Here is a 72,089-nt window from a genome sequence, read left to right as displayed (position 1 = left end):
CGGGCAGCGGACTGGCCTTTAAATGGATCCATGTGAGCAGAAGAGTTTTGATAACAAACAACAGGGACACCAGCCAGAGCACACTCTATCTACTTCAGCTTGATTAATCTGTGTGGTTGGAACCATATGGGAATGATTCTCCTCCAGGGATAGTCCTTTATGAATGCACCTCCAGCCAAAAGGACACTGCTCACCTTGTTGGTACAAATTTGACTAAATTGGAGGAGCAATAGTTGAAAGTTCAGGCAGGTGAATAATTCAAGATGAGCTTTTTTTTTTTATAAATAAAAGAGGATTAGTTAAGATGGTGATATAGAGTATAACGGACAACAAATGCCTGCAAGCAGTTGCTTCATATTTACTGTATAAACACAACAGTGGTATCAAACTATAAGTATATTTTCCAATGTGTCTAACTATTCCTTTATTATACCATGACCACTATATAAGAAGTAACAAAGTAAAGTTCAGTTCAGTTCAGTTCAGTTCAGTTCAGTTCAGTTCAGTTCAGTTCAGTTCAGGACAGTTCAGTACTTTATTGTCCTACTGGGGGAAATTCAGTCTGCAAAAGAGCACAAATAAACAACGACAATGCACACAAACAGTGCAACAATAAAATCAATAAAAGATGGGTTTTTATCTAAGATAGTGCACACATAACAGGACAATGATAAAATCTGTAAAAAAAGATAGATTTTGTACAGGACTGGATAAGATAAATTGCTACAGTGATGAGTGTGTGCCATGTGTGGGTAGGTGCATGGTAACAATTCCCCTTTGTGCAAGTTAAGCAAGCATAAGTAGAGATCTTATCATGCAACATATCCACTGTATCCCAAAATGTGTAATCTGAACTTACTCATCCTTTTAGGAGCCCTGAGACAGGCTTTCAAAGTGAAATAACTGCTCTTTCTTTCAAATGATGATGTCTGCGGTGTCAGTGTGGAACATAACAGAAAACTTCCTGTTTACCAAGAGGCGTTTAACTGTGACAATGAACATCGGGATGGCTGTCAGCTACTGCTTGCTGGTGGCAGCAAATGTGACTGTGGTCCATTCTTCTTCCACTTTATTAACAATGCCTGTGATGTCTGAGATGATGTGAGTGATGATGTAACCCTACATCCTGGGCAAACTACTGCAATCCATCTTAAGAAGCACCTCAAGCATTCATTTACTTCACAGGGCAAACAGACAAGAGGCAGCAGTATTGAATCTTCAATCAAAGTCAACATATTGATGAACAAAAAAAACAAACTTTTTTGGAGTGCATGAGTGTGGTTTATGTGTAAAATAAGTTTGTTCCATTTTCTTGAAACCGGTCATTTGATCGATTTAATTGGGAAAAGCTAGTGAGGGAAATAGCAGGCATGCTTTGACCTGGCCTTGTGAAACGCCTCCAGTAGGCTTGAATGGAGTCAATGGGGTCAATGGGCCAAAGCACTTAAAATGCAATCTAAAGAAGTCATCCCATTAATGCTTTCTCTTCTCATGTTGTTCAACTATTTGGACAAAGGCTGCACTCCAGTAAAACGGGTAGCAGACCACCATAGTAGCGTTAGTAGTTTAGTTGTGTAAAAAATGAGTATTTAAAAAAAAAATGTTTATCTTAAAGCCTCTGCAATTCAAAACAGTTGTACCTTGTTCAGCAGTTTAGTCACACCTAAAAACCAACAGCAAAGAAATGCAATAATTAAAGCTGTAACAATGGTATAATAGGAATGCAAAATAAAATTAATTACACATAATAATTCAGTAAAAGATGTCAGCTTAGTGGAAAGAAATTAAATGTCATGTCTGGATGCAAATTTTCCACAATAAAACTTACTTTGTGGTTCTGTCTGGCTCTTTTTTTTTCTCTGTCTGATGAATAATACATTTAATCATGTGTGTATAGTATGAGAATGGTGCAACTATGAGGGAAAGAGCATCCAACCACACCCAGGTTTTATAACGCTGAATAAGAAAGCATCTGCATTATTGGGCTAAACTGTGAATAATCCTTTTAACAGCTTATTTTTCCATACTACACTGCTTGTAGTTCTCCTTTTTTAAGCGCTTTAAACACTGACCGATGAAAATGACACGTATTTGCGGGAGACTGAAGTGATAACTGCAGAAAAAGGAAAGTAGACTATTTGTCTGCAAAATGCCTTTGCTAACCAGCCTTTTGTATCCAGCAGAGCAGTGTGATAGACCGTACCTGTCAGGTCACGGCTCTACAGTCAAACCAGGCTGCCCACAGCTAAGGACCAGATGGCTGAAGGTTTATTGGTATGTCCTTGAAAGAGGAAAAATAGGAGCAAGTGAGGAAAAAAGTGTTCTTGTTCTCTCATAAATTATTATCAATGCACAGGTGATAGATACAATAAACTAGTTGGAACCTTTTATTTATTTTGTCCATCCCCTTGTGTTTTATCCAATCACCAACGGTCCATTCATTCTCATAGGAATAACCCACATGTGAAACAAGGGTTAAAACATTTCTCATGAGGATGAGTAGTAACCTTAGGAAGAGCAACAGAGGAGGGATCTCTCTTCCAGAGCATCTAGCAAAGTGACATAAGAACAACAACATTATGAAATAATATGAATCCAGGAAGATGCAAAGCAGTTTTTAGGTTCTGCCAGTCACTGGTAGGACCTGGGCTAATATGTTTAGCCCTTTAATAATCTTAGCCCTTTATTCTTGGAAATTTATAGAGAAGGGTGGCACCATTCCCAAAAATATGAAACGCGAGCTTGGAAACTACACTTACTCCCACATTGATGTAATGTCGAGTTCTTTAAATAGCTACTCTAAATCTGAATTATTCATCTTTTTAGCTGCTGTAAAAGGTCTGCTAATCACAGATACTTTTTTACACATGGCAATAAAATTGACCAAGATATTTGAGGTATTATCAAAAAAGCACAAAGAGGACAATTATATTATTATTAGAAATATTATGATTCAACCTTTAAATTCCACAAATTTCTCTGTCTTACACTTGTCGTAAGCTAAAATGGGAAACGAGCAGGTGAACTCAGTATTACCTCTCTAATGACTTGTGTGATCAAAGAAGGGGGCACTCGCCTTTAAATATTTAACACATGGCATATAAAGGGTAGGAATGTTCCTTTATGAGGAAAGCTTATTCTCCCTGCCTGACCCTATAGGCTTGGCTGTGCGTGTATGTGTGTTGCAGTAAACCTGGCGTTGTTGAGGACTACCACCCATGTGATGGCTGTAATTGCTGGTGGGCCAGCAGGTTCACCAGCCTGTGGTGACAGAGCTACAGCTCTATGAGTCTCTAATAACAAAGACTTCTGGACCTGAAGCTGTTTTCTCAGCTTTGGCTTTGTCTGCTCTCTGAGTCCGTGTCTGCTTTCCTCTCTCTCTCCCTCAGTCACTCTGTTATCTTCCAAACAACCTGCACCCTTCATTCTGTGCCCTGGTTATCAGCCACACTCCCACAGCTTTTCCTTCTTTTTGTCCTCGTTTTTTCTTGCAACATTCATGGTTCCCTCACACACTACAATCATAGACAGAAATCTGCTCTGTCTCAGTCATAATGCTGCGAGACAGTCCCTGTTTTTTAATTTCCTGACATGAATGCTGATGACTGCTGGTGCAGCTACTCACCAGGCTCAGGGGGAAACAGCCCTGAAATACTGCACGTTTCCGGAAATCACTTCACCTTCTATTGTCATTTGGAACCGAAATTAAAAAGTTTAACTGGCAGCCGATATAACTTGCCCAGGGAGGAAGGTAGGGAGGTTGAGGTTAAATCTCCTCAGTTTCAAGCCATCTGACTCATCACCTAGGTAATAAATGGCTGCTTAGAGAGTCCAGTGTTTCTCAGATCTTACGCTGATACAGACAGAAGACCTTACTGTAAGATAACACCAGTCAAGAAGGTCTTAGTTCAACACTGAGACACAGAGGTCTTATTTTTTCTGTATAATAATGCCTAAAGAATATAATCCAGTAGTGTTATAAGCATGCATAGTCAATGTGAATCCAGATTTCTAAAATACTCCTAAACTCTATAGGACTACCAGGTGATTTAATGTACAATGAATACATTCAGACACTATTAATAAAATGGAAAATAAAACCCCAACTACTACAGAAAGAACGCAGAAGCTGTAGTAAAACATCTGTCTTTTCTCACACTATGTACTATAGACTACTGCTTCACGTCAGTCTAATGAAACAGTGCAGGCTACATTGAGATCAAGGCAGTTCTACGTACAAAAATAAAGCGCTTGAAATGCAAAAATAAATGTAGCTGCTTTCGATGACATAGAACCTGACAAACATGAAAAGCACTACAAGAAAAAGGTCCTAAAGGGGCCCTAATAAGGACTGGAGAGAAATGTTCAGGTCTGTTGGAGAACCACATAGTGTCACAACCTCTAGAAAAGCCTCTTTTCGAAAAGAAATGGAGGGGACAGTCACAGGGGAACAGCCCAATTCAGCATGTCAGGAGTCTCCTGAGGAGTCTTATGGAGTGTGAGAGGCTGTGTGGTTTAGCTTAGCTTGTGGCCTGCTAGCTACAGCTGTTTGCTGTTGCATCAATATAATAAAATGTGGGCCTCTATGGATGGATAAAGATTTGACAGTAATCCTGGGCTTACAAATCCTCTCAAACCCCATATTACTGTCTATTGTCAAGAATACACTGAACATTTGTCATTAGACCAGATTTCTTACTGTTTCTATAATTAGCATTATTACCATAATGCTTATTATACAATTACCCTCTTGGGTGCAGTTCTTAGGTTTTTCTACTCCCTCACACACACTAAAAGTACAAAATAGTATAAAAATCTTCTTGAAATGACAATTTAGCAAATTCCACACTCAAGAGTCTCAACAGATTTAAATGCTTTCCTCTGATTTCTCTCTCTGTTTTAAGTATTTATTTAACTTTATAGATACTTGGTCACTGTATACATTCAACTTCACCTGGATTCACCTCATTAGTGAGCTTTATGAGAGTATAAGTGACCTTAACAAACATTCAGTGTGTACAGAGAGCCTCAACAAACTGTACACAGTTTCCCTCCATTAGGAATCGAGTTAACTTGACTATTCAAACATACAAGCTGCACACACAGGAGAAAACACATGGAAAGACACTCTTCGCACGCACGCACGCACGCACGCACGCACGCACGCACACACACACGCACACACACACACACACACACACACACACACACACACACACACACACACACACACACACAAAAGCTGTGTCTGCTTACACTTGAGGCCTCCGAGACTGACTCTTTTTCTATAAGGCTGATGAGGCGTAATGTAAATAAATTACAATGCCATTAACTTCATTAACTTCTTCTGATCTATATTTGAACTTCTACAAACAACAATGGTTGAACAGTATATTAAATGATTATCATATACTTTTGCCTGTTGTTTCCCCAGTACAATGAGTTTTATGACTAATAAGTGTAATTTCAGGGGACAAAATCACTGATTCTGGAGCACATTGAAGATACACTAGTTAAACGTACAGGTATATGTGAAGAGAGGTTTCTTCATTGTCAGTGTTTCTTTTTTTTAGCTTGATCCTCCTGTCCTGTCATTCCATTTAAAAAAAACAAACACTTTTCCCTCAGGGTGGATATGAAAAAATATATTTAAGGATCATTGTGCTTTAGATAAAGACAGAGCTACAATTTATTCCACAATTACAGCCAAAAATGTTCCTATTACCCTTTCTGACACAGATGAGTACCCTCCAGATAAGTGTATCACAACACAAATAGGCTTTTTAATGGCTGTATATAAAATTAAGAATGTGATACTTGATGGCCTGAGCTTGTACATGCACTATTTTACTCTGTTAGTAATTGTTCCAGCAAGCCCAGAAAAAATGGCAAGTGTTTCAAACCTTGATTATATGGGTAAATGCAAAGAAGCGGTTTATTACTGTATAGATCACACGTTTTTTTTCTCCTTTATTTTAAAAGGGCCACATAACCAATTTTCAACCTTGTCTCTATGTCTCTATGTGTTTTCTGCAAACACCACAACTGCAACAGTGACTGATTGGAGGGGATGCGTACAATGCATCCTGGTACATGTAGGAAAACTCAGATGAACTCAGCTTTCATAGTCAGTATTGCACGCACCCAAGAACTTTGTGCTTCAATTGACTACATTTACCTTCAACACTGATCAGACATCCATATAAAACGTGGTGAAATGTCCCTTTAAGTATTGATAGTTATATGTTTGGGCTTTCAGTTAAATGACCTAAATTTCAGTCAAAGTGCAAAGTGGTAGAATAACATGACTGCAAGTCTACAGCCATTCTAGCAGCTAACATGTTCACAATGCTAAAATGCTGGTGTTAGGCAGACACAGTGTTTAACATTCTCACCATCACAGTTAGCATACTAACAAAACAGAATTTTTGACCAAATTATGACTCTAGATTTAAAGTCAAGTGAATTAAGGGGGAACATGAATGTCTCAACCAAATTTAATGGAGACCCATCCAGTAGTTGAGGAGACATTTCATTGAAAGCCACAAAAATCAATATCACAGTGGTGCTAGAGGAAAAGTTGAAGGAAAGCCTATTTTATTATGATATGCGGTCTGGGAATGATTCTGCCTGCTCTGGATAAATGGAAACTTTTACTTGTTGGTTGTGCTAGATAAAAGTAAAAAGATCACAAAAAGTTACGAGGATTCATCCTCTGGCCATCATGGATTTCATGGCAATCCATCCAGTAGTTGCCAAGGCACAGCATGACTAAAAACAAGATTATGAGTCTAAATGTTACCATTGTGGCACTTTAAACTGCATCAAAGTCGCTGTAGAAACAATAACAAAGACAGACATCAGGCCCTTTGTGCTCAGAAAGTACCAGAAGGATGTGAGGGAAGGAGTGGAAACAGGGAGAGGCAGAGGGAGACATCAACGGCCCACAGTAAGAGAAAGAGGAGGGGAAGAAGAGGCAGGTGGAGACAGTAATAGACTAGAGGAAGCAGAGTGAGGCAGGGGAGAGGCAGGGGGGAGATGCTTGGCATTGCAGCTTCTTGTCTGCAGTTGCCCTTACAGTGACCCATTGGAGCCTTGACTGCTATATTTATCAAGCAGCTGCATGATGTTGGAGTGCACGGAAAACTAAGTCACTGCAGTCAAGTCTAGGGCAAAGGGCCACATTGCCACTAGGGGGCCTAGACAGAGGGGTAAAGAACATCAACTGCCTACATTAAATAGTTTAAAATATTTTTTAAAAACTGATTTAAAACTTTATTTCAATGCTTATGTATTTATTTATTATTAAATATTATCTTTTTTTACACATACACAATGTTATGTAAGTATCAATGTTCAGGAAAAAGTACCAGCTTCGGTATGATTTCAGGTCCCACAGCTGCACAACTTTGAACTATCGGGGACGATTACTCAACGACATAAAAACACCACCACAAGCCACAAGGATGGACAACGGATGAAGACAATGCATCAACAACAACGTCAGCATCAGTCTGCCTAGTGTAATCTATCCATTTAATCTGGCTCTGGGGAAAGACGATGCCTCAATTTCTACCTTTATGATTTATCAATTTCTGACCTGTATTGGAGTTTAAAGTGATACTCTGCCCAAAATCAATCTTTTGAATGACAAACACTCACTGTCTGACTTGAAAGGTGGCTGTAAAATGTTTGTATTTTTTGTTATTAACTTCTTAAACTACTTCTGTAGCATAGTCTCATCTATGCTTTTCCCCTTTAGGCTCAATATGTTCTATGTCATATTTTCACCTAAATTCATTTTCATCTTGGTTGTCATATTTATAGGCAGATGCACCATAGTGGCACATTTGACATTCCCAGATTTTGGACTTATTCATGCAGTTCTTTGTGATACAAAAATATTTCATTTATGGCTGTCAAATGGTTATAAATAATGCAGTTTTTCCAGCAGACTCTGAATAGGCCACCATAAAAGAGCAAATTCAGACCTGTCTGGGCTGCCCAGCTCTGGATTATAGCTCTCATCAGTGCTTTTACTACCTCTAGTACTGATGTTAGAGGGCACATTAAGGCACTATGGATGGAGTTGCATAACATAAACTGTAAATGAAGTAGATTTTAAAATGTCAAACATGATGCTATCTGCAGACTGAACCTGCTTTCCTCCAGTACGGAAAAGCGTTTTGTGCTTTAGGCAAGTACTTCAGTTACAGCATCTAAAAAACTACATTTCACTGCTAGATTCCTCCTCATCCCAGTATACATACTTTCACTTTCTTGCTTTTAAAACGGGTGGAAATACCTCTTGTGAATATATCTGTGGTGAGAAAGAGAAAACTGTGTGTTATGGATTTCATGGATACTAGCAGCAGACTTGAATCTGCAATGAAGTGTGAGTCCAAGTTATAAATGTGTGTTTCAAGAGCCATCTGGAAATACAAAGCAGATGGTCTCATTTTCCACTGTTTGTTGTTTATAAAAATTTCCAACACCACTTTTGTTTCCATTGTGCCAATTAGACAATGCTTCAGATAACCTTTGAGCAAACCGCAGGTAGGCAGCCAGCCAGCACACAGGAAATGAAAAAAACCCATAAAATAGCAGCCCAAGATCATTTGTACTCCTGCTACAAATGTGTGAAATGCCATGTACAAGCTAAACAAAGGACATAGTTGATCTTATACTGCATCACCAGTAATGCATAGTGGTGTGTGTATAAATTCAGGTATGTCTGTGTGTGTCTATCAGAACCATAAGTCTGTACACATTTAAACAAAGACATTTTCTTTTGGCTATTAAAAAAAAAAAAAAAACGCCATAAAAATAAGCCATCACTCGCTGAGAGATGTGATACACAGCTTGTCTGTCATTGACTGAGATGAAAAAACAGCATATTCCCACTCCCTATTCTACTCAGCCACCCTAAGTGACACATGGCACTGTCATTAACAAAAGCGCATGGAACCAGAGATCCAGACCGCTGGATTAGTATTTCACCTCGCGTGCCAGACAGAGAAAAGCCAGTCTGAATAAACAACAAATGGAGAGTGCACCAAGGAGAGGGAGACACATACATAGAAAGGAGACAGGAGTGGCAATGAAAGTGGAAACAGAAAGGATAAAGGACAGATTTAATCACAATGTGTTTCCACTTGGCTACCAGGTGGTGCTAAAGGGAACAGAGATGGGTTGATGATGGGTATTGTAGTCACTGGAAGGGAAACTGCGAAAGGAATTATATTCTGAGACTGGTTCTGATTCAGCATTTGGGCATTTGAGGGTTTTGTCCTGGATTTAAGGTCACTGTTGGATCCAATCAGTTTTTTGTTGGATCCAAATATTTTATGCTCGGGGCAGGATTTTAACTTGCAAATATGTATATGTAAATATATATTTTCATTGAGCTGATTCAGACTGTGGTGACCCGCTGTTCAATTTGCTGGCTCTAAATTGGTCTTCCACCACACCAATCCAAGAGTCCGCTGTTCTTCCAGACCTCTATTCAACCCCGTATTTCCAATGCTCTGTTTGTGCGTCTGCCAGTCAGTCTCTATGTCCAATTTAAACTCATTTTGACAATGGTGCCAGTTCCATCTGTGCCACCATTGAAGGCTTACTGCTTGTCAGACTCCAACAGTCCTCTGGAGAGAAATACATAATTCACTGCACTCATATGAGAATGTGGTTTGCCTTTCATGGAAAAATTATCATTGGTGGATCTGACCTTAACTTTCGCAGTTCACTTTAGGAATGCAATAACATAGAAGGAAAAACATAGATGGAGTCAGATGGAGAGACAGAAACCTTTTCTTTATTTCCCTCCTTTAAGCAGAGCATTAGAACATCTGGCGAGATGTTCAAACAGCTTTTACAAACACCCTGCAGGAGAACCTCTAAACCAGAATCCTTCATTACTTTTATCCGTTTCTCCTCAGTCCAACAGCACAGCCTCACAAGTTCCACTCAGTCAGTGAGACAGACATACACACATTTTCCATCCTTTCTCTGCTGGATAGATGATTAAACTATTCTTTACACCTCCTCATATAAACACTTTCATTTGAGATGTGGGTTGAAAGTCCATGGTTACACATAAGAGTGATAAACAAGATGACAATTTAGCCACTGTAATCTGACTACCGCACACACATACACAGTCATAATATCCACAAATGAATCGAGTCAAACTGTCAAACACTCTTTGAAACCAGCGATATTTGTAATGATAGATGAAAAGTGTCTGGAGCATATTTCAAAATATTGACATGGCAACACTTGATATTGATCTGTATATAACGTGTGTTAATCTATGGAAATAATTGCATGTGCATAATATTATTCTATATTATTATGGTATTGTCTTAAATCAATACAGGATTTTCCCCCAAGTACCACAGACAACAGTGTAATTACAAGTGGTTTACTTTAAATAACTTTGCATAAGTACTGGAATAAGGGTGAGTGTCTACATGGTTTTGTTTTACCAAAAACATCAAAGCAGTCCTGACTGGCTGGTGATGCATGCAAATATACATACATGCCAATTTCATTGTGTACTTTTGATTGGAGGATAGTATAACCCATGAAGTCCAGTAGAGGGTGGAGCCTGTGTGAGATAGAACAAGCCATCAACATTATTATTGTAAAAGGTGATATGGTGAACATGGTAGCATTCATTTGCCAGCAAATACACAGCACCATTAGCACTCATTTAGAGCTATGCTTGTGCTCACCAAATGTAATGATGCATTACATTTCAGTCAGAGGTTGTAAATGTCCATGACTTAAGACACTTCACAGTGTCTTAAGTCACAGATTATTGGTTTTATTATATTAACAGTTTGTTGGGGCAGGGTAAATGGCTATATGGCCTTAAGGTGATTACTTAACATTCACAGTGTTGATTTCCATGTTCACTTCTATGGATGCTGCCACCGCGAGTGACATCAGTGCATCTGCTTCAATTCGGGGTGTGTGAAATTGGGCAGCGGTTTCCCAATCAGAGCTCCTCCGACTGGCAGGAGGAACATTTTCACTACATGTACTGTTGTGGACAATAAGGTTGATGAGAGCGGTGAGAGTGAACCGAAACAGTATAGTTGCAGTCCATACTGTCATCGCAATGAGAAAAATCTGAATCATGTGGAAAGGAAGCAGTGATACCAAAAATACAGAAGCTGTATATTCTACTTACAGTATCTGGTATCTGTCAGACTAATGGTAACAAAAGCCAAATTATTTAGCAAATTATTTGAAACTGTTTTAAACACACTTAAACGAAGCCAAAAGGCAGCAAAACCAAAACATTGAGCTTAAAGACACTAAAACACTTCAGTCGTGGGATGCTTTTCTGTAGGGTCATATTAATTGATGGAGCTTTCATTGTTTTATACAATATTAATTTGCATGGCCATATATTTTTTGCAAACCTTGATATCCATCTGTCTATCTGTCTATCTCTCTATCTACTTTCCAATACCTAATATAAAATGAGCCCTGATGCTTCCTGTGGAGATCATAGAGATGCATTTAGAAATGTATTTGTTCCACTGAAAGCGTGAGGTTGTTTGTTGTTTGTGTAGATTCAGCTTGTGACACTTTGACAGGTCACTGGATTGGGTTTGTGGGCAGCAGACCGCATCGTTGTGTGCTCCGATTGTAACAGAGAATGTCTAAAGTAAGCAGCTTTTTCCCCCCTTTTCTCTCTCCCCAATCCCACTGGCTTTCTGTTAACAGCTACACACACTGCTGCGGTCAAACAATAAGAATGCCAAAGAGTTATTCAAACACACATGGGATCAAAGGAAAGCTGCAGATTCGTGGCCAGGGTGGAAGAAACGGCACTAAAATATGTCGGGTCAAACTCTTGCCTCTGACCAACCAAATCAAATTGTAAAATGATTAATGGTGATGAAGTGTGGTTGGAGAGGGCAGAGAATAGGAACCTCTGTCAACAGATTGAAGCCCTCTTCTCTCACCATGAATAGGAAACTAGACTTTGTCTGAGTTGTATTGTAAAAGCCTGTATGATAGATGTTAAGGAAGCATTAAAGTTCACTCGATACCAATGTAATTATCCTGACGTCTCCTAATTTCAAAAAGAAGCCCTATTAAAGGATTGTTTCAGCAATGACACTGAGTGCTAGGCTCCCACTTTAAGACCCGCTTGAGTTCCAGGATAAGGAACATGTTGCATTATTTACTGCTAATGTGTCTGCAGTGCTGGCTTGCCAGGAAATCAAAGTCCACACAGGCCACACAGAACCAACATGGCTGGCTAGAAACTTCAAAAACGTATCTGGGATATTGCGGAGGAAATTAACTGTAAGTTTCTGTGTTATGGTATCAGCATACATCATTTCTTCTTTTAGTTTAAGCGACAGGTTCTTCTGAAGTGACAAACATTTGTTGGTGATGAGAAATGTACAGTATATCATCTGAACAAGATTCGTCCTGCTGCTTCAAAGTAGTCAAAGAGATCAGTTTTCTGTTGATGAAATAAATGTTTTGCATCCAAATCACGCACAGTATGTGAGTGGGAAATGTCGTTGAAAAAAGCAATAAAAAAACCTCACTAGAAATGGAGGAGTCTTGTAATTACCTGTCATGGAAGATAACAGACCTAACTACTTTTTTGTCAGATCTGTTTACCACAAGATTACAATTCAGCTTTAACAAGGGGGGAAATAACACAATGGGTGCTCAGATGGAGTCATTTTACACAACCAGAAAGAGGCAGTTAGTTAAAAAAATAAAATAAAAAAGTAAGCAAAATGCAATCTGTTGTCATGAGCTTTGTTGTCACTGCTTTTTCACTGATGCCTCTTGTTATCTGCATCTCCCTTTTCCTCTTTTTGGCATTGTTCTCCTTTTCTCTCTCACCTTTCTGCATCAAGATCATTCTTCTTATCTTTCATGCTGCCCCTCAACTCGATCCCTCTATCCTACCTGTTTTCCTTCTAAACCCCTCTCAGCCCTCTTCTCCCTCTTGTACCCTCTCAAACTAATGGGGCACATTACAGGTGTACTAAAAATAGCCCCGCTGCAAAGTCAATTCATTTTTCTTTTCTTTCTTTCTTTCTTTCTTTCTCTCTTTCTTCTTTTCTAATGCTCCTATTTTTTATTTTTTCCATGCCTCAGGAGGGAAATGAGTAACGGGGAGAAGGCTTGTCAGCTCATTTATCAGCTGGCAGTCCGTGTGTAGCTCTCAATACTATCAGGGCTGAACGGCTGAGGCTCTGGGACTGAGGGCCTGGGACCAGGCCCCTGGCTGTCTGTCTGTCAAGGTTCTTGCCAAATGGCCATGGAGCTTGGAGGAAAGGGTGAAAATGAACAAGTGGACAGTGTTTATGTGGAGCTGTAGCCACCATGGACATTGCCTTCTGGTCAGACGAGGGGTCTTAAATCTGCAGGCAAAGCTGGCAGCGAACACTGTGCAAAGAGAATATATCACAAAGTGAGAATGGATGAGACTCACTGGAGGAGAAAAACCTCAGGCAGATGCATAAGCAAAGAAAGATAACATGGAATTTATCTTATCCTCTTAGAGTTAAATAAAATCTAATTATTTCCTTGACAGCAAGTTCAACTTTCAGCTCTATCTCTAAATAAAATGTCTTGTGGTTAAACGTATGTAACCAGATGTTGTTGTAAACTAAATTATTTTTAAACTAACTTGTTTCTTGCCTCATAGTGGTGTTGCTGTGTTCCAATCTCAGCAATTATGTCACCAATACATACCAATATTTACAACATAACACATGTGGAACATGATGGCAACTTGAGCACGTTGGCCATGTTCAGGCAACTGAAGCACTTGGCTCGGGTAAAATTCTAAAAAAAGTAAATGCTGACTTGAGTCACGACACAGGGCATATTTTCTTTGTCAATACTGAACCAAAACCATGTTATTTTCCTTAGCTGAAGCGTTTTTGTAGCGTGAACTTAACCACATGCTGGACGCAAATCCCAGTCTCCAGGGTCAAAGTCCTGTAACACCCAAACCGCCTCCAAGTGACTATTGAGTAGTACAAGAATGCTGAACTTTGTGGACTGGAAAAACTCTGCCAGTAAATAAACTCCACAGAGAAAGTTTCCTCCAATATATATTAGGCATAATAATTTCTTGCCAAATATGTACAATTATGTTTAAAAAATAAATAAATAATGTGATTATCTATTATTGAGTGTGAGAGGAAAGAGAAAAATAGAAAAGTAAAAAAGAAAGGAAAAGAAAACAGCTTAAAATGATCCTTATCTGCAGAAATTTGTAGCTGAAATAACACAGAAGTCTGGAGAAGCGACAGCAGCAGCAGAGGTTAATGAAGCTAATCGCAGAGTGATGGCTGACTCATTACAACTGTCATCTGAGTGTTTCTAATAATGCTGCCAATATCTTGCCTTCATTTCTTCACACAACGTAGAATAAACAGAAGGAGATGCATACACACACACACACACACGCACACACACACGCACACACACACACACACACACACACACCACACACCACAGCCCATATGAACCAAGCTGAGTCAAGCACAGTCTGTCTTGGGTCAATGGGAAAAGCGTGTTTATGTTACAGTGCACTGCGTTCATCAGCGGTGGCTGTGTGGGCAAACATTTTGTGACAGCAGAACAGAAACAAATACATCAAATAAAATGCTAACATCAGAGCACGTAGCTGCTCGTGGCAATAAGATGCGGTTAAACAAATCTGTTCGTGTTAGAAGTACAATGATACACACATACACATACACTCGCTATTTTTACATTGCAATAATTTCAGATTAATTAGAGAAGTGAGGGATTAAGAACTCCTGGAAATAGCTTCATGCAAAAGATGGAAATTGGATTCCTTCCTCTTCTCCTCCTCCTCAACTTGATGACGAACATTAAAAAGCACTCCCTCTTGGAGAAGAGTTTATCTTTATTGTCAGTAGTGTGACAAATGCTCACCCATTGCAAAACCGCAGTAAAGTCTGATTGTTTTAGCATTGCCAGTAACTCTTGCAGACGCCTTAAATAATACACAACTTGCTTTTTTCTTGCCAGTGTGCGCTGTGAAATGATTTGTAATGTCAACACTTTTTTATGTGAGGATTGCTATAAAACATCCTTACTCTCATTAGTATTCAGATGGTGTCGTTAGGGTGTCCTGTGTTTTCTCAAATAGATTAACTGCATCATTGACTGTCTCCTGTTGACTTTACTGTGAAATCAACCTGTGATGGCGCCATTCTAGCAAACAAACATGACTGTCGCAGCAAATGAGCTACTGTAATTCCTTCACTTACTTCTATCTGATGGATTTGTTCAAGTTAGCAAGAGTAATCGGAACAGCAGCCATAGCAGCAGAGGAAGATCTGTGTATCTTTTTGAGTGAGTGTGTGTGTGTGTGAGGTGGTCCTCCCTATAAGAGGAGATGTGAGAGCATCTGCAGTGCCCCAACTGTTCCTCTCGGCAGACGGTGGCTGCGTCCTGTGAAACGATGCATCAACACAGAGATGACACAACGAATGTTTCACCACCACCCGGCCTTCCGAGCCACCTGCCTCCTTTTTAGCCGGTGGCTCCTGGCAGATGCTGCAGCGTCCAGAATGCTGCAGAGCAAGTATCACAATGAACAAATTTAATTAAATGAAATGAAAGATATTCATGCACTGAGCTTTGTCATAGGAGGTTATATAAATCTATAGTTTGATATTTCAGGGAAATACGCTTATTCGCTTATTTTGCCAGAAGTTGAGAAGACTGATACCACTTTAATTTCTGTATGCCAAATATGTAGCTAATGCCAAAAGGCTGTTAGCTCAGCTTAGCATAAAGAATGGAAGTAGTAACATTTAGTGTGGCTTCCTGTTTCTTTAAAGATCCTCTGCAGACGTGTCTTAGAGACATATGGAAATACTGTGCTTGGAACAATAATGTGTGTCTGATATAATTTTTTCACAAAATAAATATAATTAGCACATTAAAACCCTTGAAATGGCAATAACATGCCTCCATCTGCCTCATTAAAATTAAATTACAGAATCTATGAAAATGTAAATTTAAACTCAGAAGTTTGACTGATCAATGCAAGATGTCTGATTCTCAGTGTTTGTGCGCTGGAGGCTTCACATTTCCACATCACACTTGCATGAGTTGGATATTGGACTGAAATTGGCTTCCAAACTAGTTATGCTGTCACAAATCCTGCTCATAAGCCCATTCCTTAAAATCTGATTTTAACAGAGATATTTCCACTTGCAGCAGATGGATGTGAAAACAGCCTTTTAGTGTCAAACTCTGCATGTACATCATTCAGCAGAGTGAAGCTCAAACATCCAACTGTAGGAACAAGAAGAAAAACATATTTTTGAGTGGGAGGAGACACAGTATGTGTGAGGAGTTTCATCCCAAAAATGCAATTTAGCTTGTATCTACTGGCCATTTGTGAGAATTTAAGTGTCTTGCAGCTAAACCATGTATGATACAGTGAACACTGCATATTGAAACATGTGTTCTGTGCTGTTTATAGTTTTAAAACAATGGTCTCCTCAATCCAGCTACTGCAATATGCTCAAAGGTCTGCAGTAGGCCACACCTGGTGTAAATTAGGATCTATTTCCACCAATCATAGATTAATTTGGATGTGGCTTCAAAGCTTTTCATGAGCTTTAATCACATTACAAACAAAGCACATTATCCTCAGCAGGTAGCAGGGGGAAGTGGAAGCACTCAGTCTGAGCGCTTTGTGAAATCAGAAGCTCACTGTGCATCATCTATTTTCCCCCTCACAGCCAGATAGAGTTAAACCTCATCAGAGAAGACTGGTGAGATTGGTTAAGAGCCACTGATGGAGAAAGAGCCCTCGGAGCTCCTCTTTTCCCCGTCAGCACCACTTTTCTAATTTACTCATGAGGACTAGTGCGTGCGTGTGTGTGTATGTGTATAGCATAGGAATAGCATGGTGGTCTTTGGGCCTGATTTGAGTCTGGGTCTGATTATTTGGTCTAGACATTACTGAACAATCCTTAGGGGGATAATAAGTTTAGAAAGTGAGGTTTTTGTTTGTTTGTGCATGCTCATGTCCAATCCAGGAAAGACCTGTACACTGTGTGTGCGTGTCTACCGTGCATGTGCATGTTTTGGTTGCATCTTGTGTGTCTGACAATAATCTAGACAACAATGAGCTACTTCCAGATGGCAGAAACCTATTTGGAAAAGAACTGTGGGTGTGTTCATGTGCTGCTTTAAAGCCTTAGAAAGCCACACATCAGCCTGTCCTTCTGTGTAAATACTTAAGGCAGGCAGGGGCTGTTCAGTCCCTTTAATGGTTTAACTGTCTCATCATCCTCTCAAATACACAGTCAAGAATGCGATCTAATGCGATCTATACAACTGTTGCATCAAAGACTTGCATTAAGTAAATTAGGGAGAAGAAGTCGCACTTTAGCTGGCCTTTCATATAGAGCAATGTGTCATAGAAACAAAATATGTCCAGCTATGCCCACAGGAAATGAATCATGAATCCGTCGAAACACACATACACATTTTCACAGTTTTGCTATGAATGCCTCTTTTACAGACAGAGAGCGTTTTGTGTTCACATTTAATAGCCTAAAATGGATGAAAAAGCTTTCCATTTTGTATGACACATATGCAATTATAGTCATTTTTGAAGCAGTGGGATCTTGATTTCAGATAAATGTAGACAAATGTCAGCTTCTCATCTCTAGACAGCGACTGTCAATTTTGACAGCTAAAACTATAACAAGAAGATTTTATCAGCTATAGCTAGACAGTTCATACACTTCAAATCATTGAGTGCTGAAAACTCTGTCACTGGCAAACAGCTTTTAAAACAAGACCTAATATGCAACTGATGGCTATATACATTATATAATGCCAAATGTTCATGCTCATGTACTTCCAGATAGAGAAAGTTATCAGCAGTATAATACTACAGTCTGAAAAAGAAAATGTTAGAGGTAGGATAATAAGCTTATTAGCTTTTTCTATACCCAGTGCATGCTGCTTCAACTTGGTGAACACAGCTCAGGAACAGTAGTGATTAAATGATGATCTATATTGTTCGTTTTTTCTTGATTTTCATTGACACCTTCAGTGACAAACACTAATTACCTTGGTTGTCTGCACTCTGTTCAAAAACATTGTGTTATTTGACTTTATTTATTCCACCATCAATGTAATGACTTCGCTCAATATCTACTGTTACAATATCAACTGTTTGGAGAGCTAAAAAAATGAAATTCCTTACTCTGCCCAATTTTATCATTATAGGATAAAGGGTTATTCGACTGTAAAGGACCACGCAGTGAGGTCATGAGGAAACAGGAGTTGTAAATTTAAAAAGGAAAGTTTTTATTTACCAAGAAAATGTGAAAAACATTATAAACCAAGAATTTAATAACTAGGCCTATACAAGCAGTCAATGAAAAGTAACTGTACTCAATATAAAAACATTGAAACAAAATGTTAACTGAAAAAAAAATATTGAATTTTAGAGGCAGTTTGCATCCAAAATGTTGCATTGCCTCCTTGTAATGGATTGAAAATGAGACTCAGTTATCCTATCTAATATAAATGATCATATATCTAATGAATTTACATGAAATTCCCTACCCCTTCTCCAATTCTCTAACATAACTTCTCAGTTTAGGGTCTGAGAGGGCCTGAGAGCCTCTCTCGACAGCCACTGCACCTCCTCTCCAGTTATTTCCACATAATCCAAAAACCTGTATACTGTAATAACAACTATCTCTATTCTCTCAGATTTCCTTTCTGCCTCAGCGGCACAGTTAATCAACAGAAATGCGAAGAGGCTAATCTTTTCCTTACAAAAACAATATTCATTGTGTTTCTACCTGACTTATTCTCCCTCATTTCTTGAATCTTTTCATTCTTAGCTGCTTCCTCATGGTTTAGCATTCTCTTGGATGCGATTTCTCATGACTTCCATCTCTTTCTATCTCTTTGGACAGTCTGCTTGCCATGCTTCTTGACTCCCCCCATACTGATTACCCTTGGGTTGTTTTTCGTTTCTGCCGCTTCTCTTCTCATCTCCACATTTACCACATATCCCCAAATCATGTCTTCACATAGGGGAGCTGTGTCCAAAATTCCAACAGCATGCACTGAGTGGATTTGGGAACATAAGGTCTTACTGGGTAACTGATATGATCTAAGAATACTTTGTCAGGCAGGATTTCTGACTCAAAATTCAACACAACAGATCTTGTTGTGCACCTCATGTTTGTCAGACAGACCATATCTATCCTTGCACCCAGACTGTTTTATTCCAACCAAGTGGATTCCTCTTTCAGTCTCACTATCATCACTGTAACTTGTCTTTTCTTCTTTTCCCTCTCTGATGTCTTCCTGATGTTTCCTTCAAAGACTGTCACCTTCATCTTCCTCCTTTCTCAACCCCTTCGATACTCAACCACACATAATTACACATGAGGGAACATAAAGTTGCTTGGCCAAACCAAATAACACATACAAGGGGTAAACAACATGGATTCCAATTACAACTAACTGCAAAGCAAAACTAACTAAACTCAAACTATTACATGCTTTGGCTCGAGCATTTAAGAGCCCTTCAGCCACACATTTTCTCCACCAGGAAGGGACCTCCCCCAACAACAACTGTAACTCAAAGACAAAGAAACAAATGATTAATATAACAGAAAATTTCCCATGTAATCCTACAGTGTTAAAATGTGTGCAATTCATATGAAAATTCAAATAGAGATTCCAAATCAAATAAACTGTGTGATGGTAATTGTATGGGTGTGGTTGACTGCTAATGAAATGAACCTGTGTAGGTAGCAAACTAATGAGGTGAGAGAGTGTGAATTAGGTTAATATTACCATGTGTGGCTGTGACCATCACACCTGCTAACAGGATGGAGTCCTCACATCTTCTTGTTTCCGTTGGTGTCGCCTGTGTTTTAGAAAATGTATTGACATTTAAATATATGCAAAATAATGCCAAAACGGAAAAGCACATTTTTGTGAAGGAAAACACCAGACAAGAATGCACATATTTCCATCCTCAGTTTAAGTTCCCAAATCCAGGCCAAAAATGTCTCACTGGGAGGGACCAAGAAGCTCTTAAACTGCCACCAGAGGAGGAAATATCAACTTATTTTTAGCTGGTTGAGGTCAGGTGTCCTTGGAGCTGCAGCCATTGAATCACAGGTAGTATTCCTCTTTTATGAGAAGAGTTACCTGGGAGGGATGTGGCCTTTATCATCAAAGCTCACAATGCCAAGATCAGATTTAAGAGCCATGGAGAGGCATCTTGATGCCTCAAGATGAATGATCCCCTCTCATGGAAAGCCTTTATATGCCAGACAATGTGCTGCCATGTACAGAAAAACAAAAGAGAAGAAAGAAAAGAATGGCTAGATGTTATTATGAGCAATGTTACAGAAGCTAAAAAACAAAAATCTGCTTACAATGTTAAGACAAAAATCCTGAGGAAAAAAAGGTCATCATACTCAAAAACAGCAAGTAAACTTTCATATGTTTCAATGCAATTCTTCACCCTCAGCCAATACTTAAATTGACTGACTTCATCTGTTTGGGCTTTTATCATTGATCATTATATCTATATAATGAAATCTCAACTAAATGACAGAAGCAAAGTCCCAAGCCTTGTTATACAAATGCAGGGCTCCAGCAGACAGTAAGGACTGCAGACGGCATCCATCAGTGAACTCTGAGGCCCTTAGTCTGTACTTCTGATCCCCCTGATCTGAATGTCAAATCCATAGTAGGGTTTACTGTCCATCATCCTCTGTCATCTGTAGTCATCAAAGTCAGGGAGATAGCAGCCAGGTAGCTCTTATCTTACTGAGCCACAGCTAGGTCCAGATAGCTTTGCTTCCTCCACAGGGAAACAGAGTCCCATCAATACACACATCAGCAGTTCTGTCACTAACCAGGATATATAATCTTGACTGTCAAAACATGGATTCAAAGTTTGGAAACTTTCAGCTAAATCATGAATTATTACTTTCACTTATGCCAGGATTTGTTTATATTATAAAACTCTCAGCAACAGCTTAAATGTGTAGTCATAGACTTTAATAATAGAGCTATCATTCTTCCAATGTTCAGTTGCACAGTCTCTCTGCAACAAATCAATATCTAAACTTTATCTTTGGACAGTGTGAGTTATGGCTAGGTATTGATCCAGATTTCCCAAATCGATTTGATTTCAATTCACAAGGTCCCAATTAAATTTGATTCCTGATTTGATTCGGGATATTTCAGGTAACAGTATAAATGTTGCTTGGATATGAAAGAGATTCTCAGAAATTAAATCAATAATGAATGCTGTCACAAATTGGAAGTGAAGCAGGTGGACCCAAATGCAGAAAACGCAACAGGGCAGAGCGAAACTGAAGAACAATGTTCTTTAATAAACAGGACAAAACAGGCAAAAATAAACCAGAACCAAAACATGTGCGACTCAAACAGGATGAGAATTAACAGATGTAAACCAACACAGGGGCAAATCAAACCAAAAACCACAACCTATATACACACAAGGGGTGATTACAAACAGGACACAGGTGAGTGAAACAAGACACAGGTGAACACATGAGGAAATCAACTAATGTGGGAAAGCAAGGCAACTGAAAAACCAACCACACACACCAGGAGAAAATCTTTCAAAATAAGACAGTAACACAGTAAACACAACGGAAACTACAGACAGGATGTGACAAATGCTGTAAATAATACAATCACCAGGCAGCCAGTGTAAATAAGGTGGCCACAAATATACCTACTGTAATGTGAAAATCACTATCAGGAAAACATACACTGGTATTGTCTCACTGATCCACCCCAAAGATATTTTTTCTTGTTTTCCATCATACTAGCCCTTTAATAGTATATGGACGGGGGTCATCCTTATGCATGATAAGTACTTTTACTTGCAGTAAATACATATTTTTGTGATAATTCTATCTTTTGAATGCAAAAACTTTAACATGTAAGAAGGGGTTTTGCGTTGCTGAACACTTCACCTACATGTCTTTGAATGACTCAGTTGGTATACCCTCCTTTTCTCTTTCAAGGATTTCCTTGTCCCGTCTTGTATTTTCTAGTGTTGCCCTCTTTGAGAGCGACCTACTCTGACCGCCTGATGTTCACCCTCATCATTCTCATCCTAGCTTCACCCAGGCCCTCTGCAGTTGGCGATGTGCTCCTGAGACACTAGCGATAATTAATCAAGTCACACAGGAATGCAGTTATTGCTGATGGAAAGTTAGCTAACGGTGAAACTGTTTGGGTCTGCATTTTCAGGCAGTCTCAATCAATCTGTCATGTTCCAAAGATGGTAGAGAGTAATGAATATGAATTGGTGTACCAGAATGAATGAGTTTTCAACCTTTATATTGGCAGAATGCCCTCAGGAGGATGTCACCTGCAATGAGCCGTTTTATAGCCCTCCACACTAGCCCTCCTGCATACCAAGCAGGGCCAATTGGCTGTTAGAGTGTGATGGATGTCTGTATACATTGTTGGAGGTTTTACACCATATTGACAGCGTGGTAATCACAGTCCTAATTAAAGGTGATTAACTTTGCTCTTTTACACCAGCTGAGGCACCAAGTGTTAAAGCTCAAAGACTAAGATGTTAGCAACAAAAGCTAGGCAGTTGTCGCATACACTGACTGACAGATTGTTGTAATGACTACTGCTTTTCTAAATGTTTAGGTTGCTGAATTTAATCTTAAAGGGAACATGTTAGGCCCGAGGACACAACAGTCAGGTTTAAATCACTGCAAACCTAATACTAAATGACTCCACTAGGAGTCATAACAAACATGATGAGTGCCTGCAGCTCCGTCAAGCTCTGATGAACACATGAAATGGGTTTCATAGCCTGGCTTTAGGGTTTAGAAGGGTTTATACACAGATATACATAAAAACCTGCACACACACACGCATGCCCACATGCACACTCTTTTTAAATGGTGCCACGTCCAAACCTGCAAGCCGAAAATGCCAAATGTCAAAGTGTCCCAAGTGGTTTATTAAAGCCCTACTGATGAAATGCAACCAGTTCAAATGCTTTATATCATTCATAAATCTCTCTGCCTAAATACTCATCAAATGCTAACTTTTATTCCACAGATGTTTTGTAGACATATGGCAATCCTTTGAGGAATCTAACATGTGATCATCATTGTCAAAAACATTATCAGACATTCTTTTCACAAATTGATTAACTATAGTAGTAGAAAAAGTATATTGGTCATTATATAGATATTTAGCCCTGAACAAGGCAGCTGTAACAGATGGCTAAACTTTCATTCTGCAACTGTGTTCTCTAGGCATTAAACTTTGGTGCAGACTGTCCCATTAACTTCTATCCAACATCGAAATATTTGTTGCGCATTGTTTTTAATGATTCATATTCCACAAACTCTCCACACTTTTGCTTAATACTATGTGCCTAAAAGGCACGTTGCACATCAATCTGTTGCTGCAGTCTTTTTATAATGAGATGGAGATCAGTGATGATAGGGCTAACAAAACAAACAGCTGTGACCGAGCCGCACACACATGCTGACAGACGGCTCTTATTGAAAACAAGTGAGCGATAAGAGCTTCATTATAAAGGCTCACAATATATAACAGGTCAGTGTTGAGAGGCAGTTAATCTACCTGAATAGATAGTACTAAAGAGGCTTTCTATTTCTAGTAGTATTTCAGATATGAAGACTGATGATTAGTCAGCCTTTTGACAAGTTGGAGAATCCTGTAATACAATTGTTATCCATGAGGCAAAACCATATGTGCGTACCAGTTGAGTGAGAATATCTCTCATTTAGACTTGTGGTCTCACTAACTTGTCATTGTGTTAACAAACACTTCATAAGTGAGAGGAATGTGTTATTGTTGAGCCTGTGTTGAGCCTGTGGAGAAAAGTTATATTTGAATTAAGCTGAATGGTCTTTATGAGTGGCTGTAGTTGTTTGCATGCTCAATGGGTGTTAGACTCAAGACTTGGGATCAACTATCTCAGCATCTTGTATTGTATGAGGAGAATGTAGATAGTTGTAACAGCCATAGTCATCTGCATACTTTATACCGGATGTTTGTAGCAAAAAGGAGACAGTGAGCTTTGAAGATGAGGCTCTCAATTCACAAGTCTATCTGTATTACAGTTGTAACTTACTGTTTGGTCACAAAGCCACAAGGGTAATACCATGCACATAAGAGGTCAAAATGAGTTTGAATGAGGATATATCCAGGAGTTCAAAATAGAGCCCCTCCTCCTTGGCTTGGAAATGAAACAGTGATGTCGCAGCATCAGATTAGGATGTGTTCTTGGATAGCTTGTTTTGACACAGCAGGTTGATCTGATTTGAAGAAACCCACAAGAAAAACCCAGAGCAATGCATTAAATATTGGTAATAGCTTGGAAATGTCTCAGAACCCCAGGCTGAAGAAGGTGGAAGAAATAGCAACTGGGCAGCATACATTAAACTGGATGCAATGGATCAAGATCATTTGGATCACATCAGAGCCAGAAATAGATTTATTGCCAAGTAGGTTCTCATATACAAGGAATTTGCTGTGGTCTGATGATGCATAACAATAAACAGTGCAAGGACAAAGCAGGCAAGTACTGCATGATACAAGACACATAAGTAACATTTATAATAGAAGACAAGAAAAAAAGTCAAGATATTATTTCATAGTGTATATTTCTATGACACAAAGTCTACATGAAGGTCAAAATGATAAAGTGAAAAGATTCTCTATCAATGACCCATTGAAAAGTTTAGCTAAAGTGGTACCCTGCAGTGGTTGTCCCACTAGGGGAATGGATTTTTTTGCTGTTGCAAGTTTGCTGTCTTCTTGAAATATCAGTGCAGCATTAAAAGGAGCCAGTGGGCCTGTTACTGGGTTCCACAGTGTTCCATTTCCATGCATTTTCTGCTGGGTCATTAAATATAGATTTTCACTCCAGAGAGTGTCACAACTGCAGGAACTTGTGGGAGAGAGGAAAACAGGAGGGAGGAAGAAAGAGAGCAAGGGCTGTGTGCAAGAAAACTGCAGCAAGGCACAAACATTTAACTATCTGTGTACTGGAAAATGTTGGATACAGACAATAACCTTGTCAATTTTGTTTCCCATTATCACTATCACAGATCCTTAAGAAGTGCACAAAATGTGTTTATGATTATTTTTTACTTTATTGCTGACTGACTTAATACAAAAATAGCCTCACATCCAATAAAAGAACCCCACAGTTTTTTTAATTTTAGCTCTTTAGGCTTTGTTTTCATTCCCTTGTCTCCATTACTGGTAAAACACTGGTTGTGTGTCAAATATCCAGAGCCTGCCCTAAAACAACTGAAACTTAAGCAATTCATACAGTCAGTATAGATCACAGATGGCATGTGACATCTGTAATATTCAAGGCCAAATGATGTAGGTCATTCCCCTAATGCCCTCCTACATGGCTGTAACATCACTCACCCAACTGCTCAGCATGACCTCAATTTTTAACAGAGTGAGGTTGTGGGAAAGGCAGAAACAGTGACTGCTACAACTGTGACACAGCCTTTTGAGCAGCTATTTTGGGGAAATTCTTCTTTTTAAAGACTTTATTTAAAAGATAAAATAAGGTTTTTTGGAGTTCTTCTGTGGTGAGAGTGCACAGACTATATCAGGTGTTCCAATTTCAGAGGTCTCCACCATTTCAATACAGAATTAACTAAAAAAAGTGGTTTAGCTTTGCACAAAGACATGAAGCAATCCCAGGTCTGGATCTTGGTCTGTTTTGCTGGTTCTCAATCTCTAGAAATAAAGCATGAATCCAAGTTTCAGCATGTGTCTAATGCATGTTGTATGATTGTGTGTGTATGTTTCCATTTGCCAGTTACCTGCATAATTTTAAATCACCAAAAAGAGAAACTTTATGACAATATTCTTTGTCAACATATGAACAAATGAACATATGATTGACTGCCTTCGTGTTATATGTTCACATAACTGCAGGAGGTTTGTTTGTTTCATCTTCAGAGACACATGGAACACATAACTTCCTGATTTGCCATGTATCTTTCCAGGTTCCACCAAAAAGACAAATACAAAGCACATTCAAAAGATATTGGAATGAGAAAAGCTATGTGTTATCTATGTACAGTAGGTGTGTGTGGTGGAGATATTGGCGCAGGGGATGAGATGTAGCAGGAGTTTGTGTGAGCATGCTGTACTTTCCTGTTGCTCCCATGTGAGTTTACTCAAACCACCACCTTGCCTCATCAAAGTCAAAACACATGCGACAGTTATTTAATTCAGTCGACTTCATTTGATCCATTTCCAATGCAGAGACCTATCCCACAGAGTGCTCCGAGGAGCAGCTGCTAATGAGTTGGAAAAACAAGGCTTTGTCTTTGAAGCAACACTATAATGTGAGCAAAAGTCTGTGGATGTATGATACATGCAATTTGGCAAGTTTTCTGTCTTGGGAATATAAAAATACACCAGTATGCAAGTCGTACTCGCAGTGCCTCCAGCAATGATCAATGAACTCTGTATGGAAAGACTAATGTGTTTATTACTTTCTTATGTTTTCTCACATTGATTTGATCCCTGTCTTCATGTGTATCTGCGTGAGAGTTGATCTGAAGTATGCAATGTAATGCTATTTTACTTGCATCACCCACTATAATAAGAAAACACAGCTTAATTAATTAATGTTTCAACTGAGGGTTCTGGCTTCACACCAGCTGAGACCATTGTTTTAGGTCAATGCAATGCTCCAGCGTCCAACAGCTAAAGTCCACATCATCTGCTATAAACCTCAAAAATCACCATGACTCATTTAAATGCCAGTGTAAACACAGTTTATCATAAGTAGCCAATCACTGCCTTCGTCACCAATCCGTGATTGCAGGGCATCTAACAAACCGGCTAAAAACAATCTCACACAATCAGGCTTCACTTAACCACAACACGCGAAGAGAGCCTAATAAAGTTTCCAGTCAACCTTTGATCTGTCAATCATCTCATCATACACCGTGCTGCAGCAGGCGTGAATGATGGCTACATCTGCTCTTAGCCTCAGCCTCGCTTCACAACACTGGGGTCTAATCAACACAGAAACAAAACAGAGCCACAACAACACAGCTACTGTGCTAAAAACAGCAACAGCGTTTTACCATAGTGCGTGTGAGCAGAATTATTCAGTATTTGGTCTAATGCTGAGATAACAGACAGCAAACACTGTGGACAATCACTGTGCCAGTCTTCAAGGGAAGCAAATTTTAATAAGAAGTTATCAGGTCCACCGTTGCTTTGTGTCTTATCAGGGAGAGTGAGAGGAATACATAAGGCTGGTCTTGCAAACTGTCAGAGAGAGACTGATGAATTGTGGAAAGCAAGCCATCAGCAGCAGAGCATCAGTTCTTAGACCTGATGGAAAACAACACACTGATGACCAGCAGTAATGAGGTCCCAGGCTTACCTGCCTCACAGAGCCAAATGATCCACCTGGGTACCAGTCTGACTATTAGCCTACTACCTAAGGTCTGACTCTGACTGGATAAGTAGACATATGTGGTTGTTTGTTACTCCTGTGTGCTTCAGTGTAGCAATATGAGTTCACCGCTTTCTCAAAACTACCACAAGGCACTTAATTATCAGGCCTGTCTTCTTGCAAGCAAGCCAGGGTTACCACACATACTGGTTGGTTTGGTGTAGTTAACAGGCAGTTGAGGTTTGGCTGCATCAGTACATATAAAAAGACAGATACCACCGGTGTTTTGATGGGGATTATTGCATTGCACTGTAGACTTTTCCTCATGGGTGTTGTTCATGAGCTTAAAACATACAGAGTCCTTCTTCAGAACTGTATTACCATCATGAGCTTCTGTAATATCTGATCTGTTTCCATCTATATAAATCCCAAAATCAAATCAGCTACATACAGGAAGCCAAGGAGTAAACATAATTGGATGACATATGAGGCACTGCCATATTATGACTGAGCAGCTAGTGAAGGTTGGAAAATACAGAAAACTTCTTCATAGAACCCTTCAGCAGATGAAGCTGAGATATACTTTGATCAAATACTTCAACAGTTTCACAGGACATGTTTTCTCTGACTGGGTAAAGTGTCTGTAAGCTACAGGAAAAATATTGTTATTTTTCAAAAAGAAGTAGGTAGACAATTTTCCACATCAGCTGTTGTGACATGTTGTAGTGGAGGTGTGGAGGTGTAAGAACCAGTTGGTTGTTACTGTTGAAGAATGATTTTGACAGCCTTGTACATACACATAGACACTTGACACTGAACAGCAGTCATGGTTAACTTTACAAATGACTGATAAAAGACACAGTTTTCCATCTGTTGCCTTGCTATTTGATGTTGGCACAAGTTGATTCTGAAGAAGAATCTGCTCATTGGTAAACCTACACATACTTGAGGAATTTATGTAAGACCAAAACAAAGGCAAAATCCAGCTACTATGAATATAGTTTTCATAGGGATCTTCATAAAACTAACAAAAGCTTCATAAACCAGATACAATACACAATTAATATTGAAATTATTTCTAATTGAGGCAAATGAAAACTCTCTGTCTTTGCTTTAGTAACATATTGTCCAGTTTTCACAAGGGTGAAAACTTTGTCAGTGGTGATATCAGTTACAGTCACAGTATGCATTGTAAGTACATCACTAACCTCTTCAGACCTTCTGCTTCTTCTTATGATTTGAGTCAGTGAAATGTTATTCCAGTTGAGGATGAGATAAAAGGTTGGATGTAGGATCTTATTTTGGCCACTGAATTAAACCCCACAAGTCAAACTCTGTGTATTTGGGGTATTTTTGCAAAGGTAGGTGAAGGTCTGCACTCTGTTCCTTATCAAAGCTCATTGGTTACACTAGACAGAAAAGCTGCTCTAAGTTTTATCTGCACCACAGTTCATGTATGAAAAGTCATATTTGCTTTCAGCGAACTGACAAGAAACATATGAAACTGTGAGAAAATATATGTTCACTTGGCTGCTGAAGCTGAACCCACCTTGAACTCTGTGCAAACAGACATGAGAAGAACAAATGCTAAACCAAAATCAAACAAGTGTAAGGCAGGCGAGAGAGTGGGAGGATAAACGGAATATGGCTGGAATATTTATTAAATTTTGCTTCCTGTGAACTGAAGGAATAAGCAAAGCGGTTAATACAAGAGCGCTAATCTTTAAGCAGCTGTCCGAGCTGAATAATAAACTGTAAGCACATAATTAAACAACATCTGACAGTTGTTCCAGTTGTTTTTACTGTACACTGAAGCTAATGAAGTCCAAGTCACTGGCTGCTTCTGTTATTTCTGTATTTGTGTGTTCATGTATGTGTGTGTAACTACAATTCAGAAAGTTCATGCTAGAATGAAAAAGACAGTACTACCTAATTAAGCTTCACAAGGCTGTAGTGTCCTCTCGAAGATAATGACTCCTTCTTATGCGCATGCACGTACACACACACACACACACACACACACACACACACACACACACACACACACACACACACACACACACTACATCAGAAGGGAGGAAGCAATTATTGTAACTGTGGACAATAGGCTATTAGCATTGATCTTAGCGCTGCTCTTTTATCAGAAAAAAGTGACAAGGTATTTTCAGTGGCAATCAATTGTGAAGTGATAAAAGACCAAAAGATACACATCAGAGAGAGGCAAAATGAGGTAATTGAAGAGATTTCACTGCATCTTAGATTCTGACCCTCTCACTGTGAAGCTGAGGAGAAGCGATGACCCAGTGAAAAAGCCGAGTCATCTGCTGCCTTTGTCAGAAATGATACAGCACATTATAGGAGGGTAATTACTCTGAGATCAAAGAACATCTTAGCAGTAATCTGCTTGACTGCATGATCAATTGTCTGTGTGGTGAAATATTGATCTCCATGTTCAAGACACGAAACGTGTGGGGTTGTCAGGTGTGTATGTATATGTAGCTGCCTGAATACATACAGTAATATAATGTTTACATGTTTACATGCATTATGCACATGCATTTAACTGGTTTATGTATGTGTTTGGTGGCACAAGGTGTGGGCAGTGAAAAGAGCAGTTGGGTAGGTTTCCACCCTGGTGCCTGCTCCCTGCTGGGTGAGTGTTTGCCTGCCCTCTCTGCTGAATAATGTAACAAGTGGTGAGTGGTGTGGGTGGTAGAGACGGATGGCCTCTTCTCGAAATAGACTCGAGTGGAAAAGCAGAAGACTTCACAGAAGAGATAGACTAGCACATGCTTAGTTATGAAACTGTTCTGACGGCAGTGGCATTCTGGAGTAAAATATAGAGAATGAGCCAAAACTACTGCAGTGTGTGTAGTATCTGTGTAGTTGGTATAACAAGATATCTATTAAGTAAAGGTTAAAAAACTGAAAATTGCAAACACAGCACTAGCAGAACTTCACAACATGGGACTACAGTAGTTTCATTTTCATTAGGGAGATACTGAACAGCTGGGAGAGGAAAGAAGAACCAAGGAGAAGGGTGTGTGTGTGTGTGTCAGTGTGTGTGTGTGTGTGTGTGTGTGTGTGTTTGAGGTTGTCCTGGTTCATCTCTGGAGTGAGCAGAGCAGGTGAAGCATATAATAGGCGTATAATAGCACTTCCTCGCACTCTTGTGTGCAACCTGAGCACAGAGCGTCCTCGGTTTTCCACATAGAGTGGACCAACTCCAACTTTCTGTGTGGCAGAGGCGGCGTTCAGCACTTTGTGTGCACGGAGAGCGAATAAATGGAGCAAAGACTCTTGAATCCAGATGAGTTGCATTGCAGGGGGACATCCACGGTTCCATGTGCTCGCATGAAAATCCTGGGCACGTTGTAAGAGTGCACTCATCAGATTTCTGTGCATGTAGTCAGCGGCAAATGCAAGTCTTTTCACTCTGTGAGGTAACAGCGGCAGCCGTACTATTTTTAGAAACAATGTTGCGGTAGAGGGATCAATCAAACTGAGGCTATAACAGTGAATCCATGACAATCTGCTGCTCTAAGTGCAGCAATCTTCTGCGATTTCCATCTGCGATTGCCGGGCCATGGGATAGGACGTTGCTTTTTTAAAATACCTATTTTATCTCAGCTGATGATGCTCTCATCTCTCATGCTCTCTAGGAAAGCACACCAGTGGACTGCAAACTTTTGCACCATGGAATCTACACTTTATGGCTGCTATGCTTTAGGGACCTCATGTAGTTTTGTGTCTTTTTGCAGTCTTAGAATTTCAAAGGAACATGGCAGTATGGGATGTGAATGAGAATTATTCAACGATAAAGAGCTACAGCAAGGAGCCTGGGAATCGGGAGGCGCATAGTGTTTTTTGTCAGGTGTAAGCACATTTTTGCCGGCTCTTATGGGAATTAAGCACTCGTCCCGCTGCATGCTCCTCAGGAGAAAGATGGCGGAATCTGAAAGCATGGAGGTAAGTGTAATGAACACCTTGGATTTTCTTCGCTAGAATGCGAGTGCTCAGTTTTTCGGACTCTGTCAGAGCCCTAAATGCGTCCTGCAGCATGTGTGCTACCTTTTAAAAGTTGCATCTCGGACAAATGCTCAGATGCTGACTGTCCGGATAGTGAGACAGCAATCTGGAGTGATAGATTCCCTCTGCAAGGATGTTCAACCCCCCCGACAAAACAGGCGTTTTGTGCAGAGCAGACGCCAGACAAGTCCGTAATTCTTTTTATAAACATCGAACACAGTTGGTTGTATTATATGGTCTCGCCTTTAAACGTGTAGCTCCCAAGGCTGGAGTGTTCTGCAGGGATTTAAATGTGAGGAACAGTGAGATTTCACTTTTGTTAGAAGACATGACAGTGATGGGATATTGCAACAAAGCTCTCTGATCCATCCCTCCTTTACAGCATAAACAGTTGTCCAAAAAACAAACAAAAAAAAGAAAGAAAGATAGAAACAAAAAAACATTCACAGGCAATGTCTTGTAAATAATGTTTAGATGGTCTTTAATCTGTTTTTAATAAGGAATATCTGGTGAGCACTATGAGGTTGAACGGGACACACCGTATTGCTGCTCTCCTTCTTGCGCTGTCCAAGGTACTGCAGCACCTTGCAGACTGAGACTGCAGAAAGTGGAGTGAGCATAGCACACGGTGTTGTAAGGCCCAGTGGTCCTTCAGGGGTATCTGTAATAGAATAAAATAGGGGAAACCCAAGGATGCATGCAGTAGTCACCCCCCCACCCTCCCAAGATATACTTACAGAGCTATTTCCCCAAATGCATAGTATGAGTTAAGTAACCCTGCATGTTATCTTCATCCTGACACATTTCTTAGAATAATTCATCTACACTGGCTCCTTTTTTTCGGCTCTAAATTCCAAAACGGAGCAGCACGAGCCCAATGTTTATCTGGAAGGAATGCTTAAAAGATTAAAACCGCCCTGTGAAGTTGGAGACAGCCTCATGTTGCTTCGCTATACATTATTCATCACAAAAGTTCCCTCAAAGCAAGCTCATTCACAGGAGAATCCCTCCTCAAACTCACAGCATATCAATATGCCTACCTCTTGCAGGCAGCAAGCACCTGATACATTAGAAGAGGATGCTGGGTAGATGGATCTTTTCCTTCCCTTGTTCTCTGCTGTTTTGGAATATTTGTGTTATCAGAGGCGCCTAAGTGCAGTAATGGCAGAGGACTAAAGTGGTTGTGTTTCCTGACTGGTTGAGGGTTTTTATTTTCCATGAAAGGATGAATGAAGAGACTGATTTTCTGTGACTTTATCTAAGTAAAGTTACAGTAGGCCATAAATAAGTATTATTAGTAAAGACACACACTTTACCAACTAATCCACATACTGACATCAGGAGGAACAGTATACAAACAGGGGTCAACTTCAATAGCTAAACAAAGTGACTCTTCATACACACGAGTAGCAAGTGAATGCCCTTCTCAAATGTCAAGCCTCACCTCAATGTAGAGATGAGGATCCAGTCTGAAATAGAACCGCAAATGTGTTTATCTGTCTCAAGGGTGAGTGGCAAGGACGTGCGCACCCTGTATTTCCTGTGTCACAGCATCTCGGTTACACTCTCTGCAGCTGCTCTCCTCTGACCGTACTGCACCCCAAGTCTACTTCAATCTATCTCTTAATGACGGCTCCAAGTGATTTTATTTTTTCTGCATTGCTACTTCTTAGAAAGTGCTCATCTGATTCTGTATTAAACTTGGCATCATTAATCGTGGCCCTTCTGTGGCCCTGTCTTGTAATTATTGACTCTGTGAGTCTTGGCTTGGAGCCAGCTGTTGATCAAATCTTGCTTTCACTGCAGGTTTTTTTCTTTTTTCTCCAGAATATGCCAAGAATTAACCTACAGCCTTCACACCTTAAACTGTACGGATCTGTTAGATGGCCCTAGTTTCAGATGTTTAAAATACAACATTTATTTTTCTTAAAGTACACTATTGAGTAATTGATTACCAAAATGATGAATGTGTTGTGAGAATGTGCTGCACTGTACTAAAGTGATCCCTCTTCAGATCAACATCATGGCTTAGAAAAATTCGACAGTTGGTCTTTGCTTTTTAATTACAAGCCCCTGGCAATGCATGTGATCTTTTTTATATAACAAACAATCAAAATGCTCTGAACTTTATACCAAGCAGAGGTACTGATCATCTCATTTCCCAGAGATTGGATGATGAAAGCGTAATGCTGCTCGGCATTTGTATTTCTTTTTCAAAGACTCCATTGGTAAAGTTGTTTGTGCAGCTCAACTTCAAACTGATTTAAACCAAGAGGAAAGCAGCACTCAAATTTGATCAGTAGTTAACAACTGTTGTTCTAACAGTTGAGCTTTTACAATTTTTTTTATAGTTTTAGTATAAAATGTTACATGACGATGGTGGTATTTCTTTTTATTCATGTTTGGATGTTACAGGTGCAGTTAGAGACCAGCACTAAAAATGGCTCACTGGGCTGCCATGAAATGATCTTTATCAGGGTTTCTGCTTTGCGTCATTGGAGTACACCTGATATTTAACTGACCCGGGTCAGCTTTGGTGTGAATGCGCCATGTTGTGACCAGGCATTTTCACACATCATTTTCCTGGACACTTTGTCCCTGTCCCATTTTAAACCCAGCAGGAAAAGAGAGGGCAAAGATAAATATGATGGCCATTTCAAAGGAATACATACAAGTAAGAGTCGGGGAAAAAAAGAACAGAGGGAGGATAATCGACTTTTTCAAACAAGAAAATCAATGGCACTGACAAAAATCTGACTTTAAGTCCACCGGATCTATCAGCCACAAAGTGATGGCGCTGTAAGTTACAACAGTATGACTTCATCTGTTATTGAGGTTATCCGCCTTATTGACTCTGTCATATGTCAGTCCCATTGGATTAAATGATTTTCACATAGGGGAAGTAGTGTAAGGCTGTAAGCGTAACACTGACATGTTTCGCTTTAAAGCAATATAACTGTCTGAAATTGTAGCATTATCATTTATTAGGGCAAATATTTTTCTGCCAGATGCTTCAGATTCATTTAATGTAGAGACTTTCCTTAAAGCCGTTGTTAAAATCTTAACACTTAAGTTAAAAAAGTGTCTGCTGTCCATCGCCTCAACAATAATGATACAACACCACCTTTTGAAAAGCCAGATGGAGGAGGGGGTAGGGATGGGTTATACATCATTTGTAGCTCTGAAAGATATAATAGCAACATCAAAACATGAAAGGGATTGTTTTAAATCCCAGCTGAAGCAGGTTCCTCAATATGTTGCGAAATGAAGAGGCAATAACAGTAGTGGGAAAGTCTTTAGTCCTAAAATTATAGATAATATGCCTGAAAAAGACCGGCATCAAAAGTCTTTTAATTTTCTATTCTTCTTCCTTTGTTTATTCTTCCAGATAAAATATTAAATGCACTGTTTTAATAAAAATATAATAAATAAAATACCACCTATTTTTGTCCACACTGACAATTATGTATCATTTATTTTTAGAAGCCTGAGAGTTGGAATGAGATTAAACACCAGATTGGCTTACTGGCTCAGTGCTGAGCTGCATGGCTGTCTCACCATGGTTAGACCCTCTCAGTAGGCCTCAGAGGTGATAATTAGGGCATTATGGATGTGCCCTCTGTGCAGAGCAGATCTTTCCTGCTTTCTGCCTTCTGTTGACAGACATGCTGACCTCATGTCAGTGATCCGAGTTTCCTCCAGAGTCAGTGGACTCTCTGGATTCTGTGAACTCACCACACAGCTTCATGGAACAGCAAGCTGACAGATGAGCTGAGAGGCGCGAGAGCAGATCAAAATGTTAAAGGGAATGGGTGATAAGTCGAAGTCAATCACTGTCCATGAAGGCAAACTGCTCCCTCTGATACTGTTGATGCATTTGGTTGAAAGGGAAGGTGTGCTGTCAATCCTGCAAGTTTTCAGGTGTATCAACGAAGATAAATCACTCTATTACTCGAGCTACCAAAAGAAAGCACATTTCTTACTCCAAAGGTAGCTTGACTTAAAAAAAATAAAAAAAAACTCCCAGTGGCCTCAGACTTAATGAGGTGTTTTTCTTCTTTATCGCTCTCTTTCTAGCAACCTCAGCCACAGCCACAGCCTGTCCGTATAATTCCATCCCAGTCGGCACAGCCCACCTCGTTGCCCAAGCCTGTGCCTTCCATCCAGCATGGAACGCGGCCTCCACTCCCGCCACACACGCCACATGCTGCCAGCCTCTCCAGCTGTCCTGGCCGGGGCAAGATGTCCAAGTTCCTTAACCCGGAGGAGATGACCTCAAGAGACTACTACTTCGACTCTTATGCCCACTTTGGTATCCATGAGGTACGCCTGTATGTCCTATGACAGTGAAACAAACAGCTCTATAAAATTCAGAAATGTATTAAAATCAATTGTATTTATTCTAATGCAATTTATTTCACTTTCACGTCAGTCAGCTGGCGTTTGTGCACCTATTAATCATACATTGCTTTATGAAATTGGATGTAATTGGAGCAAGAGATTAAAAGATCTAGCTAATAAATACATAGATAGGTTGGGTGAAAACTATATTTTTGTCACTTCTCCAAAGGTGGTGTAGATGATGTAATTAAAGTGTGAACTTCCTGCTTGATCACTCAGGTGGTTTCTTCATTCACTTCTAAAAGAGTTGCTGTGCCCTTAAATCTCAACAATGGGGTCTGTGGATAAAAATGTGATTATAGTCAAAAGAAGACCCACAAAGGTGAACAAAATGAACAAAATCAGGCAAACACAACACAGACATGCAGAGTTTTCCATCTGGAAAAGGCCACACTAACAGTTACCTTGATTTTCAGCTGACATTGGCCTTTTTCCTTTTGCCTCTTTTCCCTCTATTTATACCCAGTGTTCAGGTACAGTTGTTAAATAATGTTGATGTGTGACCTTTTTTCTTTGAACTGAACCTCCGTGATAGCTCATCCTCCTGCTCTGGGCTGGCCCAACAACCTCTAACTAATAAATGCTTTATGTCAGAGACGGTTAGGGCCATGGTTGGGGTTATGGTCAGCCAATCCCATTAAAGGACATAAGAAGTTTCAGGCAGATGACTTTGTGTAAGCTCTACTTGAAGGGAAACTGCAGCGGACAACTTTGATTAAGTTCAAAACCGATTAAACTTTTTCCATTCTTAATAAAGAGTCAGACCTTATTCAGCATATTAAATAACATATCTTTCCTTCTTTATGGATGTTGTATTTCTACTATTCAGAACTACATTTGAATATTTTGGCATGCTTAGCCATTCCCCCGGAGATCAGCTCTATTCTGAAGAGAGGAAGAAAAAAAAACCCCAGCACGTTCTGGGTGTGACCTGTGAAATTAATTTTTCATATTTTCAGAATGTAGGTCAGGTGTGGTTTTGTCGGTTCTGAATATTTTTTTCTCACTCACACATCCACGCACACAATGAAGGAGACAGGGAAGAGATGCAGACAGGTTGATCCTGCAGGCTCAAGGGGTGTATTGAGAAACACCCAACTATGGATTTGAATGTAAAACCATATGCCCAAGAGGAAATAGAGTAAGATTAGGTGAGGGCTGTGTGCTATTTATCACTGCTCTGTTGCAGATATCGTAGCAAATCCAGACCCCCAATGGCCAGCTTTAAGTCCTAGAAAAAAAAAGTCACTTTCTCAGGGGTAAGGTTTGTCAACATCTTCCTGATATTATTTGTCATATGCTTAAAACCAGGAGATGCTGAAGGACGAAGTGAGGACGCTCACCTACAGGAACTCCATGTACCACAATAAGCACGTGTTTAAGGACAAAATAGTGTTGGACGTCGGGAGCGGGACTGGGATCTTGTCCATGTTTGCGGCCAAAGCGGGGGCAAAGCATGTGTACGGGGTAAGACGTGTTTCCTTTCAGTGGCGCATTATCACACAGAACCATCAGGATCTAATCACTACCGGGCTCAGCCTGACATCCTGCTCACACTGTGTGCATGTACTCTATTTGTATGACTGCGTCTCTGTGTATCTGTACGTACATTTTAACCATTTTCCCCAGACTCCCTTTAATCTTCAAGGAATATCTTGTCTGACAGGTGATAAAAGTGTGTGGCCTCTCAAGCAGATTGACAGGCTGAGCCGTTTTGATTTGAGAGCTCTGTCTTATCGTGTACTGGAGGAGAGGTAATTGCTAGTCAGGGCATGTCTGAGGATACATGCTGGATGCACACCACTAGCCTGGGATAACCACGTGGAACTTATTTCTGTGCGGTGGCTCCAGATAGCATATATTTGCTTCAGGGGAGAAATTATTAACTTGGAATTGCCAAGAGAATTGTCCTAAGCTACTCGTTGACATTATGCGTTTTTGTGTGTGTGCCTGTGTGATTTCGCCTCACTTCTCGTATTTGTTTGCCTTTTGTCCTCTGCTGTCTCATGCAGATCGTCTCTGTCACTGTCTTTACCATCCTCACGTTCCATACGTTGAAGGTTGTGCTTTATCTCATTTTTGTATTAATGTACTGCTTCCCCTCTGGCACAGTTCTTTCTGTTCCCACATAAATGGGACTAAGACTTCAGGGATTTAGTTCACCTTTGACTCAGATGCTCTTAGAGTGAGCTCTGCACCAAAGCCCCATTCCTTTATCATAACTAAACCCAATAAAGCGCCATGTGAATGATGGGCTTGTGAGGTGGAAGGAATGGGATGTGGGCCAGCAACAACATTACTCTATCACATGGACGTCATTAAAGAGGGAAAAGTGATAACCTTGATTCAGGATCCACAGAGTACCAATAAAATGCTTTTTGGTGCTAAATTCCATATGTGTCAGAGCCTTGTAAAACTGATACATTAAGCCCACATTTAAAGCCCCACATTCATACGTCATTAAATGATTAACATAAAACTTTAATTAGTGTTTATTATAATCTGGAGAGTAAGAGCTGTTTAATAAAATGCAACAGCTAATATTTACATAGAGCATGTTTTCATCAGAGTAAGAACAGGCAGTGGTTGTGTAGACATTTGAAATGTCTGTGCCCAGCTAATAGTTGTCTGATAGGACGGAAAGGTTCTGGCTGTTGTTTATGTGTAGCCAATTTCAGGGTGGAGGTCCAAACATAATTTGCATTCACACAATGCCAAATATTCAAGATTTGTGGTGCAAATAGCTTTTTTATGCTTTGCAGTTTTCATTTTTAGTAGCGTAGCCAGTTCGACCGGCATGCACCAGACAGCAGGGACATTTCAATATATAGACTGCACTCACTGCAGTTGATTAAAGACTAGAATTTCCACCCCATGTGTGAATGGTTGTGTAAATTCCTTTACATCAGTGGAATTAGAGCAGTGAGCACACTGACAAAAAGGCAGAAAGGGTAGATGAAGAAATATGAAATATGAATGGATGAGATGGACTTTAATGTTACATGCTCATCAGAATGAAATCAGTGGGCATTTAGAAAAGATATCTTAGTTAGAGAAAGATCACTTTTTAGAATGAATCAATGTATTTTGTTTGATTTTTTTTTTTTAAAGAAAACAAATACATTTTTTAATCTCTTCATGGCTTGCTTCTTTGGTACACTTGAATATTTTTGACAGATTTAATTTTTTAAAAATTGTCAGTGTTATCATGGACATAAAGAATGACTGGTTGCAAACATGAAAGCAAAATACACTAAATTATTGGTGTATTTTGTTACATAATTGTTACTTTACTATTATCAGACTTGTAAACATAGCTCACATTAACATCCAAGTTGTAATCACGACCAGGAAACAGATTTTTCTGAAAGCTTTAATATATATTGGCGTTTAATTATATGTAATATGGGAGGTTCACCTCTCCAAAGTCCATCGATCAAAGTTATATCGTTATCTGTATAGTTTCAGTCACAGTGTTTGTGTTTGGTAGGGATGTATAATTTCCTGTAATGACTATCTCAAACACTGTGAAAATCATAAAATTGGATTTCTTGAAGAGATGACGATTATGTAACATGTTGAAATATTGAATTTATGGCTGAGACTCAATAAAAAAAAGTTTTACAGGTATCTCTCTCAGATAGCTATATCTATAGCTATAAAAAGCTCTTAGCTTTAAATTTTTATAAACCAACTGAAACTTAAGTAAAAGTGAAACCCTGACAGAGGATAGTTGTTTCAAACTTATGACTCAGGTGCCTTGATACCTGGGTGAAATTTGAAACTTGCTTTGTCTCTAGAGAGAAGGACTAGCAGGAGACCATAGGGATGACTACAGTGACAGTGACTCTTCCTGACACCAGTGAGAGGTGAAAGAAGCACTGTGTAAGGGGGTGTTGACTCTCAATGTGCCTCGAGGCTTTGGTACTCCCTCTGAAGAGAGACTTAGACGGACACATGGGTAATGGCTGTCTCCTCACATAGAGATTCACAAAGAGATGAGAGATCATTGCCAATTAGAGGCCTGGCATTGGCAGATTCTAATGGCACAGCAATATACACATGCACGCGTATGCCTGCAAGTGTAAATATACGCCTGTTGCTGCATTACTGTAGGTGTTTGATTCAAGCTGGTTTTTAATGGGCAGACAGAAGGCTGTGGGCATCACCAGCAGCCTCCTGACCGTTCCTCTACTAATAGGCAGCAGAGAGAAGGGCTGCTCAAGGGGGGCAGTGCTAATGTTATGTCCATGTGGGCCTCAGCTAGAAATCACAGGCCAGAGTTTTATTTCAGTATGCGTGTTATACTGGGTTGCAACAATAAAAGAGAAATATCCAAGATGATATCTGTCAATTGAGCAATGTCACAGTTGGTGTGCTACTTATAGAGCATGTCAAGCCAGTTTCTGCCCCTAAAATAAAAGCAAAATAGACCTCATTCTTCCACGAGAGTCCAAGGCACACCTGAGTGCTTCTATTTTCCAGCCCACTCTCTCCATAAGGGTCCCAGCCTGGCTTTGCCTTTTTTACGATCCAGATCACCTACAGTTCATCCATTCAAGAGTCGTCTGCTTGATGGCGACCAGATGGATCTCATGCTGCACGAATAAGTCTGCACACCTCCGACAGACCCGGTCCTTGGAATGGTGGAACACAGTGTACACACTGAGCTGAAAATCTATACTCCCAGACTCCCTGATGTAAGAGTCTGGTATTGACAAATGACTCCTGCTGAATTATGTCCTTATTTTGTTTGAGAGCTGCTTACTAGAAGTGTCCAGAGTTTCTTTTGATGAATGAAAAAGCTTTATAACTGCATGTTGTAACTCTGTTATTGCTGGCACCCCCATACATCAGCAAGAAGACCTGCAGTGGTAGGTAGGAAGGAATAGCAAAATATGTCAAGCAAGGGAGCTCAGAAGAAGAGAGGGTATTGAGGATTCATGGAAGCTCCTTAGGGAAATGATTGCAGGTTTTGCAGGAGAGGCTGAGGAAAGCAGGGAGATAAAGAGAAAAGCGTGGTGAAGAAAATTTAAAAGAATCTGAAATGACAAAAGAGTAATGAAAGTAGAAGTTCAAGGTCCAGTCGGGCTAAATGGCTGGTTGCGGTTGATCAATGACTAATCTCCACCATAATTACTTAAAGTAAGATGCTCTGGCAGTGTGTAAGTGGAAGCTCTTTTGTGTAAAGACATAATCTGGCAACAGCAAGTCAACAGCTAATACTCTTCGAGTTTTCTAACCAGGTGCAAACCTACAGTGTTTCAATCAGGACTGGAATGAAAGCCATTCAATAAAAGAAAAGAAACAATAAAAATGACCTTGTTTTCTATCACAAACAGCACCCTATGAGTGGCTGCAGTATTGGACAGACATGTTTTTGCAGAAGCAGTGATTAAAAAATGAAATCTAGACTAGCTGCTGCAACCACAGCTAGTCATTATAAATGTTTAATATACATACTGACGACAACTAATCATGAGTAGACATCAAATGTCAATGTAAGTTAGTTTTGCAGCTGGACTCCTGTGTGTTATTTATTATACAAGTACTAGTAATAAAAACTACCTGAGACATATTTCTTCCAATCAATCATCAGTGCAGCAATAAAATTTAAAGTGTTCTCAGTCTACATTATAGGCAAACCGAGGACATGTCATTATAAGTGCAGTAGACATCCCATTAAAGTATAACAGTAATTGATCTATGGTCAGCTGATCTTTCTTTTTTCTCTCCACCAGATTGAATGTTCCAGTATATCAGAGTACTCAGAGAGGATCATCAAGTCCAACCACCTCCACAGTGGTAAGAACTGAAAGTGTTTCCTTTCCCTCCATTCTGATGACAATGCACTTTATTCTGAGTAGAAGACAGTGGAAACTTGGTTATGGTAATGATATAGTAATTTTATATAGTAAATGAAGAGGAAGGAAGAAAGGATTGCAGATATTAACATGAGGAAATGAAGAAGAGGGGTGCTCATCTGTATCCCACTGTTTGGATTTTAAATGATTGTTGGTTGATTTTTGAATCTGTATTTATAGTTTAATACTGCGCTGGATGGGCTCATTTGTATTCACTTGTACATATTTCCATATGATATAACTTCAAAGCATGTTTTTTATTACCATAATACCCCTGCAACTTTCAACATGAATTTACTGATTTTGAATCTGCCAAATAATCGCTCCATAAACCACCCTGTCAGCAAATGTACCATATACCCTCATGAATATCAAGTATGCAACAGTAATTGGAAGAAGAGTTAACACTATATTCATTTTTGGCGCAAGAAGGACAGTGAATAAGCAGAAAGCAATCACCAGTTGGAGTAAGAAGGTTCACATGTCATTCAGACAGACACTTTGTATTCACCAGGGAAACTCTTCAATAACTACTCGCCAAGGCAGAACAAACAAAGCTGAAGTCAGCTAATCTCAAGCAGGGCAAAGATCCAGTTCTACTCTGTAAACCCAAGCTGGGCTGCTGATTTCCATATGAACAACACGGCTGCCATACTAGCACATACTGTACCAACTTTTCTTTCTTTCTTTCTTTCTTTAGGACTATCTAAAGACAATTTTTTATGTGGTGAAAAATCTAGCATTGCTTATGACTGAAAAGATATGTCATGTGTTTCAGTGATCACCATCTTCAGAGGTAAGGTGGAGGAGGTGGAACTTCCTGTAGAGAAGGTTGATATCATCATATCGGAGTGGATGGGCTACTGCCTCTTCTATGAATCAATGCTCAACACTGTCATCTTTGCCAGGGACAAGTGGCTGGTATGCTGTGTGAGATGTGTGTGTGTGTGTGTGTGTGTGTGTGTGTGTGTGTGTGTGTGTGTGTACACAATATTGTATGTGAGCGTGTCCTGCAATAACACCAGTTACTAAAGCTACCTGGGATAAACTAAGCCACAAATGCCAGGATTTATTGCATTAACAGAAAAACAAACAATTTAAATTGGAAAGCATTGTGGCATTAATAGATTTTTAATGTTTAATGAAAATATTGTATTATGTATTGTTTTATTTCGTCTACCAGTTGTACATGATGAACAGAGTTCGTGCTCCATCTGTCTGCACACAGAGGGGACAATAATTCCTCAATAATTTAAACTTGTACTTGGCTGAGAAATGAAATGTCACAAATGCTGTAATGTAGGCATTTTATAATGTGTTCAGAATTAACTGCTGAGTTATTCCCTCACCTCATTTATCAAACAGAAACCCGGTGGATTAATGTTTCCTGACCGCGCCTCTCTGTATGTGGTGGCCATAGAAGACAGGCAGTATAAAGACTTCAAAATACATTGTAAGTTCAGTGTAAGAGTGTGTATGTAATGTCAGGCCGGGTGTTTGTATTACCTGAACCTGGATTTTGAAATGTTACCACCAGGTGTACTCAAAGTAGCTGTATTTTGACCCTTGGGCAGCTATAACCAGGATTATGTCTCTATACTGGAAATGAACAGTGCATGCAAAGCTGTCCACAACCCCACATTGCACTCACACAAATGTGGTTACATTCACACAGAACCTTTTCAGCACTGGAAATGATTTTGAACTTTTCCTCAGGCAAAACACTGGAGGCGATTATTGATATTACAAGTCAACAAGCCTCTCTGTCTCTGTATCATCCCAATCTAAGCCCGCAAGGAGGGCTGTGGGCAATGTTAAGGCGGTGCAGTACCCAGATGACAACAGGCACAGAGGCAGAGCAATAAACCATAGGCCTCCTACTCACACTCCGCCATACATCTGGGAAATTATACAAGTACACTGCACAAGATAATATCTCCAGAAAGTCATATCACAGTACTTCCCTGCATTGTAAAGCCTGGATACACTTTAGTCTGCCATTATTCTGTTACTGTGAACTGTACACATGGCGAGACTGAGGTGAGTGCTGAGACAAGTGGGCATACTATACTGACCACAACCTTCTCTCTGCGGGCCTGAGTTAGAAGTGGCTTTCTGAAGCACTCCAGTATTTTGAGAGCATCCTGTGGTCATTAGTGCTATTCTGGCGTGCACACTGCCTTAGTTAAGTGAGTGGCAAGAAATGCAAATACAGTACGTTACAAAGTCCCCGGGGGTGTGTGACCTGTTCATTATCACCAGTTCTCTGGCGCACTCAAGTAGTTCATTCCTTTTGGGTCATGATGGAGATGTTTGCTCACACTTTCAGATATCTTAAGGAGCTTAATGAATAATGTATTGGATGATTTAACCTAAGCAGCAAGGATTTCCAAGGACGGACTTGCGTTCAAGGAGGCTTATATTTACAAATCATCCTAGAACACAATATGACTTTCATCTGTCAAAATGAGAATTGTTGTTCAAAATCACAGGAGGTCTGACTCTGCTGTAGTACATCAGATTATTCTGGGAAGATCTGTGATAAACCCCCCCCCCCGTGTGTTATATTGTTGTTTAACCGCAGACCAACTGTTTACATCTCCTTTATCTTTCAACACCCACAAAATTGAACAAAAACTTGGAAAGAAGAAATATATTTAATATGTTTGCAGTTTAAGGACCAACTGAATATGGTAAATTAATGATACTGTATTCACAGGGTGGGAGAATGTGTATGGCTTTGACATGACCTGTATCCGCAATGTGGCCATGAAGGAACCACTGGTGGATATCGTGGACTCCAAACAGGTGGTGACCAACTCCTGCCTGGTCAAGGTTCGTAAAATGCTGACGATATTATCGCTGATGGTCAGTTTATCATAAAATCTGATAAATTGCCAGCTATTGACTTAATGGAGTGCATAGAGTTTACAGTGGTGTATTCAATATTTTATTTTCACAATGTCACACAATACTGGCCTTCATCACCCTTGTAGCAATTTGTAGGAAGCAGGTGTTTTTCTATCAGTAGCTTTGATGACCATAAACTGATGCAGCAGCAACATCCTATCATGAGATTATCACAGCTATGGTTCAAAGTCCATTCTTGAAAACAGCAATCGACTAAAGAATCTCACAACAAGGTCCATTTAGTAACATTTGAAGCTCGCTATCATATCACATGATCAGCAGATTGAGTTGGCTCAGTTACCACAGAAAAGAAGTGGTAGAATGTAGGATGTTTAAATCTCCAATTTTTTCCCTCAGGACTCCAAGCACTTCAAATGCCTCAAATTCAATTTTTGATCTTGAAATCAGCAGTTGACAAAAGAAACTCATCACCACATCCATTTGGTAGCTGTTGGAGCTTTCTATCATATCATATGACCTTCATCAGCAGACTGAGTTTTCTCCGTTTATCAAATATGTCAACTTTATATTTATATAGTGTGTTATAGTTACAGTTTATGGTCCATTTAGTAGATGTTGGAGTTTGCTATCATATCACATGTTTAGCAGATCGAGTTTGCTCAGTATACTGTATATACTGTGTATGTATAGAGCAATTACAACTACTCATTGACATTGATTAATTGAATCAGCTGTGTGGATTAAACTGATAAGGCTGCTGTGCCATGCATGACAATAGCAGCCTGTCTAGTCTTCCTGACTGTGCTCCTCGTCAAGAGCCTTTTGGAGCCATGTGGCCTTTTTCTTGCTGCCATTGATTAGACACCCCCTCCCATCTCACATCTGTGTGATCATACCTTGATTGGACTTCCTTCATGCCTCTGATTGTCATGGAACTTTTTTTTGTTTTGTTTTCTTTCAGACAGTATTTCATTTTAAATGCTGTGAGATATTAACATTTTCCATGAAGCTGATGAGAATGCAGCCCGTCTTTGGATCTTGTGGAGAGAAAAATCCCCCTTGCAACAATGATACCCCGTTGACAAGCTTTATTGTCTTTAAATGGATTACTGAATGACCTCATTAAAGTTGTACAGGCGAGGAGTCGCACACATAAGACCTCGTGATATTAAGCTGCTGCTTGAAACTTTGGTAAGAATACTTAGTGAGGATCAGTACAAGTATAGTCCTTGAGAAAACAATTATTTTAATATTTCCAACCTGTCTGAAAGTGCTCTTAAAATGTTTTATTTGGCCTTTAGTGCCTTGAAATGTGACTTTGAGAACTTTATTCTGCCATGCCAGAGTAAATATCTGGTAAATGTGTAGGCAGCGGGGCGAATCTGACATTAATATTGCATTGTTTTTATTGCCAGCAAACATAAGGCTCATACCCCCACAGCAAATGTGACATCTGGCAGCAAAGCCAGAAAGCTAGTAGTGAATATCTATTAACACGGATGGTACATGAAACAAGATTATCACACCTCCTGCCCACATGTTTACCCTGCAGCGTGCTGTAGGTTTCAGGTGAGCTGCAGTCCCCGCTGTTACTCAACAATCAAAGCTAACATGATATGTTGGCGCAGAGCTGTTCACATGGCAGTAAACAAGTATCTGGAACAACACGTTCTTTTCCAAACATGGCCTCGCTGGATGATATGGTATTCGATACCCTGTTAAACTGACTCGAACCAGGAAACATTTTGTTTCGTTCATTTCGTTTCGGTTTGGCCTCCTAGCACCATGCATGAAAAACACCTGGAGCCTGACAATAGTTAAAGCTCCCAGATGACCCCCAGCCCCCCTCTCCTCGTCATACTGACACAAGGGTTCCTGGCCTCATTCTCAATTATTATTAGGATTGTGGCATAGTCTCAAAAGGGGTGGACACTATAGTGTTCTGGTCTCCTTTGTATGTGAAGTCACAAAAAGTCTGGATTTGTTTATGTCATGTAAAGTGGAGCATATAGATACAAATGCAAAAGACCGAAGGCAGGGCTTCAGGAAAGGACAAAGACAGAAGAAAAAGCCAAGACTGAAATACAAATCAAACTGATCAAACAATAGGTAACAGGTGGCACAACACAAGGGCAGGATGGGAGCTGATTGGTTAGGGAAGACACAAGGAGCAGCCTTGGGCTAATGAGGAAAATGCAGAGCAGGTGTGATGAGGAGCACACAAGGAAAACAGAGCAAACAAAACAAACTTACAAAACCCAAATAAAAGTAAGAAAAACCAAATGACTAAACACACACTTGGATCCAAAAGAATACAGAGTCCAAATACATGAGGCCATGATGTTTCGTTTCATTATTTTTAGATCATTGGTAGATTGTTAGATCCTTAATCGTTGGTTAGACTAAATAATGGTCTAGTTGATGTTAGAATAGAATTAAATGCAACTTAAAGAAGTGGTCTGAGATACTGGGAAATTAGCTTATTCACTTTTTTGCCAAAGTTGAGTGCTTGTATGGTAAATATGGAGCCACCTGTTAAATGGACTGGAAACAGCTAGCTTGGCTCTGTCCAAATGTAACACAATTTGCCCACCAGCACCTCTAAAGCTCTCTAATTGACACATTTGTTTGTTTAATCTGCAACATGATGTCTTCACGCTTTGGTCCTGTGTGGATTTCAATTTTCAGTTTTAGCTAAGCTAACCAGCTGCTGGCTGTAGTTCCACATTTAATGGACAGAAATCAGACAGAAATATATATATATATATATATATATATATATATATATATATATATATATATATATATATATATATATATATATATATATATATATATATATATATATAGAGAGAGAGAGTAATATGACCAATGACTTGCGGTGTAGGAGTTTTGTTTATGTGGTCCAGATATTTGAGAGGCATGCATCTCCCTTGCCTCTAACAGGAGGTGGACATCTACACGGTAAAGACTGAGGACCTCTCATTCACCTCATCGTTCTGCCTGCAGATCCAGAGGAATGACTACATTCATGCACTGGTCACTTACTTTAACATTGAGTTCACCAAGTGTCACAAGAAGACCGGTTTCTCCACTGGTAAGATGTTTCATACTTCTGTATACAGCAATATAGGGAGCTATGTGTAGGTGTAGGTATATGTATGTAGCTTTGAAGAATTAGATCTATGCTATATTTATTTTAGTTATGGTAATATTGTTTTTTTTTAAAGGATTACATAGAGATGTGACTAAAGCTTCAGCAACTGAACAGTGCCCCCCAGAGGCCAGATTCAGTATCTACTTGTACAACAGAGTTGATGCTTTACTGACCTTGAAGGTGCTTATGGTTCCATATACTCATAAAATGTCCTCCTTTAATGTCTTCAGTGAGCCAAGTACTGATAGAATAGTTGATGTTAAAGAAAGCAGCCCCTCTCTTCCTCAGCAATGGAACAAGGGGAAGCGATGGAGTGAACTGAACAGCCTTTATAACCAATAATACATTTCCTCTGTTTGAGAGGATAAAAGCACAGATATCAGAACAACTGAACAGAACAAGTGCTTAAAAGGACTGAACAAGAATTTAGTTGAGAGAAATTAGCAAGAAAAACATGTGCCTAACCATTAATTTTCTTGAGAAACACTCCTATTTATGATATGGAATTCAGGCAGATGTTTCTGTAAAAAAAACTTTTGGCCTTTAGTCTGTCGAGTGTAACAAGTAAACTGTTAATGATATTAGGTTTACATTGCAAATTCAATTACATTTTTTGGCAGCCTTCCTTGCCAAAAAAACATCTTGAGTGTCCAAAATCAGGTTTCAGTAAATTATGGGACACTGGCAGCCAGCACTTAACAGTATACACTACTGAAAGGGGTGGAAAGAAACAAGGGAGTAAAGACAAACTGCACTTGGAACTGTATTTGACTTCATTTGGCAGAAGAAACCAGCCAGAATCAAACGTTAATGTGGGAGCTAGTATTGCCAGCCAGGTATCTGTAATCGGTTGCAGGGCAGCCTCACTACGGCACCCTCACTACGGCACCCGCAGTACTATTTTAGCTGAACTAAAACGGGAGTAACATCCATATGTCAAAACATCTCAGGTTATACAATAGTCCATTTCTCAAGCTCATTGTGTGTCATGCCCATGACTAACCTTAGTAGTTGCTTTGCGAAGATTTGAAAGCTAAGAAGTCTAGCAGGCTCTTGGCAGGTCATGGGGGAAGTTTTGTGTGTGTACTCACTCTGCCATCCTTCCATATGGTGCTTAGACGTACCTCTAATTATAGATCAAAGGCCATTTTCTGGCGAGTTGTGTCATGAGGCTTTAACCATGGATCACTGCAGTGGATGTCATTGTACGTTAGACCACTTCAGATCAGGCTGATGATCATGATCTGAATTTTTTTTTTTTTTTTGAAGTTATGCTGTGTCAGACTTGGTGTGTGACTGACCTCTAGTTGTGATTGAGTGGAAGACATCTTACTCAGAGAAAACAAGACAAACCCAGGATTTATGACTGTAAAGGTTTGTTTGTGCAATAGATCTGAATAAATATGTGCAACAATCAATCATCTTTAATTCATTAAAATCTTTGCATAATCAGGACCTTTAATCTCCTCCATATAAAAATGATTTGCTAACTCAAGCTTTTTTTGCCCACTCCAACTCTCTTCATTTCCCATTCTATGGATTTTTTGTAATTTTGTCTGTTTTCCAATTTCAGACCTGAAGGCCTACCTAAACTTTAAGACTCACATCTAAACTTACACATACACAGCCAAAGAGTGCCATTGATTCCCCATACAGTCCTGAAGGACAGTTATATCAGACACATGCACACTCTCAGCCGATGAAAAAAGGGCAAGCAGGGGTCAAAGATTAGAATTCATGCTTGTCAGTAAAAATGCCATCTCATTTAGGGAATTAGCATAAGAAACACAGCACGCTTGTCAGTGTCTCTTCTGAACTATGCCCAAAAAACTACCACCAGGCCTGTGCTGCCGCCGTGCTGATTGGCAGGCCCTTTTATCTATGGACTCAAAGAGCTCGTCTATAAAGGCGGAATTACCAAGTTGCCCCAGGACAGCTGGCAGAAATTCGATTTAAGTGCAGCTGACCTTTTGTATCTCGGCCAGGCGATCAGTAACGGCCAGGGCACTGGGGAATGCATTGCTCACATATATTTTTGGGCTGGGGTGTTCGATTTTAACCGTCTATTTCCATGCAAGCAAACAGGAAACACACACACTTTACTGCACTTAAGGCAGCACAATAGATACAAAGTGAAACGGTGTTGAAAGATGATTGTTGTGAGCAAAAGTGGAGAGGTCAGGAATGCAGTCACGCATTTGTGACCTTTAATTTTAGAGCTGTCATCTTGGACTCAAGAGGGAAAGACAGAATCAGTTCCCTGCCTCTGCTCTTTCTCTGTGCATGTTGTGCTTTTGTCCTCCTGACATGCACATTGGGTGGACAGGAGATTGTAGGTATCAGCATGAGACCATGATGGACTGACAACCTCTACAGGGTGTCTCTCCGCCTTCTGCTCAGTGCATATTTTGGCATATACAGCAGATCTTTGGCAGCACTCAAGAGGATTAACTGGGTAACGAAATGAATGAATGCATAATTTACAAGGACTTTTGCCTTGTGCATGAAACACTACGACTTCGGTCTGTTGCCAAAGTAAAAAGCTCAGCTTAACATTTGTGTTTTGCTGATATTGGTTTCACTTCTTCATAAGTAAAAATTATGATAATTATTGAAAAAAATAACCAAATTTCCCTGCTTTTAAATGTGTTTTTCTGCTGACGTTATGAAGACATGATTTGTAAAGTATTGAAGCATAACCTTTCCCACAAACTGGGCTCCAACAAACATTCAATGCAATTGACAACATACAGAAATGACCATAAAGCATTGTTATTATAAGGAAATACAATAAGGAAGTAGTTAATCTTAATATGTTATATGGGCTACGCAAGAACTATATATTATATATATTGTTAAGCTGTTAAATATGGTAGGACCTCAAACAGAACAGAATTAGGGTCAAAAGATTTAAATGACTGTTTTCTGTGTGTAAAGTGCCTGTGTGTGCTTGTTCCAGCTCCTGATGCTCCATACACCCACTGGAAGCAGACAGTGTTTTACCTGGAGGACTATTTGACAGTGCGAAGAGGAGAGGAGATCACTGGCAGCATTGCTATGAAGCCCAATGAGAAAAACATTGTGAGTACTGCACAATCTAATGTTTACTGTCTGAGTAGGTGATATGGTACATGTAAAGATAGATATAAAATCTGAATAAATACATGGTTATTAAGTGTTCTCTTGTCTATATATCCAAGCTAAGATGTGACTCATTTCCTGTGCTCCCTGCCCACGGCAGATTGTTTTTTCCTCAGTGTTGGGTAGCGGTCAAGCATACAGCAGCACTGCAGTGACTTCCAGACAAATAATAGATTTTATTGTTGACCTTGTCAGTGTCCTCTCCTCCCCTTTGGGAAGGAAACGGCTTCTCTTGTTGTTTGACACAAACAGTCTGTGCTTATTTAACACTATGTCCTGCTGTCATGGCAAAATTGAAAATCTGATCTGAGAGTACCCTCTTGTCTTTTTTTCTCACTCACATTCTGCCACATATTTGCTCAGTGGCTGTCTCGCAGTCTTGTTTATCTGGCTTCTCTCTGAAAAAACAATCTGTCTTCTCTTTTTCTGTCAAACTGCAGCGTGACTTGGACTTTACCTTCGAGCTGGATTTCAAAGGACAGTTGTGTGAAGCAGCCATATCCCACGACTACAAGATGCGTTAAGTTTGAGCAGGGACCTTAGTGCCCCTACTGAGTACAACACCTAAGCACCAGAAGGAGACAGAGACTTCCTTTAATCCACACACAGTGTGATACAATGGGGGCAAAGAGTGAGAGGGAACACCAGGGTAGAACCCAGGCAGAGTTGGCCCCATTGACAATATCACTATTGTCACCGCAGTTTCTCATGAAGACAGAAAGTTATTGATGCTGACTGTTAAACAACTTTGAATGTAACACAAAATGAGGTCAGGAATATTTTCTAGTCTTGATGAGTGATACTGATTATTGATGTATGTATATGTGAGATGGAGTGATGTACCTGTGTGTTTCGTTCAGTATTTGTTTACCACCATAAACTTGGACCTCATGGAGGGATAGAGAGGCATTTTTAAAATACAGTAGAGCTCATAAACAAAGTGCTGTATTTTCCACATTCTGTCAAAGCTGTAGGTAGAAAATAAATTTAATAGTTATGTCACTTTATGTACTGTAGGGAATGGTTATCAGAGAAAACAATTACGTTTATAGCTGTATGAGTTTAGTATCAATCAGCAATGTTAGAAAACTAAAAGGAACTGAACACCACAGCCAAGGAAAAAGCTGCGTAGGTGCGTACAGTGTATGTGTAATGTGAAAGGTAACGTGTGTTTGAATAGTTGCTGTGCTAGTAGCTTGTGTAATAGAAGGTGTCACACTGTTGCACAGTTTGGACTAACAATGTGCCCTGTGTTGTCAGAGAGGTGACGTTGACATGCCAATAACATACCTTCCTCCATCCTCAATGCCTTGACAAGTGCCGAAGTGTACTTGGTTCTTTTTCTGCACTGCTGCATTTAACTTTTTTTTTCTCTATATATAGACACTAGCCACTCTCATTTTACACTGTATCTGTTTGAGATTTATTGTTTCTTGAAACACAAGCTCAAGCACCACAATTACATGTGGACATAATACGTGTCAAGCAACCTAACCCTTAATATCCTATAAATTCATTTGTAAGCAGGTATGAAATCTGTGATTTTTCAGATGGGATGCTTGCAAGTTTTAGTTAGCCTGCTATGATTTCACATTACAGTGAAATATTCTTAGGAGATAAAACCTGAAGACTTGTGCTAATATATTGGCTTGAACCTAATGTCATTGAGAATCATGCTTCTTGTACCATTTACCATCACAATATGATACTGGAGTTTACGACTTAGTCCTGATCCACTGCATTGCACACAATAAGGACATACTAGTGTATTGAAAGCTGAATGATCTTCCCACTTCAACGGTGCTCTTACTAAGGTCATTGCCAAGGTACCCAATGAAGGGTTGTCTTTAGTAAAGATGTGGATCTGGATCATCTGAAGAGATTTTAAATGCTTTTTAAAAGCTCGCATTAATGTTCCTACTAGCCTCAAATATGAAGGAAAACAGTATAAAATATAATTATCTTTGAAAGAACCTGGTAATTGTGTGTTCTATGATATTGCTGTGTCCAGAGATGAGAACCAGTATTGATCCCATGTCTTCTTTATGTGCCAGAGGGCCAACTGAATCTTTTCATGGCAGTATGAGCACCTTGGAGCAATAGAGGAAACTAGTTTATTTATATAGTATGCATTTAATGCTAGTAACAAACAATAAAAAGTTCAGAATCAAACTGAATGCTGCCTTCTGAGAGCACACAATTTCTTTGATCCTGGTATTTGACAAGGCACTGACTGGTACAAATAAGCAATACATCTTTATGAGTCATTACTCAATGCTTACAATCAATTATACATAATAAATCATCTTATTTATCTAGAATAATATTTAAATAGAAAGAGCACCTTAGGAATCTGTCCACAGTAGCACACCTAAGTATTGTGATGAAGATTTGGCTGCTCAAATTATACAAAAACCTTGCTAGTCATATCAGTTCTTAGCCATGAAAATTCTAAGAAGTTGGCATGTTAATTCACATGTATTACTATCTTTAAAAACAACCCTGAATATGTTGTTTCTCATATTGTCATGTCTACTTAAAAAAATGAAATAAACTGCAATGTGCAAACTCATCCACTGGGTGATGCTGTATAACTTCTTTTCATTTTCAGAGTACAAGGAAGAAATGACTCAGTCACCAGTTTTACAAATTATGTTAACTGACATCTTTATTATTTGTCTTATGCTATTTACATTTCTACATATACATTAAAGTGAGGTGCAAGACACTGGCAGTAGTGAATCACTATAAGTGACTATAGTGCAATACCAAACAGTAAAACTGCTTGTAATATACAGATTACATAACTTACTGAACATATTACATGTTGCTTTGACATTATTTTCTTAAAATACTTGGCAGGCAGTTTAAGGTGAAGAGAAATAAATATTTTGTGCACTAAATCTCATTCAGTTCCTGGGAGAGAATTTTTTTCTGTATTATTTTCTGCCTCTTAAAAAACCCAACAAAATGCTCAGGTACCCTATGAACCTTCAGTATTGTCATAACAACAACACAGAATTGAAAGTCAAATTACAATATACAAAAGGGTGGACAAAAAAACATGAACACCTGTAAAATAACATACCCTGCAACAAATACTACATTAAAGCTAATAATGTTCAGTAGTGTGTCTGAGGCGTATTGATTTGACTAAAGGATCGACAGGTGCAGAAACTGAAACATAAGTGCCATATAACACCATCACTAATTGTTTCCCAAATAGATACCACAGGGATTTATCAACACCTCATTAAAAAAATCTCTGAACACCAAAAGGTTTCATAGCAAGTCTACACAAGACTGGATTCAAATTTTGAGGTGTTGATGTGTTTTTCCCCAACACTAAGTGTGTACTACCAAAGTTAAAAAAGCAAAACAGCTAAAAAGAATTATAACACTGAATGAATATATCAATACATACAGTAAAAAGTCCACGTGACAGATAAAAGGGCTTTTGGAAGCCACATAAATATTTAGGAGTTACAGTCAGAGTTTGAAAGAATATCCAACATTTAAAAAAAATGAAAAGTCTTAGTTTGATTAAAGTAGAACACACTTTTTCCCCCAGTGATTTCTATATATATCCCTGCAAGGAAATATTTGAATTTACCTTACATTTTATTACTTTAAGAATTCCATTTCAACTCATTAGGGAAATAATACACAGCAGATTATTCATAATAGTGCAATAACATCTGTGACACATGACAGTATTCACTCTGGCTTTACCCTGGATGCTACGAGGTGCAGACTGGGTCAGAAGTTGTGCTGACAGTCAGAACAATGTGGTCACATTACGACATTGTGTTATCTTAGTAAAGGGTAGCACTACTATGTGTTTGTGTGTGTGTGTTTTTTTATCCGTTAGCAGCAGGATCTCTTCTTCTCTGACGGGCTGTTGACCAGCTGGACAGTCTTCTCTTTCTCTCGGTCTTCTTGCTCTTTCAGAATTCTGATAAACATAATGAGACATAAACAAATGAACCAGTTCTGGCACAACACCTGAGAGTACTGCAGATGCTGTTTTATTGTGTATTTGCGGCTGTCACTGCATCCCAGTCTGCACCTGCTTCAGTTCTGCTCCATCTGCATCAGGTCTGTATAAACCCTGAATGGTCCTCATTTTCCAGCAGGGGATTATAATACTCCCTGCAGCTATTTGTCATGTTGCTATGTATTAAACCCTGTTTTGCTCTATCGTCACAGCATGGACAATCCGAGAACCATAATGTCAAGTGAAACTGTAGTGCTTCCTGTATTTGTGACAGTGCAGTACGGTTATTTTGTGCAAATGTCAATAATAATAGATTACTTACAGTTAGAGCATTGAAATGGACTATACCTGTCTAACTGAAGTAAAGAAAGTCACTGTACATTGCACAGAAAAGGGAGACAAAATATGGTTTAAACAGTAACATGAAGGTTTGATTGTATCGCAGGTCTTTTCACTTAAAAGTCCCTTCTCTCTGTTTGTTCACTAACCTGCTGATAAGTCATTTACGCCTCCAACACAGAAAAAATCAAACATTTGGCTCTGTATGAATTACCTTATTTCGTTACAAACAAAACAACAACACAAATCCCACTTTGAAAGCACACAAACACACACACAAAAGAACATTACTTTTGCTCACCTGGCCAAATGAACCATGGACTCCATCACATTGTGTCCAGAGCATGCACTGCACTCATAGAAAGTCATTTGGCAATCCTGAAAAAGAGCCAAAATGATGATGATGATGATGATAATGATGATGATGATGATGGTGGCTTGGCTGTTAGAAGCCCTGCTGTGTCTGAAACAAGCAGTATATCTGAGCTATTTCAACTTTTACAGCACACAATGGGCCAAACGAGAACCATATTCTGTAATAATATTCGAACGAGCAGAGAAATGTATCTGTCACATGGTAATTTCTGATCTCCATAGCAACTATACTACACACCAGAGACCAGAGGAATAAAACACTAAGAAAAGAAAGAGAAAGATAAAACACAATCATAGAGGAGTTGCCTCTGTATATAAAACTCTCTCAACTCAATAATCATCATGTTTCTTAAATGTATTGAAGCTAAAAACAAACAGTCACCTTGGCGAGCCTTTCGCCCACTCCTTTCTGAACTTGTCTCTCAATATCCTTGTCCGTTTTGTTACCCAAGAGCATAATGGTTATGTCCTCCCCTGCGCCCTCCTGTACAGGAAGAGGAGAGAATGCAGATTTAAAAGACACGTAACAGCGTCTATCGCAGTTAAAAGACTGAGCCTCTGTTGCTCCCAGCTCCCCAGTGTTAACAGCTAATCTGTACAGTATTAGCCATATATTTTTTACATTAACATACAGTGAAAATGCTAGTAGTCCATAACATACAACCAAATTAAAACAGCACAACTGCACGCCAGTTAAAAAAAAACCTTTCCCTGATATGTATTTGTTGAATAAATGAAATAATAATAGTAAATGAATATTTTGTGGTATTCCTGTGAAACGTGTGTGAAGCAGTGACTGGGTGATTGTTACTTTCTTACCTTCACACTTGTCAGCCACTGTCTGACTCCTGTGAAGCTCTGCTCAGCTGTGATGTCATACATCACAACCACACCGTCAGCTTTGCGAAAGAATTGTTTGGTGATGCTTCGATATCTGAGGGAGGAGAAGGAGGAAGTAAACAAAAAGAGGACTTTTTGTTCTTTGGATCTATTCAACTTATACAATGGAGGAATTATGCTTTTGAGAATTTGCTGTAGTGTTTCAAGTTCAAAACACCATGTTACTGAATGATCTGGCACATGGAAAGAAAGTAAAAATGTTTAAATGTTTTAGAGCCAAGGAAACTATTTGATTTCATGAAAATTCTTGGCATTCTACATGTATACTCCACCTAATTAAAAGTAGAGTAACAATATAAAACTACAGTAAAGTATAAAATGTACTCATTGTAAATTAGATCATCTTTGTCTTCACCTCATAAGTTGATACCTCACCTTTCCTGTCCTGCTGTATCCCACATCTGCAGCGCCACCTGGCTGTTGTCCACAGTTATTGTCTTCACACTGTAATCTATACCTACACATACAAACATCAAACTGTTAGCACAAGCTGTTTTATTGAGGAACGGCAAGTTTATTTACAGACTCTCAATCAAATCAGTAACCTAGTTACTGTTACCATGCAGGCAACACATAACAATTTACTATATAAATATGTACAAATGCCTAATATGCAAATCTACACAATGATCTGGATCTATGTGATTGATACAATTTTTTAAATGTAATGAATTTTAATCAAGAATATGTTAATGTTTGAATAACATAGGCTTAACTTAAAACTGAAACTAAATTGTTTTACTTGAGAAAAACAATGCAAGGAATATGGTGCCACTTCTAAATTATTAACAAAATAGGATTTCAAAGGCTTAACTGAAGCATTTTGTCAGTAGACCTAAGCACATTTCTTTTAATACTGTGTCTCACATAAAAACAAAATCTGCAACAGCTGTGTTTAAAGACCAGTGTGTAGAATTTTGTGACATCTAGCAGTGAGTTAGCATTGTTACTACCTGAATACAAGTGCGTATTAGAACCTTCAGTGGCTGCAAACCTCATGAAAAGTGTGAAAGGGGCTGGAATACTGTTGAATCATGGTGGTTTAACATGTTGTGAAAGAGGACCTGATATAAAGGGCTCAATAATTAAAAAATAAAGTAACTGATGAATATTATATTCGATGTCTGCCAAAGTCTATTCAGCTAGATGCCACTATCTTGCTCTACCACCAACCATTTTTTCAGATTGGCCTTGAGAGTGTGTCATGCCTCTTTAGAAAAAAACAATCATGTTCAGCATGCAGGCTAATGAAAAAATTGAGCACTAATGTTTAGCCATAGCTGAGGTCCATATACTATATTTCATCCTTATAGTCTTACCTTTAACTGCTGTGCTTTCAGTGTTAAAACCAACTAGCACCTTCAAGTGCTTTGTAGGCTAACACATGCCTGAGGTCAACCACAGGTTTCGATTGCTTTGCTTACAGGAAATGACAAGGGACATATTTTTGTGTTTGCACTGTACTCACCCACAGTGGCAGAGGTTCCTGGGCGGAAGCAGTCATCACAAAATCGTTGAAGGAGGGAGGTCTTTCCTACACTAGAGTTCCCTACCAGAACAATCTTGAAGAGGCGGTCAGGTGGTGATGGACCAGTTTCCTCCTAAATAAAGAGAGAGATTATTGGGGAGAGATTAGAGGGATGCACTGGGAACAATCAGTCAAGTTGCTGACTCCTCTGACTCTTCTTCCTTCTCTTTCTCACTGAGAAATTGAACACCTGTGCCAAACATACCTCAGAGGAAAGAGAGAGCTTTCTGCTACTCAAGAATAAATCATAGAAACACTTAAGGTAATTGAATCACTGAAGCTTTTAACTGCTGATTTAGTAATTAGAAGTAAAGAAACTTTTAGAAACACAGATATTATCTGGCAAGCATTCCTTACATACAGCCTATCACTTGATGTTCACATGCTTACATTTATGCTGGTCTCTTTGCCAACAGGCTGGCCCCTTGGTGAGGTGGGAGTTTTCCTTTTTTCCACATTTCCCTTCGACTGCTGTGGTTGCGCAGAAGATGCAGATGGGTAAATATCACTCATCACCAAGTCTATATTCTCCTCATTGTCTGACGCATCCTCCCCTTCACTACACTCCTTAAGTGGGGTTTGAGCCTGATAGTTATTCTGGAGCAAGTGTGGGAGGTGGTCCTCCTCGATGGAGATGATCCTCTGGAGGTGCCCTCTTGTCCTCTCCGGGCAAGATTGCTGGCATGACCCATTGGAGTTCTGCCTCACAGAGCTGGTGGTCAGGTCCTCCTCACTGCAGATACAACGTAATAAGATCAGGGCAAGTCCACTTTTGATGATACCAACAAACATATACTGTATATACAAACAATGATTCAATGTGTATTTATGATATCACCTGATGACAGTTTACCTTTTGAAGATGTTTGTTTGTTTCCCAACATTCATGAAAGGCATCTGCTGGTGGCAAACTGGTGTTTTCTTATAATTTTTTGGTTTCTGCAGAGTCAAAACATAAAGCTTTTGGTCAGACTGCAGCATGAGATTCTAAAATTCAATCTAAATTTTGGGGTGGCTGTTCTAGACTCTTATGATCACTTTCATCGCCTTCTATTCCTTCAAAAATTACAACCTTCAAAAATAGGATACATGAGGTTCAGACAGGGGAAATTACAATACAATACAGAAAATGTATTCCATCATATTACACAGCACATACCTGATAGATCATGTCTTTTTCATCCCGTAAATGTTTGTTCATTTCCCTAAATAGATAAAAGAAATAGAGATATTAAAGACAGAATGAGAACATCAAGTCTTTTTATAATACTGAGTGATTTTGCAAGTTTCAGCATGGTGCAACTGGTAGAATTCATTATGAAACTGAATGCCTAGCCGTGTTTGATACAATTTTCTAGCTTTAATGGCTCTAAGACATCCAGCTCTCCCTCAGGTTACTGATCATGATGGTGTCGGTGGATTGAAAAGTTAGAGAAGCAGGTTCTATCTTAACAGTCGCTGAACCAGCGATTTATATTGTTGGCCAAAAGTAGAAGGCTGTAGAACGAGCAGCTTCCAAAAATAACAGAACAAAAGAAACAAACAAAACTTATTCCGAAAATGTTGTGAAGCTAAGAAACAAATCCGTCTTGCTTTGCACTGTAACCACTGCAGTAGGAAGAGGTCAAATACCAACTGAGGTGCTGGCACTAAACCAATGAGCAGTAGTTGTAAACTTTATATCACCCAAGTGAAACATCTGGCGAGGATACAGAGAAACTAATAAACAAACCAAACTTTTTCCACTAGACTTTTAAAAGTGTGGGTCTGACTTTACAGCTCATTTAATGTGCAGTACAAAAGCAACAGAAACAAAACATCATATCCAACATTCACATGGCATTACTGGTGGTTATTCTCTCAGCTGTGATCCATACCTCAACAGGTCCAGTTGCTTGAGAAGGCTTGCTCGCTCACGCTGCAGTCCTTCACTCAGTCTGTATATTTCCCTGTGTTGAACAACAATGCACCCATTATAACTAATGCTCTATGACTCCGTAAACAGTTTGTTCTGTGGCTTCACTTTATTGAAAACTGAAATAATATAACCCTGAGCAAAAGAATGCAAAATGAGTTATTAGACTACAGTGAATATATGACACATTGTCACAATCTCTTTTCTTCTTTACTCTCTTCAAGATAAAGTACCACACCATTTGAAAACCTAAACGAAGGACTTCTCTTTCAAATAGAATGAAGGTAAATGTTCAGTATACCAGTTAATCATGCTGGTGTGTTTTACTGCTTCTTAAGTGTTTGAAGCAAAAACATATAATTGTATCCTAAACAAGGTGTAATAATGATGCCTGGCGTTATAAAGAAGCCTGAAAAAGACTTGCTACAACTCACATCTCCTTCTCCTCATGAAGCCGTGAGGCCTGTTCCTGCAGCAGACCCAGCTGTTCCTGTGCTAATACCAGCTCTTGGTTCGTGTGGTCCAGCTCTCGTGCTAGCTCGTTATTTGTCTGCTTGAGCTTCACGTTCTCCACCTTGGTCACATGTTGTTCACTGTGAAGCTCCTGGCACTGATTTTCCAACTGGAGACAGATCAGTGACCAAAAAAGGGAAAAATACTGGATATTATTGGATTATATGTATTATTCACTAATCAGGAGGTCCACGCAGAAGCGGTTTGCAGAATTCCGATGAGACTTCTGCAGATGCTACTTGTAAAACTCAAAATGAAATCAAAATGAAAATTACTTTTTTCCACTTTTAATCCTGTGTCCCTGTGTTAATTGCTTATTTGTCTCTTATTATATGCTGAATGTCATGAAATCAGTATTTTTTACATTATTATGTCTTTTCCCGTAAAATAGTTTCAAATGTTTGCTCATAATGTGCTCAGAGGCATTTACAAAAGTTCACCCAATCAAATGTGACCACATGTAAGTAGCCGGACACACAGAACATATAAAACCTCACGTCACTATTTGTGAGTCATAGTTGCTAACAGAGAAATATGAACAAAGACAGGAAGAGATATATGTTTTGATATCAGTGGGCAAAAACTTTGTTTTCATTCCCAGAATAATGTGGCTGAGCTGTAATTTACAAAAAAAAAAATCTCTCTTATCTTAAATTAATGTTATCTATCATATTACAAGCCAAAAAAACATTCTGCAGAATTACACAGATTTCCATTCTGGATCATTGCTGAAAACTTTATCAAAGTAAAGTCTCTGTGTTTAGGAAGATAAAAACTTAACCCATAGTAATAGAAAACATTCTACTGTGTTGGCCTCTTAACATATACCAATAAGCTGCATACTCACTCATTTTAAAATTAATCCAATTAACAAAAGATAATAGTAAGCATAGCCATACTAAATGCTTTCAACACTGTGCCAGCCTATACTGTATACCTGTGCATGGATAATTGTCCCCCCCCCAAACAGCAACTTGGTAAACAACTGACATATTAATTAGAGGTGTTAAAGGGCTGTAAAGAAAAGAAGCGTCCTTGTTGGTGTGACTAGAATTAATTTCAGTTCACTAATTGGCCTTAAAAGCCTGAGTGCAAGGCTGTAAATGGAGGTGACCGAACCTATAAGTATCGATAAACACAAGCCGTAGTTGCTACTGCAGAAGAAGCTCACTGGAGAAGTGGTAAATAGACTGTATTTGCTAAAACTGTAACATAAGGTTCACAATCGTTAGACTGTGGTAATGAGTAGCCTATGTTTTGGTATCTATACTGCATCTCTCTGCCTCTACACATCAAGTGTGTCAATACTGAGAAATAAACCCAGTCATCCACTGGGCAAGTAGTCAGTATCATGTGATGTGTCCAAATCACTTTATTGGCTTTTTTACAGCATCTGTTATCAGTCATTTGTGTCTCACATGAATTGCTGCTCTGACAGATGAAATTCCTTATGGAATTACAAAGTGTGAGTGCATCACCTAATAGGCTGTATAATATAGACATTAAGTGGAATACAACGGTGTACTCTCACCCCCCTCTGTTTCTGAAAGAGTTGTTCCAGCTCTTTCTCTTTACTGGATAGCTGTAACTCCATGTCTTGTCTCCGAGACAGGAACTGCTCATAGTCCTTAAGTGCAGGGATAAAAAAAAAACAAAAAAAAAAAAAAAACAGGGAAGCACAGGAATGAAGCACAAGGGTGAGATGGAAGAATGAGATCTATTTAATAAATTTAGTTACACAGAGAAAATGTGTTCAACATTGCTAAAAAGTTTGTACCTGCAGCACAATTCTGTCTTTTTCATTTTTTATTTGCTGCTCCATTTCTTCATACAGACGCTTGATCTCATCATCATGTGTTGCTGCTTTCCTGTATGAGTCAGATTATTTACTAAATTAACACACATATCTTTAAAAGTCATCATTTGAAAGTGCACAGCATAAGGATAAATATTAGTATGAGATATCTACATTGAGTCATCTTTAAATTATGTGCCCAAATGAATTAAGGAGCCACTTCAGAGTTCATCTTTAGTCAGCCAAATGCTCCTTAAGTAGAGACCTGAGAATGGAACAAACCTTCCATGTTGACTGATAATCAAATATACAAAGATGATTTCCCCTGACCTTTTAAGAGCACTCTCTATCTCCCTCTTCTCCTGGTTTGCCTCTATGATCTGGGATGTCACTCTGGCCAGGAAGTCCTCAAAATTGGATAGGAGGTGTGGTTCATCCCGCCGCAGCTGTGCCCACAAACTGCGCACCTCAGCAGGTCTGATGGGATAGAATAAAGGAGAAGATGTAACGAAGCACAGCATCACAGACAATTTGTTAGTTTTCATTCTTTGGCATGAGGTTTCACTATACTAGGAAGTTGCTTAGCTTAGACAAAGAGAAAAGAGGTGGTGAGGATACTGAAAGAAATGGGTGGAGATCTGAGCTGTCTATCAATCCAGCACAATGACATACATTGAGGCAACCGTTAAGGAATCAATTAATATTGGTGTACTCGCTGAAACCCTGAAATTTGAGGTGATCCAAATGTTCTTGGCCTTGAAAAATTGATTTATTATTACAGACAAATCTGACACTATTCTTATAACTTCTTGTTTAAACGTGTGTGTTCTGAAGTACAGCACCAGTCAAAACACACCTTCCCATTGCCTTTAATTAGTAATATAATATAATAAAATATATAATAAAAAGCGTCTCCAAACTTTTGACGGGTACTGTATGTAGGCCATATACTGACAGTGAAAGCAAAACACTGAATATTAACGGTGATTGACGTATTGAAATGTTTATTAAAATCAGTTTGGAGTTTTGAAAAACATGAAGGTGATGAATGTGATCGAGGAAATCTAATAATTATGTCATCTATGTTTCCACAAGAGGCATTACGTGCCTCTGAGTTATGGTAAGTTAAGGAAAGGCAAACAAATCCGTGGAAGACTTTTCAACAGTTACAAATACTTATCCTTACAGTCTGGCCAAGATCGATATAAGTTAGTGCTGCACAAACTGATGCGATCTAAAATGTCATCTTTCTTCTTCAGCTGGGCGGGTGTCAATAGGATGTGTAAATCTGGCATCCACCTCCGCTACTGTTCACTTTTTATTGAGTTGGAGTTGTTTGCTAAAGGTGAGTCTAGTCATGCATTTCATAAGATCCTGTCATCATACATCAGACAAAGCATTGTATGGGTGACAAAGCATTGTCTATTGCATCTATTGCACATCAGTTTCTCCTGGAAGAGGGATCCCTCCTGTGTTTTTTCCTCAGGTTACTTAATTTTTCCCCCAGTAATGGGGTCTTAATTTAAATTGAGGGTCTAAGGATAGATGATGTTGTATTGCAGTACAGATTGTAGAGCCCCCTGAGGAAAATTTGTGGTTTACATATAAAAACTGACTAACTGGGTTAGAGTTAGACCTCAACTATGGTTACTAATGCCTAATTGATATTGTGTGAAGTAGCAACGCAGAGAAATTTAATAATAATGTCTTCTGGAAGTGAAGCCAACTTCATAAATAATAATATTTAGTAGTTCATTTCAATGTTTCAAATGCAACCCTGTTAAATAGAGTTGAAAGCAGTCACAATCAGAGAGGGATTATAGGAACAGCTTAGCTTGAGAGTGGAAACTTCCAACTCTTGTTTAGTTTGCACAACTGATTACAGTCTCAGATTATCGTTACTGTGTAGACTTAAAGGAGACAAAGTGTTCAATAAAGTTGACATAAGAGCACAGGCTGTAATCACAAGCAATCTCTCTCTCTCACACACACTCACACATACAGTACTCACTCTTCAAAGACACTGTTGGCTCCGAGGCTCTCCATAAGCATGCAAAAATGTTTCTCTTCTTCATCCTCTGAGGCTGCCAGGCTCTCCTCCCACTGGGACTGATACAGGACCTCTGGTGGGTTTTCACAGTAGTTTTTCTCCCCCATATTTTCTTCTACAGAAATCTTCCGACCAAATAAAAACTCACCTGGAAAAATCAAGAGCTTAGATACAAAATCAAAACACCACACCACCCCTACTGTTAACACTTGCAGCAATTTTTAAAAGGAAGGAAGGACGGACAACGTACTAAAGCCGGAGGAGAATTCATCGAGGGTGAGATATCCATTGCTGTCAGAATCAAGGGTATCAAATACGTTCTCCAACTCCTCCGCACTGAGAGGGAGCTCGCCGTTCAGCCTCTATTTAAAAGACACAAAACAGCTGCTACTGGCAAGAGCAAAGCATCAAGGACATTAACTACACTGTAGCTATAACAACTGCTACTTGAGACCTATAAGGATAGTCATTTATTCAGTGGCCATTATGAGCCAGGGAACAGTCGGTGGTTCTTTCCTCTACAATTTTAAACCTTGTCTCTTTATATTTGTCTGAATAAAACTAAATCTGTTCTAACACTAAATGTAAGTTAGACTTAAACCAAGCTCTTTCTCATTTTTAATTTAACCAGAAAGGGCACATGGATACTTTTCATAGTTTAACACATTAACACCTGGGATCTTCCCAGTGTAGCTACAGCATTCAATGATTGACCACTAGAACAGATAGTGGCTCAGGATATTATTGAACACCCTTTAACTGAATATTTTAAGTTGACTGAGACACTATTTGAGAGGGGAGGAGTGACCACTGCTCCTTACGCACAGGGTTAATCCAAAAGTACATGCCAGCGAGAGCCTTCCAAAGAAACCTTGTGACCATGACAGTAAGTATTGGACCATTTTCAAGCCAGCACGGCCACACCTCTGCAAACCAAGCAGCTTGGTTTTTGTGCTGTGTTTACATTGCTCCAAATGTTGACTGAGGCCACCCATACAATCCAGGGGAGGTGAAAGGATTGCATCTCTGTAAGATGAGCTGCTCTTGTAAAGTGTGTTATCTGGAGAGAACACATCCCTTTTACGTCAGCAAACTCAACAGTTGTAAAGCCTTCCCTGTTAGTGGTCATGGTGTGAAATGTACTTTTAAAGCTGTGAAGAACTAAGAAAATATTGTGACTGGAAATAGTGTGTCAAGAGTGCAAATAAACGCAAGTCATGCCACTATTTAGCTTGTTACGTAATCTAAAAACTTTGAAGAATGAATGCGGAGAGTAAAACAAATAAAAGTGCTGCTTTGTAGGTCATCGTCAGCACAGGCTGTCGTATGAATACAGGACTGGACCCCTGTCCTGCTGGCCAGCTAATTTCAAATCCATTACAATAAACACCAGATCAAAGCTTATCCTATATGTATTTATGCTCCTCGGAGTGAGAGCCTACAAGTGCTTCATCAAAGGATAAGCTACGGCACGGATGAATATCTGAGAGGCAAGTGAATCTGCACAATAATGTGAGTGGGGGAGTCGTATGACAAAGCTTCCGCATGGCTCTCTGTGTTCAACCCTCACTACGTCCCCCTTTCTCCCACCCCTCTTTTATGTTGCTTTGAATTAGGTGCACATGTTCTATTTGTGTCCTGCTCAACATCATTAATGAGTGCACAGACCCACCTTGCACTGCCTGTTCTGTATGAGTAAGATAAAAATGCTAAAAATTGGTGATACAGTGCTAGTAAATCTTTGATAATGTGTACACCAGTATTTAAAGTTAGTAATACATTGTCTCTATATTTTTTAATAGATTATGTAATACCGTTGGTAAAAAATTACACCTTGTAACAAATTTTAGTTGTTTTTCCTAACTGCTTATGCAAGAAAAAGTTTTAAAAAAGAAAGTGATTATTCCCTTCAAACAGAAATGTTTTGAAATTAACATATTTTCAAGAACATTCCAGATAGATACAGTGCTGAGTAAAAAAAAAAAGACAAAAAAAACCCAACCCATACTAGCCCAACGACTTAATCAGATATCCTCGTCTCCTGTCATCCAGTGCTGAGCTTTTGACATCTAGGCTCAACCAGTGGAACTTGTTGGATGAAAGTGTGCAGGTCACAGATGAGAGCAAATGTCACCTAACTTTATTCCAGCTTCTTCACCTGTAAAGGTGAGCTCTGCTTCTGCCACTTTTGTATAACTTTAGGGTAAAAGCAGTGTTAATTTTGATTCATGTTGTTTTTTCTCACTTTAAATGAATGATGTTCTTTTAAAATATCATCGTCCAGGTTGTTAGGGAATTTTCCATAAGTAATATGCACTGGGTCAAACTAGGCTTTGCGGTCATAGCAAGGCCCCACCAAATATTGGGTTTAGACCCTGTCTCCCCTTGAGATAGTGGTAAGCAGTGAGTCTGCTCCTTTTGGGGAAAACAGGAGGCATTCTGATAGTGTTGCTATAGCAGCCAAGGTCAGATATGTCTTTGACTGTTTTCCCTGAACAGGGTAAAGGTAACTGGAGTCAGAGGTTTGATATAGTGTTGGATGTAGGTCTTGGGCATTATCGGTGTGGTTTAAAGTCTATCCCCGGAGGAGAGAAAGTTCAGAATTGAAGGGAGCATCAGAACATAACGTGTACTGATCATTCATTAAGTAGTAAATGTAGTAAAATAAGTAAATAAACCTTTTCGATGCAAGACATCCTGGACTCCTGTCTACTCTCTCCATTGATGTCTGGGCTACATAATTAAAATCTCTATCACAGGTCACATAAGCAATGTCTGAAAGGAATAACAGCCATTCTCTGTACTTTTAAAAGGCATTAGCAATTAGTAAATAACGCTTACCACCCAGGAACAAAAAAATGTGTTACATAGTGTTATCTAAGTTGTCACATTTTAATTATTTATATGCAAAAAAGTCTCCATATTTCATTAAGACACTGGGGATCAGTCTTCCTTGTCCCAGCAACCTCACCTGCATGTCACGTCGGGTGATAAAGCCCTTGTTCTCGATATCACAAAGCTGGAAAAAGTCGTGGGTTTTCTCCAGGATAGTGTTTTGTCCCACGTCCCCATTCTCAGTCTTCCTCCAGTCACTCTCACATTTTCCCGCCTCTTCACTGCTTCCTTGCCTTCGCCGAGCAGTTTGGGACAATGTGGTGGTTGTAGTACTGGTGACGGCACAGGTAGATGTGAAAGCTGCCATGGTGTTTGTGAGTCCGACGGTTTGAGAGCGTTTCCCCCCGCACACTTCACATGAGCCAGGTGCAGAGAGAGGTGTGGAGGGAAGAGATCCTGGAGAAGTCGAGCTTCAGGCTGCTGTGCATCAGAGGTTTTCACCAATGTCACCGATTGTCATCTCTTAGCAACCACCTCTTTAATTAGTCGATGAAACCTAGGAGAGAGACAGGACGAGAGTCTTCAGTTTAAATAGGTGCAGCCCATTTCCCAAAGAAAAGAGTTATTAACAATAATCTTTTAAATGTATGGATTGCATGAAAAACACGTAATTGTGCTTAACATCACGTCTATAAAAAGGAGGCACACTTTGAACCTGATAAAATAGACACATTACCACAGTCTCTGGCATAATAACTCACATTAAAAGGACATCCCAAAGAGAATTTGATTACTGCATTTATGCTCAAGAAGGCTACTTTAATTCAGTTTTTAATTAGTTATAATTATGAGGTAATTATTCAGTCACAGTACAGAAACAATAAGTGAATTAATCTGTCTTTCATATTACATTAAGCAATCCTGTATGTTTATTATTGTTTTTCTCTTTCTTTTTGCCACTGCCTCTCTCACACGTAAATCAGTCTGCTTTACATATTGATGTTCAATGCTAAACATGGCCTGCTGTGTGATGCGTGTACACCCAGAACAACAGCTGCTCTTCTCCTTTCAGGGGTGAAGGGATGATGTCCTTGCTGAGACTGATGTCATTTGACAAGTACACCCAAAACTAATAAGAAAGTTGTGGTATGATGAGGAGGGTCGTGTCTGCCTGGAAATATTGACTGATAAAACTCACTTAGTGGTGGGGTACATGTAGGCTGCAGGTCTTTGTGCACTGGTTTGGAAGACTGACTATTTCCAAACCTGGGCCATTGTGCATCATGAGTCAGCGCAGTCGATTCATGAGCAGAGCGTCAGTGTGTGTGTGTGTGTGTGTGTGGGACTGGTACAAGACATACTGTCTACAACTGACATATATGTCAGCAGGTAGAAGTGCAGGCTCAGAGACAAAGTGCAGACACACACACACACAAAAACACACACCTTTAAATTCTGGCTCTTATTAGTTATTTTAATTATTTCTCACCATTAAAGCAAGAAATTTAATTTTACACAGATTTAGAGGAAAAGTTTATCTCTTGATTACTTAAAACTATTGAACCTAAACGCGTGAAATATTTCTTGTTATTTAATTATAGTTTGAGCCTAAACATTGGGCAACATCTTGCAAGTATGACAACCGTCACGAGGAAAGTCACAAAGCCACAGCAGGCAACAGACAAGACTTGTAATAGCATGAGAGAGGAAATAAGAAAGGGAACTAAGGTGGAATTGCAGTTTAGAAGGAGTGAAGTAGTGTTTTTGTCCTCCGGTACACAATGATACATACTATTGTCCAATCTCCGCAGACTATCCTATTGACTAAAAGCCAGAGACGGTTTTATGGTTACTTTGTTTAAACTCTGTCAGTGTGTTGAGACAGGTGGCCAATGACCTAATGCTAGATTTGGATATCAAAAAAGAAATAAAACACACAGATGGATTATGCCAGGACTTTCCGATGGCTGTCAAGTCATAGTTTTGTGCAGGTATTTGTTAATCCCAAAGATCACATCTGGAACTACGTCTGGCAGACGATTTAAGACTGAAGTTTTGCTGCTGAAGTGGCAAGATGATCATGATATTCATCCATCTATTTTGTCTGCTTTCACTCAATTCTAGTCAATTACGTGTTTAGGGAATATTGTATGAAATGGATTAAAAAACATAAATTAATGAAAAATAAAAAATCTTAATTATTTAGATTTGTTTTTTATTTAGCAACAGGAGAAAGAGTGAAGCTAAACTACTTCCCGTTTTCTCGATGATCATTAACTGAATAAAACTGCTGGACCTCACCGCTTTGCATACCTTATCTGTTTTAGTGTTTGACATGAAACAGCTGTTAGAGCTACACCAGGTAATGACTGCGGAGCCAAATGAGTTCAAACAAATACTACAGCAACTTAAAGCAACAAAAATGAACTGCTTAAATTCATTATTGGGCTGACAGGTGTCAGATATTGTGTATCTATAAGTCTGACGAGTGACTACATTTAACAAGCTATACATAAAAGGTACAATGAGTTTTGTTTTGTCTGTCTTTGTACAGATGCTGCACACTCAAAAACTGCATTTTAAATAGACAATAACTCTGTGGTCAGGACTACAGATACATTAAATGTCATGTTGTGGTCAGGCATATGGTGCCGACCACAACATGTTTCTGCCCAAGAAACTCCCTTAGTATCGTTTGCAGAACTTTTGCAGCCAGTATTCATAACAGCCATATGATATAGAGATGCAACACTTAACAACGTCAATGTTCTACCACATAATGAAGCTGAACACAGGAGATATGCAGATAACACTCATATGGAGTGTGCTTAAAACATAATACACAATACAACAAACACAATACCTAACTGACACTTATTAGAATAAGTTACAATAAGTATTGGATCATGCTGCATGGATATTTTTAAAACACAACAGGCATAGTGTGTGTGTATGTGTGTGTGTGTGTGTGTGTGTGTGTGTGTGTGTGTGTGTGTGTGTGTGTGTGTGTGTGTGTGTGTGTGTGTGTGTGTGTGTGTGATGAGGCCCAAATCAAAATAAAGTTGGCTGTGTCCATGATGACAGATAACGAGGCTACTGAGAAGGAATCCCCTACCTCCTCCCACTACATTATTTAACCAAAGGAGTTGCCAATTATGTTTAAAAAATGAAAGAGAAAAAACTTTCTTTCAGATTATTTTGCTGTTTTGCGATCAGACCATCACTAATTACAGCCTCTCGTCTTCTCATTTAGTATCAACAACAGGTCTTTATGTATTGGATAGTAAAGTAAAACACGTCCAGCACAGCACATGAAATCTGGTATGAGATGATGATGAGGATGATGATGAGATGACATCTGTGTGCAACGCTGAAGGTATTTCAGGTTTATCTACATTTCCTGGAGAGGGGTCACGGCCATTTCCACCACAACTGAGTAAAGTCACTAAGTTTTGCCACATAACGTTGAATATCACTTAACTGTCCACTGTTCAATCACACATGCCTTAAAAATAAGATGATAGTTTAATGGCACACGCATGACGTACTCATATGGGCAAGGATAATGGTAGTTAAGCACAAACATTTTAAACATACAACACGTGGAAAAACAAAAAGATTAACCTCACTTCCTTGTTGATAAATACACTTTCCTCTATTGTGAAACTTCCTGTGACAGATAAAGGCTCCTTGACATCGTAGTAATGTTGTAAAAGGCTTTAACACACACTAAACGTTGGCTATAAGACTTCCATTCAGGAGCATTCAGCAGGTAACGCTATCTAGTTGAAGCAGGACGAACAGTAACAACAGCAAATAGCAGCAAAGTGTCAGGTTAATTAAGCTAAAGTGCATCCTAGTGTAATTAGTAAGCGGACTGTGGGGGGGACAACAGATAAAGATACGTACCCGGTGAATGAAAACCGACAGTTCAGTTTGGAGGAATTCATTGACTTGCTCAGTATCAGCCTTATCCGCTGTTAACCTCACTGTTTAGAAGAGTCGACCTGTAGCGTGAGTGAAGGAATTTGACTGACAGAGCAAACTTGAAGGGCGGGGCTTCAACGAATTTATCACCGGTCACCATGGTAACACTAACAAGGAAGTCAGTCAAAAAAATATTTTCTAAATCCTGTACGTGGCTGAGATAGAAAGAAAGAAAGAAAGAAAGAAAGAAAGAAAGAAAGAAAGAAAGAAAGAAAGAAAGAAAGAAAGAAAGAAAGGAAGAAAGAAAGAAAGACCTAATTGTATTTATTTAAAATGATTTTATTGTTTCTGTTTTGTTTGTTTAACTCATCATTGCAGCAGACATTTTGACTTGTCACTGCAGTAAAAGCACAGGTGTAACTAATTTAACAATCCCTTTGTTCAATTTAGGTGTGACAGCACGCCATGCCAGTAAGCTTGGTTTGAGCAATAATGTGCCCCAAAACAGATGTAGTTCAATAAGATGCAGCCACAGTTAATTAGGTGCACCTGTACTTTTTCTGCTATGACATGGTATTATGTCTGCTATGACATGACATTACAATGCTCCATTGCAAGTAGAGGTTCAAAAAAGTTACAGATGGTTATCACAAAATTGTACCAAAAAGCACTCATTCAGTCAGAATGATCCCTGCTGTTATATTACTATAAGTATTAGTATATTATCCTATTATTGCTATTATTGATACGTAGCATTTTAATGTTGTAGCTTGAGTTCAAGTTGTGTCATGATGTGGGATAATTTACTTTAAACTTATGCATATTGTTTATAGAATTATGTAAAGATTTTGTGTGTTAAATATTAATTTGCAAAATAACTTAACATGGGTAACTGTCATATTAATGTAGCAAACACTTTT

At 39.2% G+C, this 72,089-nt stretch overlaps 2 protein-coding genes across 4 annotated transcripts; one reads left to right on the top strand and one right to left on the bottom strand.

Moving 5' to 3' along the window:
- The first annotated feature begins 31,432 nt into the window (after window positions 1-31,432).
- Window positions 31,433-51,519, top strand: LOC133981620 (protein arginine N-methyltransferase 8-B). 3 transcript variants are annotated; one of them, XM_062420405.1, is made up of 10 exons: window positions 31,433-31,501; window positions 35,654-35,884; window positions 37,274-37,429; window positions 41,704-41,767; window positions 42,605-42,747; window positions 43,192-43,279; window positions 44,546-44,661; window positions 47,644-47,794; window positions 50,814-50,935; window positions 51,436-51,519. In XM_062420405.1, exons 1-10 carry the CDS (start codon window positions 31,433-31,435, stop codon window positions 51,517-51,519), a joined length of 1,224 nt encoding a protein of 407 aa, XP_062276389.1. The 3 variants fall into 3 exon arrangements, with proteins under 3 accessions (XP_062276389.1, XP_062276388.1, XP_062276386.1); XM_062420404.1 differs by having other exon boundaries at window positions 35,648-35,884; XM_062420402.1 differs by having other exon boundaries at window positions 35,639-35,884.
- A 2,242-nt stretch (window positions 51,520-53,761) lies between these two features.
- Window positions 53,762-67,609, bottom strand: cracr2aa (calcium release activated channel regulator 2Aa). The gene is made up of 17 exons (XM_062420854.1): window positions 67,379-67,609; window positions 64,658-64,769; window positions 64,369-64,555; window positions 62,688-62,834; window positions 62,340-62,430; window positions 62,094-62,189; window positions 60,484-60,671; window positions 60,012-60,083; window positions 59,294-59,339; window positions 58,988-59,073; window positions 58,525-58,867; window positions 58,075-58,207; window positions 56,982-57,063; window positions 56,526-56,640; window positions 56,089-56,190; window positions 55,633-55,709; window positions 53,762-54,950 (listed from the first exon to the last, which is right to left on the bottom strand). Exons 1-17 carry the CDS (start codon window positions 67,607-67,609, stop codon window positions 54,863-54,865), a joined length of 2,196 nt encoding a protein of 731 aa, XP_062276838.1. The 3' UTR covers window positions 53,762-54,862.
- Window positions 67,610-72,089: the final 4,480 nt, after the last annotated feature.

This window comes from Scomber scombrus, chromosome 6 (assembly GCF_963691925.1).
Source record: "Scomber scombrus chromosome 6, fScoSco1.1, whole genome shotgun sequence".
Lineage (NCBI taxonomy): Eukaryota > Metazoa > Chordata > Actinopteri > Scombriformes > Scombridae > Scomber > Scomber scombrus.
This window is presented reverse-complemented; position numbering and strand designations above follow the sequence as displayed.

Coding starts and splice junctions, on each gene's coding strand:
- LOC133981620 (XM_062420402.1), top strand. CDS start 31,433: ATGGGAATTAAGCACTCGTCCCGCTGCATGCTCCTCAGGAGAAAGATG. Junction 35,885..37,273: donor CCCACTTTGGTATCCATGAG/GTACGCCTGTAT, acceptor GCTTAAAACCAG/GAGATGCTGAAGGACGAAGT. Junction 47,795..50,813: donor GAAGACCGGTTTCTCCACTG/GTAAGATGTTTC, acceptor TGCTTGTTCCAG/CTCCTGATGCTCCATACACC.
- cracr2aa (XM_062420854.1), bottom strand. CDS start 67,609: ATGGCAGCTTTCACATCTACCTGTGCCGTCACCAGTACTACAACCACC. Junction 62,835..64,368: donor GCCAACAGTGTCTTTGAAGA/GTGAGTACTGTA, acceptor CTATCCCATCAG/ACCTGCTGAGGTGCGCAGTT. Junction 60,084..60,483: donor CTTCATGAGGAGAAGGAGAT/GTGAGTTGTAGC, acceptor TGTTCAACACAG/GGAAATATACAGACTGAGTG.